This window comes from Sceloporus occidentalis, unplaced genomic scaffold (assembly GCF_023333645.1).
Source record: "Sceloporus occidentalis isolate IW3139 unplaced genomic scaffold, rSceOcc1.0.p SCAF_221, whole genome shotgun sequence".
NCBI classification, from domain to species: Eukaryota; Metazoa; Chordata; class Lepidosauria; order Squamata; family Phrynosomatidae; genus Sceloporus; species Sceloporus occidentalis.
The window spans coordinates 1,115,221-1,187,309 of NW_028317201.1; the positions used below are offsets into that span (position 1 = coordinate 1,115,221).

Below are 72,089 nucleotides of genomic sequence, written 5' to 3' on the forward strand. Positions count from 1 at the left end.
TCTTAAGTGATTCCATTCCTCTAAACTTTTTGACCAATTTGTTGTGCTAGATATATGTTATTTGTACACATAAGCTGGTTATATCAGGGCTGGATTTATACTGCAGGTTCCTCTAGGCACAAAAGCCAAAGCTGTTTAAGGTACTTTGTCTATAGAACAAAGAATCTAGCCCTGTATCTCTCTGACTTTTCGGGTGCGGAACTTTATATGGTGGAGGTAGAGTTGTGTTCCAGTAAAAGAGTGGAGCAGATATCGTAATTACAGACTCCGACATTCTAGGGGTAATCGGCAAATTACACTCAATCCAGGATAGGCTAACGATATCATTCATACTTCTGTCTCAATGGCTGGATAATCGCTTTTGAATGGACAAGCAGAACTCCCTTCCTTATATGCCTTGCAATCTTTAACATATACCTAATTTTATTTTCTGTTACTGACACTTTTTTGTCTTTTCAACATCATTTGAACGACCATCAGCACAGATTCCCTTTTGCTGTGCTGTGATGCAAGTCTTCACCTTCACAGTATTGTGTGTGCAAACCCACGATTCAATATGTGTGAGCTGCCAGTCTTGACGGCAGAGATCATCCTAAGCCTCATAGGATCTGCGGTTCAACAGGTAACAGTCCAAGCTTGGTATGCTGTCTGGTGGCTTTTCAGCAATTCCCACTAATTTTAGGGATAACGGGAAGAAACTCTTATGTGCGGAGGATGGAGGTGCTGACACTATTCACATAGACGTTATCTTGAAGTTAGTCCTCACTGATTTAATTGGGGGAAGAACTATAAATCATGAGTATCTTAAATGTAGTTGCTACACAGTCCCCACGTGTTAAGCAAATCATTGAAATGCAACATTTCGATAAGCTGGAGAAAAAAATGTGAGGACAAAATGTCAGAGGCTTGGATGTAATGCAATTAAGTTTTACTTCACTGAGAGAGTGATGGATAAACGGAACAGCCTCCCAGCAAATGTGGTAGAGGGTAACACAGTAAAATATTTTTAACATGCATGAGATAGGCATATGGCTATCCTGATTCTAAGACCAAGGGCTGAAGGATTAAAGTCCTTACAGCAGGAAAAAAACTGGCAGACTAGATGGGCCAAATGGGTCTGATCTATTGGCAAATTCTATGTCAATGATTTTCAAAGAGGCTTACCAAAGTGTGGGTTAGCAATGGACCCCAGCATCTTAGTGAACTACCCAAGAATTTTTTTTTCTCCAGGACAATACAGGCTTTAGTGAATATAAACCTATGTCTGGTATACGATTCCACATTGTATCCCAAAATTCCAGAATTTGTATTTTTTTTTCCTTTTAGGAAGCAAGTAACGAGCAGCAGCCAAAATCTGAGCTTCAAGAAATACAAAACGTTTTCAGAGAGACTGTACGGTTAACTATAAACTGGTTACAAGAAAAGTACTCATTTAACTCATATTTAAAGCTAGATTCTACAGAGTTAAAGGTAAATGATATTTTTTGTTGTCACAATCATTTGCTGATATTAGACCTGATGTTGTACTTAGTAGCTTCTCTCTAATATTGTTTTTTTTTATTATTAGAGAGACACTCCATCTATCATATGCACTTTAATGCATATGATAGCTGAGTAATTGTCTCTCCAGCAACATGACACTCAATGTCCGGCGTGTAGAGGCCATTATTTGTTGTTTTTTATAGCACCATCATATCCTACAGCGCCGCACAATGGGTAACCTTGAACCATCTCAATTTCTCCTAATTACTCCCAATCTGTCTCTGCTTTGTACTTCTATGTAATCTTACTTAAGAGTTATGTGAGAACTAATAGAGATGGTAGCTTTAGGGGGTTCTAAGCATAGTTACGACCATTAGAGCTTAACATGCATGTGTGAATATGTTGCTTCCGTGATGGGGATGGTTGCTCAATGCATTAGCATTACAGTAGCAATCTGTATATTTAAATATATGTTACAGGCATCTTTTATACATATACTATGTTGTAGACTATGTACCATGGTGACATACCTATGAATTTGTTGTTTTATTTCTAGTCCTGGAATTGTTTTCTGTGTGCTGGTGAAAACGCTGGAGAAGATATCAATGCAAAATGGAAAGAACATCTTCTCTCCGAGTTGCGAATGAAAATTAAACAGGTAACTCCTTAATAAAGTCTAAACATATATTTTATTTGGCTGAGCTAGCCAAGAAGCTGGGAGCAAGGAAAGAGGGCCCTGGTTTTGCAAGCTTACGACCTATTAGCTGGTTGGGGTGGGGGATGAGACAGAAGGTAAAGGATCCCTAGGGTTAGGATGATTTGGTTTTAGCGAAGGTCACAAGGTGAAGTCCGCGACCTGGTGATCTTGAAGGTTGGGGGAACAGATGGTTCTCCAAAATGCAGGTTGTGTGTTAAGATAGATTGTAAGCTTTTCTGAACAGGTAGGTTTTAGTCAGCGAGAGAGAGGTAGAGAATTCTGGGGGGGAAAGAAGCAACACGGATGAGGAGAGAAGCAAGTCATGGACAGAGCAAAGAGGGAGGATGTGGAGACGACAGCAGATATATACGCGGTGTAGTGCTGTTAAGAGGTTTTCTTTGCTATGTCATAAGTTAATACAGTAATGGTATCTTGTGTTTTACAGGCAGAGGCAATTGATCAGATTAAGATGTACTGCGACAAGAAAACAATTTTTGAAAAATACCATGTGTCTATAGGCAAATGTATTGAGAATTGTGCCATTGAAGCTGTGCACGACGCATGCCAGGTAAACACCTCCAAGGGGGCAACATTATGCTTCCCGTTATGTATTTTTATAAAGAATATTAGATTTTAACATATGTGCTGCCAGTCCAACTGAGGGATTGAAGCTGATTTGTGTATAATGTGGTAGAACAGGTTGGGTGGCTGGTATCATTCTGCCATTTTTTTTCCTCTTTCAACCTTATATTAGAAATGTTTTGTTTGTATTTTTAGACCCAAAGAAATATCTTGAGCCAACTGAAAATTGGCAATTTAAGAAACTCTGGCCATTTGGTCTCTGCTATTATTAAAACTTCTTGGCCGAAGCGTGACGATGGAAATCCAATTAGAGACTATGAGGTTCTGCAGCACTTAATGCAATGGACTGATGCAGAATTTATATTCAAACTGTATGGTAAGGTTTGCCCACACTTTGTTTACCAGAATTATTTGAAAAGAAATAAAGATACTATTTAGATTAATTCTAATTCCCTGCATGAAGGATTCCGAATAAGATATAGTTAAACATATTGGTGGGGCTGACAAGGCTAGCTGAGCATAGGTGCGGGGCTAGCCACAAACAGTCTTAAGTAGTTGGGAGTTGTAGAAGAGGTTGGTGGGTCCTGGCAAAACACTGCCCCTTTGGGGGATCAGGGCTTTACCTGGAGACTGTGGGTCAAACCTGGAGAGTTCCCAGGTATGCAAATAACTTCCCAAAATACCCACAATAACATTAGAAAATGTGGAAGCAGATAAATGAAACATCCTTTTATATTACTGTACAGCTTTACTCTATGGCTAACATATAATTTATTGTGTGCAGTATTACTTGTCTATATTATCTTCTGCTTCAGAGTTTATAATCTAGTAATAATTATTTCTCTTACAGAGACTAACCCTAACAGTGAAATGCCTGAAGACATTAAAGAACTGGTAATGCGATCAAATGCAGTCATTCTAGATGCTACACATGGAGTAATGAATGGAAGTATACAGCTGGAACGTCTGGAATGCATCTTGGAGAACAAGAAGCAGTTCTCAAACATATGTAGATTAGGTAAATCATTGAAATTTAAACGTGACAGCTTACTTGGTCCTTGGCCCCGTCTTATATTCAGGATAGTATTATCGGTTAACCATTACAACAGTTACAGATAAGAACCATTGGGCCAATCTAGTCTGATTCCCACAAAATACTATAGGATGCCAACGTATCTTTGCATCAATTAAATATATCATCGATACTTCATGTTCCTTAATCCCTACTAAATTCTTAAGGTGATTTTTTTTTTTTCTGAATACAATGTAACATGGGTGTTCGAGAACTCAAAGGATGATTCTTTAGGTGCAACAGTTGAGAAACGGTTCATGCTTCATAACAATATGTAGTCCACAGACTAAGAAGTGACCTCGAGATTCTTAAAGGTTTATGTGACTAAATCTTAACTCAATGAATACTAGACAACATAAAGATTTTTTTTTTTGGGATAAAATGCAACATTCATTTGTCTGTTAATCTGTAAACTATTTTATTTAGTAACTGAAGTAAAAGAAAAATTTCCAATATTCCTCTTGGAAAAAGTGTTACAATGGAGACAGCAGGAAATGCAGTCTTTGAAAGAAGAACATGATTGTGTGGACAGTTTGCTGAAGATGTGCCAGACCATCCGAGAGTCCATAAATGGTATGGAAATCCATATATCTATAGAATTACACGTTTAAAGGGTTTTCAAGCAGTTTCTGTAAAAGTTAAATGCAACGTGTTTTTATTTCTGCTCCACTTAGGAGGCTAACCGTTTCATGATTATCTATCATGTTAAGCAAATAGATATTTAATTTTATTATTTTCTTTGAAGGTTTAATCATATTAACCACCACAGAGACAATGAAGATGATTTTACAGTTGCTATTGTGTTCCAAACACTCAGCCATTAACCAAAGTATTAAACATGAGACAACATTTTACATGAGTAAAGAAAAAGGGTTCAAGCTTTCAAAAATATGACAAATCACGTTTCCAATGTGACTAGTTTATCAGAATAGGTATTATTATTATCTTTTATTTATATAGTGCCAACAATTTACGCAGCGCTTAATACAATACATATATTCAAGGGGTATGACAAGACGAGAATTGAGAGAGTAAGACAAACCGATACATTATGTGGAGAGGCCCAGCTTGCAAGTTTACAATCTTGAGGGAATGGGGTGACAAACATAAGGCCCAGAGAAAGGTTGAGAGGTAGTGTGGTGGTTGTATCAATGACAAGGAAGTTCTAGCAGCTAAGGTGTAATGCTTCTCTGAAGAAGTGGGTTTTGAGATGTTTGTTGAATGATGGGAGGGAGGGTGAATGCTGAAGGTTCAGGAGAAGTAGATTCCAGAGATATGGGGCAGGTAGAACATCTTAACACATATTACCTAAATGGCTGATTGTTCCTCATGAATTGCAAGCTAAAACAGGATTTAAACATTTTGTATTGCATATGGTTCTACATGATGTCATCAGTGACAGTCCCGTCAGTTTAAATAAGCTCTTGAGCCAGTATTGTTACCAGTTTGTTTGCTTTTTGTATTAGACAAGTGAAGAATACGAGCTCTTCAGTTTAGAAAAATATTTTTATAGCTTGTTATTTTTATTATTATTAAATATGTCTATTTAGTACTGTGAGACCACCAGAACATATTAAATCCTAAACTACTGCAGAGATGTGTCATCTGCATATAGCAGTAATACAAAGTCACGGCTATGATTTGTAAGATACATTACTTTAGTGAATAAAAAGAAATTCTGACATGCGATGTTCCTTTTCTTTGTAGTTGATCTTTCAGAGATTGAGGAAAGGCACTCAGAAAATTTGCTACCGCAAAAACTGAATGAATTGGTGTCTGTAAAGACTTATGACCCTGAAGCCCATCCAAGCAATGCTGTTTCATATTATAATCTCAGTGAAAACGTGATGACTATGGCTCAAAAACTTCACACTCTAAGAAAAAGTTGTATTTTCGCTACATGTTGGGAAAGTGAAGCTTGTTGTGTTGAAGATTCAGATGACTTTGAATGGGCCATTGATGATTTAGTGACCACATTGTTCACTCCCTGTTTTGACCTATATAAACAGATTTATGAAGACCTCAAATCCGGCCTGGTGACATTTGATGTTGTGGACACTTTTTTGAAGGATTTTAAGAACAATGACAGTGAATTGCGTGCTGAATTCCGCATCATGCAACGTTTACGCACAGAGGATAATGGTCAATGGATTGATGAGCGCCTAACTCAAATACAACAGTACCATCAACTTCATGTTGGCTTTGATTCAGCCAAGATTGTAACTGACCTGAAAAATTGCTTACACCTTTCTGGAGATTTCAGTACCCTGGACACATTGCTGCACTTTGTAAGTAAATATTGTTATATAAGTCAGTTGTTGTTCAGGTTGAAGCTGATGTTCAGACTAACATGTTCACTTGGTACGATGAGGAGTATTAGAAACATTGCTTACCATGATATCTACGCTGCAGGCTGATGACTTTGAGAACTACAAGCAGAAACCTTTGTCTTGTATCAATGATGAAATCATGAAGACAAAAAAACTTCTGTCGGAGATAACAGAGCAACGAGCCAGATGTCTTAAAGAAGTGATACTGAGAAAAGACTTTTTCTTTTGGGTGAAAGAAGGATTGGAAGGTGAATTAATGCTATGTCTCTTTCTGCCAAACATTCCATCTCTTTGTTTCCTCACTTGTCTTTTATACCAACGTCTTATTTTCCTTATAGTCGTGTCTTATTTTTACTAGATGTTGTCCCTTTTCATATTTATTAATGTCTTTCTTCATAGTTACCTCATTCATTCCCTCTTTATACCCTTCATAACAACATTTGTTTTCTCAAATTACTTTGTATTTTCTTCTTTTACTTTCCTCTTTCTATGCATCATGTAGAACAGGGCTTGACAAATTTGTTGTGAATCTAGGCGCCAACTAAAAAAGTTAGGAGCCAGGATTTTTTTTTAAACTAACAGTTGGTTAGGAGTGATCTGATCATCATCAGCCCACTTACTAAACTCACAGCATTTGACCTGGAAGCACCCTGGACTTTCAGGTCAGTGCTGTTTTTTTTTTTTTTTGTTTGTTTTTTTGTTTTTTTTTTTTTGTAAAAAAAAATTTATATATATATTTTTTTTTTACGCTTTCAATGCTGATGTTCCATTGGAGCACAGCATTGACTGATATTTAGTCCCCACAAGCTTGTGGGGACAAATGTTAACCCCTGCAATGCCACGAATGTGTTATACACAATTGTGGAATTGAAGGGGTTAACACTGCCCTGTCGCTCTCATGGAGCGATCAGGCAGCAGGGGGATGTTGTGTCAGGTCCCCACACTTGTGTGGGGACCCAATCAACACTGAACCCCCTTTCCTGAAGCTGCCTGTGGCAGCTGAAAACGCTATTGCAGGTTTTCCTGCAATCGCGGTTTCAGCCTACAGGATCACTCCATGGGAGTGATCTCGGGGGCGGGCTCTGAGTGGCTGTGCTGTCTGCCCAGACTCCTGGGCAGACAGCAGCAGCAGCGCCCCCGCGTGGTGACGCGGGGGCATTTTTTTTGTGAATGTAAGAGGCTGACAAACTCCTAGGCGCCAGGACAAAATTCTGAGTTGGCATAGCGACCTGGCGCCTGGGATTTGTCCAGCCCTTATGTAGAATGATCCACCTCCACATCACTAGATGATTTAGTGTATTTGTATGGCAACGTGCTGTTTATCTGCAGCTATTTGGCTGCTGTAAGATGCTTGGAAGTATACAGAAAATCAGTTTTTATATATATAAAAAAATGAGCCGTCTTCGTGAACTTGAAGTGATTTTGCACTTTTACTGTTTAGATATCAATGAACTGAAGGTGTTTGTTGACTTGGCCTCCATTTCTGCTGGTGAGAATGACATGGATGTAGACCGCGTGGCCTGTTTCCATGACACGGTTCTGGGGTATTCTTCACTACTCTTCGAGCTGAAAACAGACTTTGGATTTGATAAATTAATGGGATGCTTTAATAAACTCTGGAATGCATTAGAAAATGACAAAAATCTTCCAAATAAATTGGTAAGTCTAGGGGAAAAATGCTCTCAATATATTTAATCAAATGAGAACAAAGGGAAATGGCAATTAGAATAAAGTGATCAACTGCACAGACGTCTAGACACATTTGAATAATAGATCTGTCGCTGTTATAATATATGGTTGTTGATTTCTTTATTAGAGGGATTCTGCTCGTCATATAGAGTGGCTTAAAACTGTCAAAGAGAGTCATGGGTCTGTGGAATTGTCATCTTTGTCCTTGGCAACAACAATTAACAAAAAAGGCATCTACATCATTCAAGCACCCAAAGGAAACAGAAAGGTGATTTGTGTGATTTCTGTACATCTGTAGAAGTTTATAATGTTTATTTTAGATATGTATAAAGCAACCTATCATTAAACTATTCAAGCCCAATCTAGATTTCCCATATCAGAACTGCAGCAGGTCCTGTTTAAGTAAATCCTTCTATAAAATAAGACATTTTATAACTGTTACTATCAATAAATCACATATTGGTCAATGCATAAAGAAAAACAGTTGTTTTTTATTCATTTTTGATGTCTCTGGCAGATTACTGCAGACAGTGTCCTTAGTTTGACACTTCCAGACGGTAATGAAGATGGTGAGGAAGTGCGGACCTATAATCTAGAAGAGCTCAAGGAGCTTCTGAACAAACTCATGCTTATGTCTGGGAAGGGGGAGCAGGGCAATGTTGAAGTTGAAAAGTTTTCAGAGGTAACAAATGTCATGTTAATATAAGTAATTGTAACTTGGAAATTAATATATGTCTAGATATAGTATACCATAATATTACAAAAGCAGTATTTGAAAGGGGTGATGAGGGGGTCACTGTATTCTTCTAATATACACAGATGGGCAAGCTTTACTCTGATCTCTGACAGCTGGGGAAGGTCTGCGCGATGGACGCAGACAACCCCCGCTGCTAACCGCACCTCCTCCCGGCTGCAGCGGAAGTTGTCTACGCGAATCGGGTAGAGCTCTACACGCTGCCTGGACTAAGCACCGGGGACTCAGAAGTACCGGCAAGTTGGGGGGGGGACAGGAGGATCCTGGGTCTTAGTCTCATAGTCAGACCTAGTTGAGGTCTGATTATAAGACGACCCCGATTATAAGACAAGGGGTATTTTTCAGAGCATTTGCTGTGTATATATGTGTGTATGTGTGTGTATATATATATATATATATATATATATATATATATATGTGTGTGTGTGTGTTATTTATCTGTATCCCTATTATATCGTATATGTGGATGTGAAATCAAGTTGGAAAAGATCTCTCCAGAGGGGTGTCCCAGGAAAATCTTCAGGCAGTTTTGAAACACAGCATTCCACAAAAGTTTAGGAATTAATAGGTTCTTCTGTACAATACAATGAACATTGTTTGCATGTTTTGGGTTTTGATTCTTTCTTCTGTTGCACAGATTTTTTCCAATGTACAAAGGCTTGCCAGTTCGTTCATTGATCTTTACCTGGCTGGAAATATGTTGTTCAGGACTTGGGAAGCATCAATCTACTGCTCTGATGACATGAAAGATGGAATTAGAATGAAGTTCAATGTCGGTGATATTGGTGAACTGGAAGCTCTGGGATCACTTACTGAACTGCTTCCAAGTGTGTGCAAAACTATTGAAAACTTCTTGGAAGAGTGGATAGCATTTATGAACAAAGAGCGATCCCAGCTTTACTACTTAAACTATTACACCGCAGAGCAACTGGTTTACCTGTGCCAACAGTTTCAGAGGAGAGATATACAGGAAGAGGCTCTTGTAATGTTATCCTTTATCAAGCATGAGTGCACAAAAGTAAACATTGTTAAAGCCTTATATTACCCAAAGACCAGTTCTTCAGACCCCTCGGTTGGTTTTGGCTCTCCAGATAAGATGGGATTTATGTCAAAATTAAAGAAATGTACAAATGTGATGGAGAAGCTGGGGGCTGTCTGGGAGTTTTCCATGAATTATATGAGCTCTTTATTCCCTGAATGTCTTGATATTGACAGACTTGGCTGCTGCTTGGCAGCTTTGGCAGATGCTGAGGAGACACCAGTGATGCGTGATCTTCATCCCAGTCTGCAGCAAGGTTGTCCTAATTTGGTCCTTTGTCACAGATCAGAAATTTTGTCTACCACTATTGCCACATACATGCATAGTTCAACACAACCACTGCCATCATACGATGAAGTTCTCCTCTGCACACCACAGACTACATTTGAAGAAGTGGCTTTATTTTTGAGGAGATGTCTCACCCCTGGCTGTAAGGGTAGAAAAATCTATAGCTTGCTGTTTGCAGATGAACTCAGCTATGAAACCGCATACAAGTCGGAACAGCTGTTTCAACAGTTACAATCACAAGGAATGGAAAAGTATAACCTTGTGATTCTGTGCAACAGTGACAAGGAGCACTGCTACATCCCTTCTGTCTTCAGCAAATACAAAGTACACCTGATTCCTCAGAGACCCCTATCTGAAATACAGGGTTATTTAGCAAACCACTTTGCAGTCGGTAAAGATATCATCTCAGCAGCTTCCTGTTTTAAGAATGGGATGAGTGTTGGTATAGTGGCATCCGAACGAGCAGGAGTTGGTGAGTGCAAGTAGCACAGACCTAGTGTTTGCATAACATTGGACAGATTTGGATATTATATTTGACAAACACATGTTTTACCTGAAATAGCTATCCAACAAACATGACTTTATATAACATGATTCATGTCACACATGGTACTAATCATTATTGTTATTCAGACCTCTATGCATTTGGAAATTAGTACACAACATTAACCATGCCTGGGAAATCCTAGCTGATTGCCATGTCTGTGTCTCCCGGGTAGCCATTGATATGAAGGTGGGAGTGTTAGTGTTTGGTCCCTGTCCATTCTCCACTCGGTTTTCATTTGGGGCAAGCTAGTACCTTTTTATGAATAAATAATCTATAATTACAACTGGTACTTGCTGTTGAATCGTTTTTAATGACTGAATGTATTGAGAACAGAGTCTAACATGATTACCATAGGATAGACTTACTCTATTTCAGGTAAGTCTCTATACGTAAAGAGATTGCACAAAGCACTGGAGGACAAATTTCCAAGCAAGAAACCGATTCATAAAATTATTCGACTGATCAAGCCAAAGGTTGATGAAAACAAGGTGCTTCAAACACTTCTTCCTTTTCTAAGACGCGAGCACAAAGCCAGACCTATTATATTTCACATTGATATTACATCTTCCGTAAGTATATTTTTTAGTAGATTCGTTATTTTTTCTACTGTCATTTCTTCCACCCGCTCACTCTTTTCTTGTCTCCACTTTAATGTTCTATCTCTCGCTCTCCTTCCTCTCATTTTCTTCTCTTACCACATGCTAGAATATAACTTCATTGTCCACGTTTGCTTGTTTTCTTCTAAGGTGAATAGTGGAATTTCAGAATTTCTCTTCAAGCTTTTGGTTCTGCAGTACCTGATGGATTCGGAAGGACGAATATGGAAATGCCGTCCCTGCCAATTATACATCGTTGAGATCCTGGAATGCCCTGGTTCTTTGTATCAGAAGCAACCAGTATCTGTAAGTATTAATAATAAAAACAAATGCTGCTGAACTTATTTTGATGAAGGTAGAGCATTAATCTGACTGCACTTTTGTAAAGGTCCTCAGTGATGTTGTATATCTAAATGATCTCCTACTATTTGCATAAAAAGACGACTTTACTTTATCAAAGGAACTCTATAAAATATATTAATGTCTTTCAAATCGATCCCATTTTCGCTAACGTTACCTTGTGCCCTTGAAACGTTACGGTTAACAAGGATGGACCTGACTGCTACTTCCTCAATAGCTAATTACTTTGTTGATTAAATATTTCAACGTCATTTATAATTAAAACAGAAATTAGGAAGGCATGTTGTAAATCTTTTATGTACATATCTTTGCACGATCCACATAGTTAATCTATTATTAAAATCAAATCTTATACGTATCGTTTATACATATTGTATTATTTAAATGACAACAAGCATATACTTGTATTTGTTCTTTTGTTTATTAACTAAAGTTGTTTTTTTTTTTAAATATAGATTCATCATGCAAGGCAGAGTTCTTTTACTGATTTTTTCCCCAAGATATCATGTCGTTCCCCAAAAGAGGTACTGGCTAGAGTCACAGAGAATCACTCTAAAGACGCCGGGGACCCAGAAATGGACACTGAGGAATTTCGTAGCGAATGTTTTCAGAGACCATTCCAGTACTTGGTTCGTTTTCAGCAAAATCATAATTTAGATGCCTTTATATATAGAAAAGGCTCTGTGGAAGGAACTCCAGCAACATGTCTCCAGATGTTCTTACTGTACTGTGGAATGATTGATCCATCTTGGTCAGAACTAAGAAACTTTACGTGGTTTTTAAACCTTCAGCTGAAAGACTGTGAATCTTCAACATTCTGCAATCCTGAATTTGTTGGCGATACTCTGCAAGGGTTTAAAAGATTTGTAGTAAATTTTATGATACTTATGGCAAAGGACTTTGCAACACCTTCATTGCACATTGCAGATCAAAGTCCAGGAAGGCAAACGTTGGACCTAAATGATATCCGTGAAGAAGACCTAGCTCCTTTTTTGCTACGTAAAAAATGGGAATCTGAGCCACATCCCTACATTTTTTTCAACGAGGACCACGTGTCCATGACATTCATCGGTTTCCACCTGCATCTAAATAATGCAGGTGGAGTGGATGCAATTAATCCTAGAAATGGCAGTGTAATCCAGAACAATGTCATGACCCGACAACTCTATGAAGGGTTAATGCTTCAGAGAGTTCCTTTCAATGTTGACTTTGACAAGTTACCTAGAGATGAAAAAATAAGCAGACTATGCATGGTCTTGGGCATTCAGTGGCCCTTTGATCCTGATGACACATATGAGCTCACCATGGACAATATACTCAAGATTTTGGCCATTAAAATGAGGTTTCGATGTGGTATCCCTGTTGTAATCATGGGGGAAACCGGATGTGGAAAAACCAGACTAATAAAGTTTTTGTGTCATCTGTGCAAGGGATTTGCTGAAGCAGATAACATGAAGCTTGTAAAAGTCCATGGAGGTACCAGTGCTGACACAATCTACAAAAACATTTTGGAGGCGGAAGTTAGAGCTCTCAGAAATACAGAACAATTCCAATGCGATACTGTGTTGTTTTTTGATGAAGCTAATACAACAGACGCCATCAGCAGCATCAAGGAAGCCTTGTGTGACCATACTGTGGATGGGAAACCTTTAAGAGAAAACTCTGGACTGCAGATTATTGCTGCCTGCAACCCTTATCGGAAGCACACTGAAGAAATGATTGACAGATTAGAATCTGCTGGTTTAGGGTACAGAGTTAAAGCAGATGAGACCAAAGAAAGACTTGGTACCATTCCCTTAAGACAGCTTGTTTACCGTGTACATGCCTTGCCTCCCAGTGTAATGCCACTTGTGTGGGATTTTGGACAGTTGAACAATGAAACTGAAAAGAAGTACATCCAACAGATTGTACAACGGCTGGCAAAAGATTTGGGCGTTTCCACCGATGACATTCAATTATTAACTAATGTACTTTCCATTTCTCAGTCATACATGAGAAAAAGAAATGATGAATGCAGTTTTGTTAGCTTGAGAGATGTGGAGCGATGCATAGAGGTCTTCAAATGGTTTTATAACCATAGTGTTCAACTATTACAAAACCTGAAAATGATGGGCCATAAAATGCCAACTACAAAAAATGGATCAGTTTGGTGCTTGGTCCTTGCTGTTGGTGTATGCTACCATGCCTCTTTAGAGGCCAAAGAGTCCTACAGAAAAGCTATATGTAAAGCTTTTCCACGGCCCTACAATGATCCATCAGAGATACTGCAGGAAATCACAACTATGCAGGATCTTTTCTTATCTGGGGTACATTTAAGAGATACCATTGCCAAGAATCTTGCTTTGAAGGAAAATGTATTCATGATGGTTGTCTGCATTGAACTTAAGATCCCTTTATTTCTTGTTGGAAAACCTGGGAGCTCAAAATCTTTGGCAAAAACTATTGTAGCAGATGCCATGCAAGGCCAAGCTGCTCATACAGAGCTATACAAATCCCTTAAACAAATCCACCTGGTTTCCTTTCAATGCAGTCCTCACTCAACTCCTGAAGGCATCATAGGAACTTTTAAGCACTGTGCTCGCTTCCAAGAGAGCAAGAATTTGGATGAATATGTATCTGTGGTCGTCTTAGACGAGATCGGCCTCGCAGAAGACTCTCCAAAAATGCCCCTAAAGACTCTCCATCCTTTGCTAGAGGATGGATGCATTGAAGATGATCCCTCCCCTCACAAAAAGGTTGGCTTTATAGGAATCTCTAACTGGGCACTCGATCCAGCAAAAATGAACAGGGGAATTTTTGTATCTCGAGGAGATCCTAGTGAAAATGAACTTATTGAAAGTGCTAAGGGAATCTGCTCCTCTAAGAAACTAGCCTTCCTGAAGGTTAAGTCTTATTTCCAAGACTTTGCAAAGGCTTACCAAAAGGTTTGCGACACTCAGAAGGAACAAAATAAGGAATTCTTTGGATTGCGTGACTTTTACAGTCTGATCAAAATGGTGTTTGCATATACCAAGCATTCACAGGAGGAGCCGAGTTTGAATCAGATAGCTCGTGCTGTCTTACGGAATTTCAGCGGGAAAGATGAAATCAATGCCTTGGAAATTTTTATGCCTACAAAAGGAGAAACCCTTAGAGACAGTAATAAAACATTGGACTTGGTGATAGAGAACATTAAAAGTGATCCAGATGACAACGAATGTCGGTATTTGCTTATACTGACGAAAAACTATGCTGCGTTACAGATCCTCCAGCAAGCTTTACGTACAGAGGATCAACAACCTGAAATTATATTTGGTTCCAGCTTCCCGAAAGACCAAGAGTATACTCAGATCTGCAGAAACATCAACCGCATTAAGATCTGTATGGAAACCGGACAAATGGTCATACTTCTCAATCTTCAAAATCTGTATGAGAGTCTGTATGATGCACTGAACCAGTACTATGTCTACCTAGCTGGCCAAAAATATGTTGACTTGGGTCTTGGAACACATCGAGTGAAATGCAGAGTGCATCCAAAGTTCCGATTGATTGTCATAGAAGAAAAAGAAGTGGTATACAAAGATTTTCCAATACCTCTGATAAACAGACTTGAAAAGCATTACTTGGATATAAACACTGTTCTAAGTGATAAACAAAAAAGTGTTGTTGCGGACCTGAAGAACTGGATAGACTATTTCACTGCTGCTAAGACAGAACACCTTATGTTGGAAAAACGAGAATATAGCCCATCTGATGTATTTGTGGGATACCACTCAGACACCTGTGCTTCAGTTGTTTTGCAAATCACCAAAAACCATGCAGATGCAAGCCATGGAAATAAAAGAAAGGTGAAGGATGCAGCAAAACTGGTCTTGTTGAAGTGTGCGACACCTGACTCTGTCGTCCGTCTTGGTAACAAAGAATTAATTGATGAATATTTCAAGAGACAAAATCACGGTTCTCTTCTGGATTTTCTGCACAGCCACATTGGTTCAGAATCTGGCAATCAAGCATCATACACAGAGGTAACTACTTTGTCTAATCAAAAAAGCATTTCTGAACTTTTTAAAAATGTATTTTTCTACTGTATCTACATATTAAATTGATTTCCTCTCTTCGCTTTCAAGATAACAACGTTTTCTCGGCTCCTTACATCACCTGACAAGAATATCTTAGAAGTTGGGTTACAGAACCAGGTTAAAAATATTGAAATCTTGTCCCTTCAACAGTTTGACACAGAATATTCATTCTTGAAAAAAATAAGGTAAGCGTCTGGCTCTAGCTAGCTTTGCAACTAAAGAAAAGATTAATAATAATACTTTGATGAATTTTCACCTTTTATATCTCTCAATTTCATTTCAAATGTCCATAGGGACACTTTTGTCTTATTATTAAGTTAACTTATTACATTATTAGTTGCACTTTGCTAAATATATTTTCTCATGTATATCCTTATGAAGGGGATTCCTTGAACATGCACGTGGAATTCAAATTCTGATTATACAGACAGATTTTGAGGAAGGTTCTCAAGGAGCTCATCTTGTTGCATCAGCAAAGTAAGGAGCTTTGTGCCATATACTATAATATTAATTTGGGGTTGACAAAATAAAGGTGTTATTAAGTAGGTCATAAACAGTTATATGTATTGCTAGAAAAACAAAGGCAAGGCAGATAAACATTTTGGGCCAGTTATATAAACCTGAATAAAGATGTCTATTGGAATTATAATGGTGATCTGTTTAATTCACATTTATTTTGCCAGTAAGATGCCATTTTGACACTTTTTATGTGTTCCTTGCTGTTCCTGTTTCCAGTAAAGTTCTATATGTCCTTGACTGCTAGCTATACATGATTTCAAATATCGTTCTAGGTGCTTCTTGGGATGATACAATGAGTATATGGGTTTAATTGTGGGCAGTTTCTTAACCCTTTCCTGATCTTTACTGAATTTGAGTTTTGTATTAAAAAATTACCTAGAGCTTGAAGGAGATTGATAGAGGACAAAGATCCTTTCTTGTTTATATTGGGGACTGTCTGCTTGTCCAACTACTGTTACTACTGTTGGCATCTAGTTTATTCTGGTAAAACTCACTACTAATTGTTTACAGCTGCGATTTCTTTTTTATTTTTATTATTTTGTGACATTTTGTGTTTTCTTAGGTACTCCACAGTAAATGAAGTTAATAAAGTGAATATTGCGGATGTCTCGGTGTTTGTTTATTTCATAACCAAGCTTCCCAGAATGCACGGTGGGACATCGTACGTTGGCTTCCGTGGAGGTAGGACTTTTTTTTATTGAAACAATTTTTTCATATGTTTGCCTGTCAAAGAGGATACTACCTGGGAACTCTGAAAGTTTGACCCAGAGTCTCTAATTGAGGCACAGTTTGGCCACACCCATTCCCTGCCCACTTCTCCTCCTACCTAATGCTGTCTGAGGCTAGCCTCGCCCCATGTAATGCTAGCACCTCCCCCTAACAAAGCCATTCCTTCAGAAGAGTTCCAGGAAGTCTACCCTGGGAAGGTCGGCAGGTATGCCAATATTATTGGATGCAAGATACAAAATACAATATACACTGTTGTACAACTAACAGATAAAGCCCCCAGATAAAGCTGATTAGTTTAGACTTCTAGATAGGTTAGTCAATAAAACACAAGTTACTACTGCCTGGCTTTAATCCATTTGCTTGTTGCTTAATAAATTATGTGACATCTGTCATTATCAGGGCTGTGGCAGTCTATACATATAGATGATCTAAGGAAGTCAAAAGATATGGTGTCAGACATAACGGACTTACAACACTTCACCATAAGCCAACTGTTCCAAGACAACGGTAAGACATCACTGGCCTTTGATGTGAACTTAGTAATAAGTTACTTTAATTGTTATTTATTCTTTAAGAATACAATAGATTGTAAGCTTGCATGAGCAGGACCCTCTTCTCTTTCTGTACTTTTTTACATGTGTTAATGGTATTGTCATTTTAAATTCTCTTTGTTAAATATCTCCTGTTGTAACAGAGCTATGGAATATGGTGGTGCTATGTAAATAAATTCAGTATAAATATTAGTAATCATATAATTTGTTTACAACACAATATTTAAATGGGAATTATTTTTTATTGTTGTATTTTTTAACTGATAGAAACTAAGAGAATGCATGAGAATGGGAAAGCAGTTGAGAGTGAGTACAGAATACAAAATCCAGAGGCGGATGTTCAAATGGCTGATGAGCGGATGGACTGTGAGCCAACTCAAGAGCCAGAAATTGAAGATGAAGAAATGGATACAGATATCGCAAATGAGACTCACATTCCCAAAGTGACTCCTGGCTGGGAGACTGCACACAAACCTGAAGATGTAGGGGTTGCTTTTTGTTTTTATTTCAGTCGCATTGTAAAAGCAACCACATGCACTGTAAACATTAAATTCAAGGTTGCCTCTTTGATTTTCTTGCTCTCGTGTTTCATGTACCAAGTGGGAAGTTGTTGGTGTACCCCAATGCACAGGAGGCAGCCATGTCTTCAGTTGTGCAGCATACTTCACCTAGCTGGTGGCAGGGGAGAATCTGTGATCATTCGTTAAAGGCTGATTTTGTTTCTCTCTCCTCAAATTAGAGGACCACTTCAGCCATATATTGGCGAAATAAATGGATATTGGAGTCCACTAACTGGAAAATGACTCCGTCTAACTTAGGGGCCCCTTTGTAGTGAACAGAACCTTATAATAGAAATATCAAGAAAATTGTCAAGACTTCATAGAAGAAATTGTGTGGGATAAAAATGGATTACATCTTTTCCTTTTGCAGTTAATAGACACTACCATTCTCATCCGGAGTTGTGTACAAAATGCTATAGGAATGCTGAGGGATGAGGAGAGAATTTCAAGTCGCAACACTAGGAGGGTGGACATACTGATAAACCTCCTGAGTTCAGAGGACCAGATAAAAGGTATGACACATATTATTTACATTACGCGGCATTCATAAAGTGGGTTTTCAGGGATGAGCAGCCACGCACGCAAGTATAGGATCACCATTTGTAATGGCAACCCTCGACTTACTGTAGCTCTGTATAGCGTGCTAGGATTGAACCCTGTAGCACTAGGAAAGCATGATAAATCATGCTTTACTGCCTGACAGTCCAACAGCGGACTCTTGAAGGCAGAAGTCTGGGAATGCACTTTCCTGTTTCAGCATGGCATTGTACCTTTCCACAAATGGGGGTCTTATATAAAAATACTTTGTTAGTCAAGCCTAATTATCAAGCACTAGTGCCTAACCTCAATAGCACTTTTGTGCCTGAATGAGAGGTAATCCTTCTAAGTTCTGTTGCTACCACATGTATATATACTTGAAATGTATATATGATAACTATTCTCTGATTCTTTTGGCTCCACAGCCTCCTTCCTAAAAATGCTAAAACGTCGCCTTCACCTTATACTTAAAGACCAGGAAGAAAATGCTTATTCGGCAAAAGAGTGGGTCATACGAGAGGCCGCTAATCCTAAAGCTTTACAGGAAGCTGGTACTTTCAGGTAAAGCATGTGTGCAAAATCAGGTTAGAATATATACCCCTAGGTTGGATTTTCATAAGGTCAACAATGCATAAGAAAGGTCAAATACGGTACTTGTTAATTCTAAATTCCCATGCATGTCTCTAAATTCTCATCAACTCTCCTTTTTGCTTTGTAGTTTGGTATAAATAATGTTGCCCAGGAATATATATTTCATATTGGCTGACTACAGAATAATTACTTTTAGATGATTTTTGTAGTACCTTGTTAGATTACTTAAGAAAATCCTTTTTTTTTTTCTATATATGCAGGCAAACCTTGTGGAAACGTATTCAGACGTCTGTAACTCCCATCTTGGCACACCTTCTGTCCATACTGGACTCTGATGCCAACCTGGATATTTTGGTGAACCCCGATGTGCCCGACTTCCTGAAAGTTCTGTGGATGTTTATTTTCAGTAATGAACATTTTCTAAATATTTCCTATTATAGAAGTGAACAAAGGTACATGTAATTCCTTTACTATTACAACATTCTGCATATGCAGGGTTTAGGCCTCACTTATCCTTCTTCAATGTATATGATGATACAGTTCGTGGAAATTAGGAAAAGCAGTTTATCCCCAAGTCTGTTTTTTATTTCAGCTCTCAAGCCAACACAATAAGAGTGAAAAACAACATGAACCTCATGCGTTGGAAAACAAATTCCATACCCTTCAGCTGGAGGATAAAAGACTATTTGGAGGGAATATGGGCACACGCTCAGTACATTGAATCCTCCCAAAGTATGGGTCAGTGACAACTCTTGCATATTCTGAAGCAAAAGAAACAAAGGGCTGATTTTTTTTTCCTTTCTAATATTCCCATTCTTTCCTTAGGTTGTGTAGGGAAATTCTTACACATCTTCTCAATGGCACCACTGGGAAAGCACCTTTCCTTACTGAGCAAGGATCACCAAGACACGGTCTTCTTGTTCTATAAGAGAGACTTCATCATCCTTACCATGAATGTTTCATGTGATATAGAGTTAATGGTAAGATTCATTTAACAACGGTAGGCTTGATTCTCAGTTCTCAGTTTTAAAAATTACTTATTTTTCCATGGGACTTTTAGGTACAGTGCTTGTGATGTCCTCATGCATAATGTGTTTGGTTAAAAAATCCCAATATATATTTTTTTAACATTATCTTAATCTTACTCCCTTACATTGTGTTGCAGCTTATGGAACTTGCTTTTTCGATGTGTATCGAGGAGTTAACACAATCAACAAAAGATACTGAGTTGACTCTTCCGTGGGTGCATCTGGCCTATCATACATTCAAGCACAGGCTGCAAACTCTATCTAGGATTACTGCCCTAATGCCATCAGTCCTAAAAGACCTTGAGCAAAAAGCAAAAGGGATGAGCAATGAACAGATGGTAAGACTCTACTTAGGAAGTGGGGTACAGATGATATTAAAGGAAACCTTTTACTATTATGTGACAGAGTGATCTTTTGGTGTATTATATGTATGAATCAATAGATTAGTCCTTCAGTGCCACTGACCTGGTCTTTAAAGTTACGAGTATATTGTAAATATAAATATCTTTATACTGTCGAATATCCTGGCTATACAACATCTGCATGTACAAGTGCTAAATCCTGTATCATGTGCCCCGTTAGCAGGTTAAGAAGGCAGAACAGACAGTGTTAACAGGATCTAATAATTTACATCAGATATTAAGATTAGTCAGATGATATATTTTGGTCTTGGTAAACAATTAAAATACTGGAATAAAGAATGATGTCTGCAATTTGCTGAATAAAAGGATTTTAGTTTTTGTAAAATGCCTATCGTTCACAATTGTATTAAAGAACACTGGGAAATGTTCATTAGACAATTGGATACATGAATTTTATGATTTATCCCCCAGGTTATTGATATTTATGCTGCCATCGCTTGCTTAGAAAGGTTGAAAGAGTCTTTACTGACAACGGACCCAAATACTTGTCTTCGTCAAGTAAAAAATATACAAATGACCATGGAACTTATCTGTTCAGAAAACTACTTGCAGGACCAGAGTCCTGTGTGCATACCAGGGATCCACCACATCAGGTGCATATGTAGGCTGGTTTTGACATGTTCTGTACATTAATCTTTTGGGTACCAGAAGGGTGAATGAATAGATGCTCTCTAATCCTAAAATATTTGCCTATAGGTTTTATTCCTCCCTTAACAGAAAGCAGGACATTCCTTTGTAAATTCTATTTCCCACCCCTGATCAGAATAATCAATTATTATATATATATATATATATATATATATTTATATTTCTACTAGATGGGACAATTACGGGATGGCAATATGTTTGGGGCAGCTCCTGTCAGACCATTCCTAGGCTTGAACCTGATATGGTTAGTGATTAATAAATAGTGCTACCATAAGGAATCTTTATTCATTGTATTTGTTTTTCACTGCTTTGTTGTTTACATTCAGTAGTCTCACTGTAGCTTTCATTTTTATAGGTGCATGTGGAACAGCCTGTATTCCATGGCTTTATTTGTAGAACATGTACTATTACAAAGCAATGAACTGACTTTGGAGGTAGAAGAACTGTTACAGACAAGAACAATTCAGCTTGGCGCGGTAAAAAAACCCAAAAAACATTAATATGTAATCAGGATATGAAGGGGAAAGAGAAGGCAACCGCTTGGAGTTTGCCCAAAAGAGCAATGTTGCTGAAGGGGCATTTCAGGTGGTAGGAAAGCAAATAGCTGCGATAGTGAAATTTATGAATCCCAAAGGGAGAAGTGTTTGTTAATGTGCGTGTGTATGTGTACATGTGTATGTTTATATACACACACACACTTACTGGCCACTTTATTAGGTGCATCTGTTCAATTGCTTGTCAACACAAATAGCTAATCAGCCAGTCACATGGCAGCAACTCAATGCATTTAGGCATGTAGACGTGGTCAACACAACTTGCTGAAGCTTAAACCAAGCATCAGAATAGGGAAGAAAGGGCATTTAAGTGACTTTGAACGTAGCATGGAACGTTGCACAAGCATCTCTATGGTTTACAGAGAATGGTCCAAAAAAGAGAAGATATCCAGTAAGCGGCAGTAAAAATGTCTTTTTGATGTCAGAGGAGAATGGGCAGACTGCTTCGAGATGACAGAGAAGCAACAGTAACTCAAAGAACCACTCGTTACAACCAAGGTATGCAGAATACCATCTCTGAACGCACAACACATCGAACCTTGAAGCAGATGGGCTACAGTAGCAGAAGACCTCACCGGGTGCCACTCTTGGACAATGGAAGAGTGGAAGAACATTGCCGGGTCTGATGAGTCTCGATTCCAGCTGTGACATTCAGATGGCGTGGTCAGACTTTGGCGTAAACATGAAAGCATGGATCCATTCAGGCTGGTGGTGGTGTAATGGTGTGGGGGGGCATTTCCTTGGTACACTTTGAGCCTTAGTACCAATTAAGCATCGCTTAAACATGACAGCCTACCTGAGTATTGTTGCTCACCATGTCCATCCCTTTATTACCACAGTGTACTCATCTTCTGATGGCTACTTCCAGCAGTATAATGCACCATGTCACAAAGTTCACATCATCTCAAACTAGTTTCTCGAACGTGACAATGAGTTCACTGAACTCCAATGGCCTCCACCGTCACCAGATCTCAATCCAATAGCGCACCTTTGGGATTTGTTGGTACAGCAGATTTGCATCATGGATGTGCAGCCGACAAACCTGCAACAACTGCATGATGCCATCATGTCCAAATGGACCAAAATCTCTGAGCAATGTTTCCACCACCTTATAGAAAGTATGTCACAAAGAATGAAGGCAGTTCTGAAGGCAAAGAAGGAACCAATCCGGTACAGCAAGGTGTAACTAATAAAGTGGCCAGTCAGTGAAAATCATAAGAACTTTACATGCCCCCTCAAACTTACTTACTTAGAGCCTATTAGATTAGACTTTTGCTTGATGCTTCTAATCTTCTATGCTATTTTTCTAGATTTGATCAATGATTTAGTTTGGATTTTTAATCTATTATTGTTGCTGTAACTGATTTATTTCTTCAATAGATCTTAGAGAATTGTATCGATATAAAATCTCAAAAACCCTTCCTGGATGTTGTTGGTTTTCTTCATGACTGCAGAGAGGAAGTCGGTAAATCTACATCAAGGTAAAACAATAGATTGTTAAATGATGGAAGAACTTTATATCGAGGCAACTGATTCACAGGAATGCAGATGCAGGAAGACTTAAAATCTGATTTAGTTCTCCACATAGCTTCTGATGTTAATTGTTTCGGTCTTACGAAAGCTTAGAGAACAGCCATCCTTCTCATTCAACATTCCATCGATGGTGACTGTTTTTATTATCTTACCTGCAAAATGATCAAATATAAACTAGGACATGGTCCTAGCATTAAGCAACATTGGTTTAGAACCTGATCAAATATAATCTAATATCTTAGATCAATTATATTGTTATGTGTATAAACAGGTGATCTCCAGTTTTAAACCTTGTAATATTGTAAACCTTGTCATATTTCTCCCTTAAGGTTTGGCATGCCAGTGTGTTCAGTCTGCCAAGAAGACCCCAAGGAGCCAGTCTGCCTGACTTGTGATCATATATTCTGTCAATGTTGTATAACACGTTGGTTGGAGTCTGGAAGAAACAGCTGCCCTCTATGTAAAGCCATATTACCCGAGGATGTACCCATTGTTGTGTCAGAGAACGTCAGGTACTTTTTTACCATGCAAATTAGGAAGGCACACATCACAATTCCATGGGAGGCCTGGCGTCGTTCAATTTGGGGCAAATTCAGCTTTGTAAAAGTGCACAGAAAAACTAATTTGGCAGACAGCAGTCTTTGTGGCATGTTACCCAGTCCCTGGGTCTGGGGTGTCAATGATTACTTAAGCCAGGCTCAAACAGTGCCGGACTCTGCCCTGGGTAGTGAATATAGAAGGAATACAAGCCAGACCTGAGCTGGCTACATTCCCTCCTCTCAGTGAGGAATATGATTCTTGCAAGTGTCTGCAGTGATCTTTTCCTCCCGGTGCACAACCTTAAAAAGTTTTGAACTAAACCTGAATTTAACCACCTCATCCAGAGTCTATAAAACAATGTGTAAGCTGTCATCTTCTCTTCACAAAATATCGTTCTAATGTCTCTTTGACAGGGAAGCCATCCAGAGAAGTGTTCAGTTCAGACAACGGTGCAATGGATTCTTCATTGACATTGTATGCACCATGTGCTTTAAAGATAACACGCCTCCCGACACCGAAGTGATACATCATCTTCTTGACTTGCTTTTCACCACCAAAGATGACCAAAATGGTAAGTGTTTCTTTTCTTTTTTTTTTCCAGGTGGATGTTGCTCTTTGGTAAATGGGCTGACATTTTTTCCTTTTGCTTTAAAGGTTCAAGGAATTATACAAAGGCTCTTTCCCCATTTGATGACGCTGTTGACAAAACTCCAGTGATCCGCTCTGTAATATTGAAGTTGCTTCTTAAGTACAGGTAAATTAAAGCAAATAGAACTCTGTGATATATGTTATGCACAGATAAAATACATTATAATAGGTTTAAATGGGAAGTCCTATCTAATAATAACTCAGTTTCAGGGAGAAATTGGTCTGTAATAGGAAAATCCCTTTGGGCTAAAATTGCAAACTTTCTTCGCCTTGAGCTATCGCTGTGAGACGTTTACTGTGTATTTTATGTGTGTCTCTCTCAACTGTTCAACGGAGATAAGAGAGAGATAGATCAGTATGCTTACAGTCAGCAGCCACCCTTTAATGAAAATATTCCAAATGGTGGTTTTAAGTTGCCACTTTAAAGTCATCATAATCCACTATAACCAGTAAAAGTTTGCATTGCCTGGGTTCCACCTGCTTTACAAAGGACCCTTTGATATTTAAGCACATCATAGAGGTACCAGAGTTAAGGAAATCAATATTGCCTTACTCCACAAACTGCTTGCAGGCTCTCATGTTTTGGGCAACAAAAACAGAGCTTCTTCAATATCTTGTATGTTTTAATATGTAGCAAGGAGATTGCAGTCTTAATTTTTTTCATACATGAAGTATACATTTTACTGATATATAGTTTTTGGACAAAAGTGTATTATTTTTTCCTGTGTTCATTTTTTCCCTAGCTTTAATGAAATAATAAGTTATGCCGAAGAGTACTTAAAAAGAGTACAAAGTAATCATATTCTTACTAAAGAGGATACCACGGAAGTATATATGCTGTTTCTTAACTGCCTGGAGGTAAGAACTATTGTTCAGGGATGTTCAAATCCAGTTGAATATTTTTTATGTATGTTTACATAAAGTATAAAATTTATTTTATATATGCTGTAGGAAGCTGATCATTGGACAAAAATAAGTGCAGTTTTCTAATATCAATGATTCTTATTCCACACCAACAGTTGCCTTTGTAAGCCTCCAATATAGCCATCCAGAAAAAGTCAGTGGAGAAGAATTCTGCTGTTTCTTGTTTAATTCTGTATATAAACCAAAATATGTGATTTGGTCTTACAGGGGCTGATCTCAAGAATGAGATTATTGCTAAAGTATATATAAAATATTGTTCTGTTTTATTTCCTTACTAATAGGATGCTCTGTATGAAAGGAGACAAGGTATCAACAAAGATGTGCATCTTAAAGAGGATGGGGAGTTCCTGCAGCATTACCTACAAAACAGTCAACGCAGACAAAAAGAGTCAGTACTATGGAAACTTCAGGACATTGCCAGGATAAGGTTGGCGCTGGACCTGGCAGCTGAAGTGCTCTGTGAAGAAACTGTCCGTAAGTATAAGACTGTTGGAGACACGGACAAGCCTCGTTGCAGATACAGAGGTTCAGTTGTTCATTTTCTGTTGAACATTTCTTATAACCTTGAAACACAGACACTGACCTTTGTATATTTAGAGCAATGGTTTACTATTCTATTGAGCCTCACCAATGAAGAATGCATATTAAATTACTGTGTACATAGTTGTACATAATATGCATTATTCATCCGTAAGTCGAAAATAAGTAAAAGTCATTTACTTTGAGAGAAGAACAAAAGGAGCGGTACCTCCTTCTTGTTTGATGTTCACACCACTTTTGGATACTTATAGCACTAGTAGGAAAACCCTCCTACTGAAATCAAGAGGAGCACGTTCTTTACGTGCCAGTGGTGGTCCTGGCCGGTGGAGACTATAGCATGTTTTTGCAATGTCAAACAGAAGGGCACATCAACAGCAAGCTGAGGGAACTGGGAAAAAGTGGGGGGTGCATATGGGTCTGCTAAATAGCTCTATGCAAGGGGACAAAATAATAAGATTAAAAAAAGGGGACACTCAGCCATCAAATGAATTAAAATGCATATGCTGGCTAGTGTCCCTTTGGGTTTGAAATATGTGTTAGCTGTCTGTACTATCTTACTACAATAGGAAATCCTGTACTTTTGTATTGTCTCCTTAAGAAAAAATCTTAAAATGTATTTTAGGAGGAAGCGATACGTTTTTGCAGAATGTGGTTCGGTTTTGCACACATTCTGGCAACGACTGGCACAGGGTTTATTTAATCCGTAAATTGGCAAACCTACATGGAATTGATGCAGTCCAAAGACATTTCAAGGACCACAAAACCCGATGGATGTTTCCTCCACAAATATTTCAAACACAGGTACAAGGATTTCCCTTTTCTCATTTTCATCAATTAATTCAGATTTAATTGTGACATACAGACTGGCTAAATAGCAGGTTACTTTACTCGTTTTGTTGTATTTGACACAGGGATAAAATGCTTTACTATGTACGGTTAATAATGAAGTGTATGTTATTTCAGGAGCAAACCAACCAAATTGACCTATTCTTGGTGCATGGTGAACCCTACAGATATTTGAGAAATGGTCTTGGAAAAGCATTGCTTGAATGTAAAGGAGAAAGCATAAAAAAAGCAGTAGAGGTACAGTCTCTGGTGTTGTATGAATGAATTGTGCAGATAAATAAAATTATTTAATCAAAATGATTTTAACAGTGCACAGTAGAGCTGTTTACCAAAGGATGTGCATTCTGTTTCAATTCATCTTGCAAGGGCAGGGACCTTTCCAACTCTTGTACCAGTGTGCCTTATATTTGAGCAATTTATAGTTTTGTATATTGTTAATCTAAATATTAAATAAAATTGTAATTTTATTGCAGAATACTGCTGATATTGTTTAAATAAAATAACGATATAAATAACTAATATATAATGAAGTCACAAAAGTAGCATTATGTTATGTAATATTCTTTTCTACATTTTATTTGCATGAGGGGAGTAATCATCCAAATCCGGTGAGCAGGAAGATGATATATTCTGTTTGCAGACACTCATAGCAATGCAGAGAACAGCGTCACTTGCACTAAGCATACTCAAAAGTGATGAAATTTGGCCGTTCATTTTTAATTCCAAACCATTTTCTTCCTTCATTCCTTTCTAAAATCCAGATATTTATCATTTATGCCACCTCCTTAAACAGAATTAGACTCCCACTTATTCCCTCACTGACATATAAACACAAGACTTGTCCCAATCTGTGCAGTCCGGTTGAAGACAATGTCATTAGCCACAATGAATTTAATCTGTATATACTTGTAGTGGCTTATACTAATCATAGTTGTGGCACAGTTGTAGCTCCCATCAGTATGCTGTCTCCTCATTTATTCAAGATGTATTGCACACATATATACTGAAACTGCTAAATTAAACAGTGCAAAGTCCTTGACTTAAGAGGTAGTTGATCATGTATCCTAGTATTGTAAAGCCCCTGGCTATCATACTGGTTTCTTGCCACTTCATTTGAAGCCATGTTGGCTGCAAAACTCTGTAGAGATAGTAATAATCTTTTGTATGTTTGTTTTTGGTCCAAGGAATCTAAAGGTCCAGATTGTGAGCTGTCTGTTCATATGCTCCTTGCGATCTTCAGAGAAATAACCATGCAGCATGGATCTCAAAAACGCACAAACCAAGACGCTGCGGCAGTAAGTGTTCATCTTAAGGAATCCTGCGGTTCTGTAGTTTTTCTTGATTACTTGTGCTGACTGGAGTAATACGAATTGCAGAGGACCAAAACAGAATAATCAGCGTCCTCTAGGAAACAGGTCACTTTAAAGATGACATATTTAGGCACAGAAAACCTGTAAATATGTTATAAGTTACGTTTTTAAAATATGGTATATTGTTACATTAGTATCGAGATTAAACCGTCTATTAAATAATCCATTTCCCCTCTCATGGCAGAGACTTCTCAAGGCCCTGCTAATAGATAAGTAAACTCAACAGTTCATCTACTAAAAAAGTTATAACAAGAAGATAACAAAAAAATCCATTTTGAGATCCCTCATTTTTGTGCCCCCAACAGGCACCAGATTCTGTGATAACCTACGTCCAGAAAGCCAGATGTCTCCAGGACAGAGAAGTTCCGCAATTTTTACAGTCACTGCTCAATAACAGCCGGCCAATCCTGAGAGTTTTTCCACAGATGTCCGGTGTGCAAAGTGCTGTTACCGGAATGATCGTACACTTTGCCGCTATTCTCCTGAAAGTGAAAAATAATCTTCTTGCCCCACTTTTTAATTTGGCTTTTGCCCCAAACCGAATGCAGGTAAAATGGATAGTCGTTTTATGAACTTTCAGATATTTCAAATTCTAAATTCAAAACCTAAGTAACCCCGATCTCTAATATTTTTATTAGAATTCCTTCCTACCCACAATGCCAGAGGACATGTTTAGTAAGGCTAAAGGTGTCTTACCGAATGTGCAATGGTACCGTAAGTATAATCTGTGTTAATAAAATTCACAGTAGTCGGGGGCATCACACAGAAAAGTGTAAAAGGGTAATGTATCGCACACAAAAAATGAATGCAATCATTAATCACTAGTGTTAACTATGGTGGGTGAAGTACTGGACACAAATACACGTCTTCATAGGATAAATGAAGTAGGTAGGACAGGAAATGTACCTAAAATATTATGCATGACTGTAAAAACAATCACCAAATATTTTTTTTTATTTAAATCTGCATCAGAACAGAAGATTTGGCCCATTCCTCTTAGAACTCATTTCAATTTGAATCCCTTCTATGTATCATATATAGTTCTAAATTTGAATCACGATCACTTTTGGCCTTTTTATGAAGAAGTATTGTCTTTAATTATTTACATTTCTCCTTTCTAGTTTGCCCAAAAGGTCACTATTGCGCAATTGGGGAGGTAAGTTCACTCATTTTGTTTCTATAAATGCATTTTATTTTCATGATATGAAGTTCTTAAATTGAGCCTGACCTCTGACAAATTTTGAAAATGAAACTGAAAACATATTTACTGCTATCAAGACACGATAAGTGAATGGGATACTCAGTAGCTCTTAATTAGTGAGTCTGGACGGTATACAACCGATCAATTACAGAAATCTTAATAACTTCCTTTGAAGAAGCTAAATGTATTATTTTCAGTAGCACTTAGAATTTTGAGAAAATTGTTTGTTTTACTTATTCGCTGCTCTGAAAGCTAGTTATTTTGAAAGACTTCTGATACTTTCAGCGGTGAAACCTATATAATTCATGGTTGGAACACTGTTGTTCTGGGATAGATATTCAGTGACTTGAAATGACCTTCTTGACTCTTCATCCATTTATGTTTAAAGTTTAGTATTTATATTTTTATATATTTTATATATTTATAGTGTGGTCGACCAATGCAAATCAGCACCTGCGTGGACTGTGGGGCAAACATTGGAGGACTTAACCATGCACCGCAACCAGGATTTCAGATGATGCAGTAGGTTTTCACACCAATCGTGGCTTATAAATTGTCACACAGTAAATATAATTATATATATAAATATGTATATGTTGATCTTGATAAAAGTACTTATTTAGTAATAAATATCCTATTGCTTTTTGTCCCGGAAACTCAGCATATTTCATAATGATTGAGATACATCTGTTAATGATTTTTGTGATAGTTCTGTTTCAAGTTAAAGCCCAGCAAAGACTCAATGCAATTTGAGCTTTCATTTGTTTTTCTTGCTACCTGGCCGATAGCTTCGTGATTTATTTAATTCATAATATCTGAGTAACTGGGCCAAACAAGGGTTACCATGGCGAATATTCTTCTGAAAGGTCTCTTTTTTTATTTAAATAGACATGAGATTGACCAAACGAAGCATGGTCACGTTCTGGGGGATCCAAAACGATTGGAGGATGCTGTGGCTCCAGACAGAGAAATACCTGCTCCTGCCTTTATTGTCTTGAGGCTTCTGACACACCTGGCAATGCTCCTCGGAGCAGAAGAAGACACACAGGTATTTAGGTTACCATTGTCACACTTCAAAAGCTTAGAGAGTAATTAAGTCATTGAGAATCTGCTTCTTCTTTAGAAAATCCTTATGGCAAATAAGATAAATTGTGATTATTGGTTGGTGAAATTGTTCCCTCCTAGATTACCATCTTCTCTTTTGCAGAGCATGCAGTTTATTGTGAAACCACCTGTGCCAAACGTTGGAACCTTCCTTTATAACCATATTGAAAAATGCCTCGAGCAGCTTAGGAATTCCCTTGGAAAAAGTGCTGATGAGACCACCACAATCATGCACCTTGTTTTCTGTCACATGCTCAAGAATCCGCACCAGCGTCCTGGGCATTGTACGTACTACTACTAATAATAATAATAATGACAAAGAGTGGCAGGAACATCCACCATTCTAAGACATAGATCTCCAGAGATTGGCCTGGTGAGAACTTTGAAACAAAGTGTATCCCTCTTCACACAATCGCTTAATTAAATGTAGAAGCTCTGTGATATCAAAATGCCATCTCTGGGGTACCAGCTAGATCCAGAAGAGATATCTGTGTCTACAGATCTTAACGAAAAAGTAAAAAAAAGTGCAAATAGATGACTATATTTTTATGCTTTGTACTTGTAAAATGCAGTCTTCATTGGTAAAGCAGCATTGGGCCCTTAAAGGGAAAGAAGCCTTGATCCTAATGGGTTACACATGTCAGGTGCTTTTGTTATAATGGAATTTTCTGTACCACGTGAAAAAAAACTATATTAATGCAACGTGTCTTAATTATCAGGGCCTGTTCAATTTGATGAAACCTGGTCAACTAAAGAAGGACGAAACAACTGGGAGAAACATATGAATACAATTGTTGTTGACCCTGTGCTCAAGGTAAGATAACTATGCATCTCTAGAGGTCAGTGTTGTTGCAATGAAACAAAGTGTCAGAAAGTGACAGAAGGGCGCTGGGTTGTACGGCTACAGGTTTTAGTAGTACAACGAGGGAGGTGGTTCTGTCACTTTAAGGCAATATTAAGGAAAATATTGTTTAACTTCCTGAAAAGACTACGTCTCTTAAGAGCTCTTTATCTTTATCCAGACACTGAATGCAGATCTTCAGAAAGTAAAGAAAATGATATGCAATGATGAAAGAATAAGTTCCAATCCAATTGTTAAAATTGTGTATGGTGATCCCCTTGTTAATGGGGGCCGCTTGGTGTTACCAAAAGACTCCAGTGTGCACTGTTCAAAGGTCTGGAACTGCAGAGAAAGGCTCTCTATTGAATATTTACGTCATGTGGTCCAGCAGAAGAACGGGAAAGAAGAAGTGCCAATATTGTGGAAATTCTTGGAAAAAGTAAGTCTAACAAGCCACACATTCTGGAACAGTTGTTTAGGGGCACCTGTATCCTGATACTATCTGGATACTAACGCAGCTTGTAGCTCATTTTTCTGTAGTCTATGTAGATTACAGTGCATGTAGTAACCTGAGGCTCATCATTATAGTTATGCCAGACTGCAGAGTATATGTATGTAGGAAAGCACTAACATATAAATACACACTCCCTACAAAACCCTCATTCATAACTTCCAGTTTAAAGTATTCTGGTACAGGAACCCTGGGTCCACTATCAGTTTATAGATCTTTCAGCTAATTAATTCCCTTTTAAAAATAAAGTAAAGCCAGTTAGGACTGCAGTGATCCCTTTCTTTTGTTTGAATGTTCTTATTAATTCACATAGTCTGTGACCATAATCCAGGTACATATTACAGTAGAAATACCAAGATATCCTCTGGTGGTTGTTAGACTACAAACCAGAAATGTACTAAGACTAACATCCCACTCAGACCTACTTGTATTTCTTTGGAAGGAAAATGAACTGAGGATGGTAAAGTTCCTACCAGAAATCCTGAATCTCCAAAAAGAACTAGTGAAAACGTTCCACAATAGCAGGGACACAAGTCTACAAACAATAGAAACATTCTTAACCACTATAGGATCAGGTAAGTGACGCAAACTATAAATGTTGATTTCAAAAGGCACCATCGTGGCAACAATTGAAAGGTGAGGTCAAAGAGCTTTACAATATTACAATATAAAAATGTTATGATTAGGATAGCAGGCACCCTTAAGCACAAAAAAACACGAGTAACTGGGGCTAGGGCAGGATTAGCATTTAGCAAAACCAACACGCTTCCATAGAACACATAAAACATAATACTTTAAGCAGAAATATAATCTTACTTATTACCGTATTTGCTCGATTATAAGACGACCCTAATTATAAGAAGACCCCCCAAAATGTGAATATTAATTTAGGAAAAAAGAAACGTTTACTATAAGACTACCCTATAGGAAAAAAGTTTTACTAGTAAATATTTATTCCCATGTAAGCTATTTTTTCATATTTATCAAAAACTATGATAAGGAAAAAGGCATTTCTTGTTTTTATTTCATTTTATTTGGCAACCTGACCCCCAGATATGCCTTATACCTCTATATGCCACTCTGCCCCCCTCCAGACTTACCAATGCATTCCCAGACTTGCCCCCCCCCCGTGTCTAGTGGGGGCAGCCAGCGGACATCTGTGCGATGCACGTTGACAACCTCTGCGGCTGCCCGGCACTTCCGCCAGGGCTTCTTTGACGGAGAGCCCTCATAGAAGCCCCAGCAGAAGTGCTGGGCAACAGCGGAGGTTGTCTGCGCGCATCGTGCAGAAGTCCACCGGGTGCCAGAGAGGATGATCCAGATAACTGTCCTATAAAGTGCATAACTCTAGAACGTATTTATTTTTCATAGAAGGGGCACGATTTATCCTTAAGGAGCATATTGAAAACTATATATGCACATGGAATCGACTCAAGCAATCGCTATATACAAATGGTAAGAATACAGATGTACAGACTCTACTTTGCGCTGTGGCAAGGAATTAAGTTTTAGACGGTATATTTAAAAAAAAAAAAGGATTTGATTCTAAATGTGTAGAACTATCAGAAACACCATGATGTATTGTAGCTTCAACGTAGAGAGTAATGCTGTAAATCACTGTGAAAGTTAAGATTAGCCTATAATTCCAACAAGTGACAGGCTTTAATATTGAGATTTAAATAATTATTTTAACTATTTATTTTGTAAGGTTTTTATTTATGAAGAGAAAATGGCTCTTCTATCTGTTTTCTGCCAATTTAAACAATCCTTTTATGTAATGTATTAATGAGACCCCGTTTCTTTGAATGTTTTAGGTGAGATAAAGCTTCCAGATGATATGTGTCAAGATATTAGCCTGCAGAGTGAAATTTCCTTTCTCCTTCCTCGTCGGCAAGGAAAAGGTCTTTGCGCAACAGCGCTGATCAGTTATCTTATTACCCTGCACAATGGTTTTGTACGTGCCATGGAAAATTACACCAAAGAGGAGCAGAAGTAAGTTGAATGAAGTCATTTACCTGATTTGTCACATAGGCTTTCTGTTTTTCCGGCAATAAACATTTTTACCACTAGATCGCATTACTTTGTTCTTCCCTGTCTTTTATCTCCAGGTATTCCATTAGCGCTTCGGAAGTGATGGATGTACATGTCATAAGCTATGAGGTGGAAAAGGATCTGGTTCCTATAATTCTGTCCAACTGTCAGTACAGTGTGCAGAGCGGGCAAGAAACCCTGCAAGAGTTTGACCTTCACAAGATCCAGCGCCAAATCATTAGCCGCTTTTTGCAAGGCAAACCTTTAATAACTTTGGATGTAAGTAACAGATTCTTAGAGCACCAGCGAGTCTTGCCGCTTAAAGCAGCCAATCAGCGGCAGGAACGCTCTCCCAATGAAATTAATAGGAGAGCTTTCTGGGCATACGCATTGGGGTCGTGACCTCTGTTACCGATTCATCAGTAGCCCCCATGCAACAGAGACAAAATATAACAATAGACAAGGAACACATAAGAACTTTGTCAAGAGGTTTTGCTGTGTTCCTTGCCATGTTGTTACTTATTTAATGTTAAATGTTATGTTAATCTACCAGTGCACCTGTTTTATCAAGTACTTCCCATCTCATCACAGGGATTGCCATCCTTCATTCTTGTCCAAGATCGGAACTATGAGAACATATTCATGGAGGTGAAGAAAAGGCTGCCCCAGGTAACTCATGCTGCAGACTATAGCAATTTGCTGGCATGTTGCAGTCTTCCACAATGAAAATTGAGCTGAATGGCTTTCTTTCTCAATGGTATCTTAACATATTGTAGCTTTAAAGCAGGAACAAATGTTATCTGAATGAAAGATCTTTTCTCTATAAGTAAACCATAAGCCATGAGAAAGGGCAGAACCGATTTACAGCGTGTGCCACACCGTCACTAGCACAAGTGGCATCAAAAGTTGAAAAATGGTTTTTAATTAGTAACGCAAACATTCCCTGTCTTCATAATTACTAGAAATGTATTATGTTTTTTATTGCTTGGCATTTCAGTATAACCAATCCCTTTTGTCCTGCTCACAGAGAATCATGAACACTTGCTTATTCTTCTTTATGGTTTTCCTTAGGAGACTCTTCCAAATTCAACCATAAATATTATAAGCAAAGATCTGAATGCATACAGCGATGTCTGTGAAGCCCTGCACATTGTTGATGTCACCCTGGGATTTCTTCCAACATCAACTAAAGATCCAGAAAATGTGTTCACTAAATACATAGAGGAAGATCTACATATGGTAGAGGAGACCAATGTCCACATCCTTGAGGTGAGTAATCTCTCAACAAGTATTACAGTGTATATTATGGCATTCATGGAAAAAAACAATGCCGTGCCTCAACGAAGGTAGTACTGTTATGTTTGTATGCTTTAGGTGCATACATTGCTGATACTTTGTTCCTTCCACCTAAACTAAGACACAACTGAACCTTCCATTTCCCTTTATCAGAATATCAATGTGATGGTTCCATGTGTCAACGTATTACAGACTGGGATGTTATTTCAAGCACATGATAATTGAAGAACTTAGATGTTTTAATATTTCTTCATGACCAGCAGAATGGTTAGGTGTCTCATTGCATCGTCCGTCTTATTTACCATGCTTCTTCTCGTAAAGCAATGGTCCTCAAAGCAGAGGGATTACTAAAAAGTATTCCAATAGAGCGGTACCTAAACCCAAACTGTTGGAGGTTACGTTTTCTTGCGAATTACTCTTTTTAATTCCTATAGCGTCAATTTCCCATTATCATCATCTCGTCTTGTTTCTCTACCGCTTTGAGTTGCTGTATATAATTAGTCGACACAAGACGGTCAACTGAGCCTGGCTTATACGTATACCGCCATACTACATGTATAGAATTTACATGTATTGAAAATATGAAATCACAAAGTAATTACTTATTTTGTTTATTTGTAGGCCTTGGAACGCTGTCGCTTGAAACATGTCATAGCTCTCTGGCAGCTGCTTACAGCCCTAAAGTCTGAGCATCTCCTGAGACTTAAAATGGTAAGGCCTAGGAAAATTCTAAAATAACCCATAAATCTGTATCAAATAAAAACATTGGTATAAACTGTACTTAAACCGTGCCACTAGCAACGCAAGGTGTCAGTGACCACCACACATCTAAGGAAAGCTGGGCCCACCTACTGGCTCAGTGTGGTTCATCACAAGTAGAGAATGATCGGCGGTAAACTGAAATTAGAGGTTGTAAACCTCAAGCAGCAGATATCATAAAGTAGTAATAGCATTGGACGGTTACCAGAAGCAAGATACAGAGTAAGAGTCATCAACGTCATACTTAAAAGTTTGTTTCCAAAGTGGAACGCATGATATACAATAAGACAGGCAACTCTAGAAACCATAAGATGAAATACGAGGTTAGGGAATCACAAACCCATGGAGCAGTTACAGGATTTCTTAGTACAGGTTTAAATAGCCAGCCCATAAGGGGGGACATAGTCTGCAATTAAGTGCAGAATATGTGCTCCACAACAAGGTAATAACAGCCTGCAAAAAGGCTATGTGCCTGTACTGACACAAAAATCCCTTATTTCTGAAATGTCAACACAAGCTGGAAGAAACTGGATATGTACTAATTATGGATCAACAGTAGCTAAAATAATCTCTCCAACATAAACTGGTATTGTCAAAGGTGCCTGATGACGCAGTAAAGTTAAAACGTTATCTCTGATTGCTGTTCCTTGGTGACCTTTTGAAAATTTTCAGGACCCATTTGCTGACGTGGACAAAGCGTATAAGCAGCCGCTGAACCAAGATAGTCAGCAAAAACTGAACATGTTCTTAGAACAACATGGACCGAACCTCCTCCTCCTTGAGCTCCACGAGATGATTCTCCTGAAACTGAAAAAGCCACGGAGTCCTGACGAATTTAAACCTGCGTGGACGTAAGTTGGAAAAACACGCACAACCTTTTAGGTCTTGGGTATTTTTTTTTGAAAGATAGGCAAATTTCAGCGTTCAAAACTGACTCATATTTAAAGCAAAAAGATTCCAGAGAAGTGCTTTAATTTAAATATTTGATTTTTGTATCATTGCACTGTGTGTTCATTTAACTAATGAGATCTTTTGCCAAGTTCAGTAGTATTTACTTACCTCATTCTTGGACAACCAACATTAGAATGTAGCTGCCTCCGTAGTCATTACACCTGATAAATGTAAAAAATGTTTACCTTTGCATTCCAAATTCTATCCTTTTTAACTATTACGTTTGTTTATATATTATTTTGCCAGATTAAGGGAGACGCTGGGGCCGTTACTTGATGAAAAGGATGTATCTTTTCCTGAATTAGAAGATTATTTCCCTGAGCAGATTGCTTTAGCTCATTGTATAGAGGCGTGGAAGATCACAGCTGCCAAGAAATGGAAGCGTCTTCAAAAATAAAGAATAAGAAAACCTCCAAAATGTCCCCATACTCCATCGATCATGTTGGTTTCCAACATCCGACACATTTACTAATGCTGCTAACAAGTGCTGCCTTTAAGTATCATTAACGGCTTTATGGCCTCACTGATTCAGAATTGATCAGAATGACTTGCATTTCAATGTAATTATTTTAGGAGACATATTTGAACTTCACATAAGCAATATTTGTAGTTCTAGTACACATTTATGCATTACTAGTACATAGTGGGTTGTCAATTTCCTTAGCAATTTTTTTTTTGAAAAATAGTTGTCCTAAAATATATATTCTAGGTTATTCCAGCCTGATTTAGAAATGAAGATTATTCTTTTTTTTTTTTTTTTGCTACGTGCTATAATGAAGTCAAGGTTTACATATAACATTTATATCATATATCATATATCACTGTCTCCAGTCAAAACCCAGGTTACAGCCGATATGTTCATATCCTAGTAACCACTAAGTAATACAGCTCTTGTTAAAATATATAAGATATTGTGTTACATTTCCTGTACAGTTAGGGAATAATTTCCTTGTATTATGTTTTTTGGACCAAAGAATATGTGCTTACCAGTTCTAGTTTTAATTCAAGCACACACATTGTTTTGTTTACAATAACCAAGAAGTGAACTGTTTCGTGAAGCCATAGTAGAAAATATATTGAAGTATCTAAAATCCTATCAAATAACTTTGATATTTCCAGCATGAGGGGGATACAGGTTGTACGTATATATATATAGAGTATTTTTGAAAGAAAGACTTATAAGGGAAAGCCAAGTTTTGTTACGGCTACTGGGGACATTTTTCTAAATATTAGACAAATACTAGAAAGGTCGTGGAGCTTGGACTACAAATGATAGGATCACCAGAACATAAAAAATAGCTTGACAATCATCAACCCATTACAATAGATGTAATCTATATATATGGGGACAAGGCTGCTACCACTGATTTTAGATCAGTCATCACCTGGCATTTGACTAAATGTGGCCAAAACCACACACTTTTTTGGATGACTTTTAACTCAGATCATCCATACACAAGCACTGTATGAAAATATAATATCATACAAGGTGTGTTAAAGGAACAGTTTACTTTTCCATGCATCCCATCCGACCAGTATCCCTTAAAATAAACATATATTGAAAGCACAGTGAGTTTATTCTGCCTTAATCTTGCAAGAATAATAGTTAGAGTTTAGTTTTATCGAGAAAAAAGTATATCGAGGGATTTGCACTATACTGTATTTTTGGTGCTTTCAACTGTTTACCTTGTGTAATTCTGGTCCTTATGGTGTTTTCACTATGAGTCTGATTTACAGGAACCTAATAACATTCCGAGGCAAAGCAGGGATGATTCCTACAATTTACTGTTGCTATTTCTAACATTAACTGTAATATCAATACCCTACTTTAATTAAAGAAATGTTCAATAAATTGTCTGTGTATTTTTATTTTACTCTAATTCATAAGGTTAATGCTAGTGCCACTGATTTTACATCAGACATCACATGGCATTTGGCTGGTGTAGAATACTCCTAGTGCAAATTACCCTAAAAGTCTTTTGCATTCATGTGAAAAAGTTGCACTCCTTTCTTTACTCACTATAATCGATTTCTGACGCTTCCCTGGAACAGCAAAAACTAGAATCAACTGCCGATGACTCTTATATGGAATACAGATCCTCAGGTGTAAAGTATGTTTTTTAACAATAACTCTGTTGGATGTTTTTATAACAGATTATTCACGTACAAGCAGTATAATATCATACAAAGTGTAATAAAGGGGCAGTATAATATACAAAGTGTGTTAAAGGGGCCGTCTAACCAACCAGCATTGTTTATCTGTAGGAGATGAATTAAAATCCACTTACCTTTAGAGAAACTGCAGCTCCACAGCTGCAACACGTCATCCCTTGAAGCAGCCAGTCAGAAATCAACAGAAGCCGTTTCTGGATATAAGTGCAGGGGTCCCATTAGACCCTCTGGAACTATTGTGAGAACCGGCACTGAAGCTGGCTGGTGTGAGGATGCCACAATAATTTAAAGGGGTTACTCCGCTATCATATACATTACAGTGTATATGATGACTGCAGTGTCATTGATGATTACAGTAAATCTGTACTTTCTTATAGAAAGATTGACGTTTAGAATTTTTTTACTAGAATAGAACTGTTAACTGTAATATCAAAATTGAAAAAAACCTACTTTAATATACTAATTGCTTTATGCATTGCTGTTGCTTTTTAATTGTGCCTTCATTAACTGAATGGTAGTCTTTTTTTCCATAAATATATATATACATGTATACAGCAATATAGATGGTACTTTTTTTTTTAGGTCTGTTATCTCCCCACCAGTCTTTCTGTGTTCTATTTTCTTCTATTATTCACCAATACATGTGCCCAATATCCTCTTAATTTGCTTGGTATTCCATATGCTTGAAGGATCTACAAAATTATAATTGTGATTTACCATTTCATCCATAAAAACCAGGTTTACCAACAGGGCTTCCTACAAAAGCACAAAATAATAAATACAAATATTTTTGATATTAACGTTTTGCTGATTGTAAAGTAAAACAATCTCATGTTTTTCTACACAATTCGACGAGTACCCATTGTTGAGGTGATATACATATCAAGTCAATTTTCAGTTCTTACAATCTTGTCTTGCTGGCAAGTCCTTATCCAACAATGTTATTTGATTTTGTCATTAATGTTTGAAAATTCACTGTGAATGCTCTACATCATCTTGTGATCGGTTAACACCTTTCGTTCCATGTAATGTCATCAGAAGAGGTTATTCTCCACTCTAAGTGATAAGTTACCAAATATCAATTTTATACATGTGGATAGGTCTCGCATTCAATACATGAAGTCGTGAGAACAATTATAAGAAAGGACTGAGAATTCAATTATAGTTATTTATAAAGATCACAAAAATCACATAAATCCAATGTGGAGTGTGATATAGAATGTCTAATAAAGCTTATATGCATACATAACAGTCAATCTCGATATGAAGTCTAGCTTCAGTCTCTCGGTCTGCCCCAACATTGTAAAAATGATCACCAAGACCAGGTTGCTGAATTGTTTTCGGAGAACCAAAACATTCTAATCTTATGCCGCAATAAAAAAAAAAATCTTATGTAAAGGAAAAGCACTTATTTTGCATAGTTGAATCCTTGACCATATTTTTACTGAAGCCTGTAACAATCTCACTTGGATAATTGCTGTTTTTTTCACTTGTTCCTTTGAACAGCATTCAGTAACCGCTTTAATAGAACCATCAAGCCTAGCAGAGAGATCACTGGTGGTGAAATAACAGACAAGCACCCATGTTGTTTTTAAATACGTATATGTCAAGGTAGGCAAACAAACTAACATTTTAATAAAGTACATACTTGGTTCTACTTGTTGTCCTCACAAGGGAAAGTTCTGGAAAATTCGCAGGGGATCCAATTTTCTCTTATCTTAAGCATCTTGGGGAAACATTGAAGACAAATTTCCCAAGCGCCAAGCTTGCATGGCACTTACACGGTTTTCTTGCTTGAGCCTAAAGAGTAAAGAGAATCCCCTGAATTAATATTTAGGTAATTATCAATCTCTTACCAACTAAGCCCCTGGTGAATAGATTCCTAGATCGGTCCTAAGTTCACAAACGTAATTACAGTGGTCTCAGGGGTCGCGATTGCTGAGATCATGCATCCTGTCATCATCAAAAATGCATGTTGGCGAGCATGACAAGAGGCTGGGAGACTTGTTCTTACATGACCATGGAAGCCGTATTTGTCTAGGTACGCAGTGAGAGAGACCAAGAGAGAGAGAGAGAGAGACGGCGCTCATCACCATAGCTTATCTGTGCAGCCCATCACCACCTCTGGGTGGATTTGCATGGTGTCTGGGGGGCCCAGGACAATTTTTACAGTGGTTTCTAGTCACGGCTAAGTTGATTAAATGGCACCTACAACAGGTGCTTTACTGGAATATCAAGTATCGAAATCTCTGCTGATCCATACAAAAAAAGTTCAACTCGCGTCAATATACGTAACAAATCCATAATAATTAAACTTTTACAATTCCTTGCCATAAAAAAATGATAAATGCCATAAAATAATGCTCTTGCAGATCTTAGCAGTGTTCAAACACCCCGTTGAAAAGCCTTCCAAGACTAGTTGAGAAGACAACTTGGAATGTTGGAATGAGGTGTCCATCAGAAGATGACCACATGCTTTTGGCCATATAGGATATTTTTATCGGCATGATTAATGCTTGTGTCAAATAGTTTTGGTGTAAAACGGTCTCCTTCGGCCTTTTGCGTATTATTCGGCTTTTCGCGTAAATTATTTTACCTCATGGAATATTAGATCGGAGAGAGAACAGGTGCAATTTTTTTTGTCATCTCGCCTTCTCCTTCCAACCCTTAAGAAGGCAGCCGCCAAAGGGGGACATTAATTAACAGGAATAACCTAATTTAGAAGAACAATCATCCAAACGCACGGACAAGTAAAGTCGGCTGCTCCCACGATATACAAATGATTTTAAACAGCATTATGTATGTTCATTTAGTCCTCTAAACTGTGAAGTGTAATAAAGGGTCGTCCTCAAAATAAATGTAATATTTCCAAATTGGCCAATTATATTATATAAATTATATAAAGCAAGTTTATGGCACCCGCTTAATTTTATATCTACAGAAATAAGCCTTGGTTTATTGGTGCCATATATATATATATCTATCTATATCAAATATAAATTACACCTGCCTATACATATATATATATATATGAATTAAGTATAGGCAGGTGCAATTTATATTTGATATAGATATATAAATTTCTGATATAGATAGATATATATGATATATATAGAGAGTTATAACTGATATATAAATATATATAAATATATATGACTCCTACCAATATGTATTTTTGATATATCATATAATATTCTGTGTGGGGAATGTAATAATATACCGGTATATGTGATAGTGTATATTCACTTCCTGTGATAAGTATGATGGTAACATGACTACGCCCCAGCTTGCTCAACACAACTGACTGGGACGGGCGACTGTTTAGCTATGACGTCGCTAAATGGAAAGCGGAAGAAGGGCCAGTCTTGCGCCTCACCATGGATCCTACTGGGGGGCCCGAAGTCCTCTCTAAACAAGAGCATGAACCCAGCGACGATATGGCGGATACGTACAGTAAATGGGAGAGGTAAGTGCGCGCCTCAAGAAAAACGCGCGAAAGAAGAGGTACACAGCAGCCCACGGAAACGCTTCCTGAATGGACGTTCCATTGCGTTTACGTCACTACCTGAGGGATGACGGGAGTTGTAGTTGCTATGAGGACGTCCCCACTCATCCTTTCATAAAATATTTTGCTTTTGAAGCCGATGTATTTCCCTTAGCCAGACCCTATATTTTTATGTTTCTGTGGTTTTGTAAATAGTTCGAAAGGGGAACTATTATATCCCAAGTTGTCTAGTTACAATAAAAATTAGAAAATGTATAGTATTTTTGGTCAAGACCACTGATTTAAGAGAATAAAACCAAGTGTTTTATTTATTTATTAAAATCAAAGCGAATGTATCTAATTGATTTCCATACATTGGGTTTTTTTATCTCAACTTATTAACTATATAATAGACTATGATAAAATCTGTAATGATGTTTAGCTAATGGTAGCAACCAAATGGGTATAATGAAGTAAAATATTCTGAATTTCCATCTGTATTGAAATATATTAGCCGTGATACAACAGCAAGAAAGGCACCAGTTGTGATGTCCAGATAGAATTAAAGCTCAATATGAAGTTCCAGCCCGTTTACCTGGGATCCCCGATTTGGTGTAACATACTGCCATCTTGGTTGGGGCGCCACCGTTATTATGAGGGCTGTCTCTAATGTCACTTCACTCTTTGCCCATGTTGTACCTCAGTCCTACAGCTATCACGCCAAAACAGTTTTGCGTTCCCATGCGTTGTATATTGTGGGAAGCCAACACTCGAGAAAGATCAGGAATGTCCTGATCAGATCATCTTGACTCTGGACCAAGCACTAAGAGCCATTCCGTATATGTATTTCCTCTTTAAATTTGTTTCTGTAACTCGAATTTGTAGAACTTTTTCATGAGAAAACTATTTTATGTAATTTAACATCTTCCCCATGTAATAAAGTTGATCGGCCAACCAAGAAGACTTGTCCATCATTGCATCACACTTTGTTGTTGAATATTTGGTAGGCTATAGCTCCAGATATGCTATCTACTGAAGTAATATTTCTGCATTCGTTGAGTATACTGTGGGGTATGAGATAAATTATTGACAGAGAAAGAAAGCCCAATATTTGTCTGATACGGTTCCCCGTTTTGTTCAGGGAGCAGGCCCTGCTGAAAGAAGACCTTTTAAGTTACAACACCGAAGCATGGCAGGATCATCCTGAATTTTCGGGACTGGAAAGAGTTGGAGGCGTAGACCTTTCCTATTGTAAAGAAGATGATAAAGTTGCTTGTGCTTCGCTCGTAGTCCTGAGCTATCCAGATCTGAAGGTAATGTTTCCAGCGCCATCTCGACAAAGGTGGAAGGCGACTTGAAGCCCTTGAGCTGATGCTGTGCTCCTGCACATGTTCTCTATAGCTAAGGTTGGCACAAAGGTGGTGTTTTAAGGGTTTTTGAAATGCAAAGACGATGTGCAGCATCTGAAAGACCCTCAGATTTCTTATGCCCAGTAGCAAGGACACCGGTGTCCGTGGCAAGGTTTGTGAAGGTCCATAGAACATCATTAAATTATCCACCAGAGACCCCAGTAAATGTCCACAATAAGCAATGTTGGTGCCTACCAGTGCTATGCCAACATTTCCCCCAAAACTGTGTCAACCTTCTCTGTTACCAGTGGTGGAAACAATTGCCTATATAGGACAGACTGTCCTGAGCATTCTTGCCATCACATGATTGGATTCATATAGGTGACATACTTCAGGGTCCATACCAGACCACCAGGATTTTGTCTTAGATTCCCTATGCTCATTCTAAACCCATTGCCTGCTTATGATCTATAGGCAATATTTACCTTTTTTTAAACTATACTAATGTATCATCTGGCATTTGTTACCAATAACTGCTTGGCTGCAAAATATTTATTGTTTAACCCAAGGCATTGTTTTGATCTCAGGATACCACAATCGCACACAAGGTCACCCTTAATAAGAACTATCTCTAAATGATAAACATGTTCTAGTAGTAATGCATTTCATGCACTTTATCAAACAACCCAAACTCTTGCAATTTACCAGTTGAATGGTAACAAAGCACCATTGGAAGTCTAGGGGGTGTCATTAATGATGCTCTTTATTCCTGATTAGGTGATCTATGAAGACTGCCATATGGTGGCCCTCAGCGCTCCCTATGTAGCGGGATTCCTGGCCTTCCGAGAGGTGCCATCCTTGGCTGATGCAATTCACAGGCTACAGGAAAAGGATCCAAATTTGATGCCCCAGGTACACCAAACCCTAAACTCACTGCGTGGTACTTAATCACCATATGTTAGCTTAATCCCCATTACTTTACTATTTTATGGGACGCTATTATTTTAAATGCATTTCGACGTCTCTTAGTGTCTAAGAAAATTATTTCAATGTAGCGTTGAATACATTTTAGTAATACCCAACTTTTCATCTAGGCTAAGCAATGGAACAGTTTCTTGTTTTTTTCAAAATATATTAATTTTTACTATGAAACAGAAATTATCTGTGCTGTGTTTTCATGTCATTCTATCAAACAACATACTTCAATTACATAGTAGAGAACTTAATGTTTTAAGTGGAATGACACCCTTAATTTGGGAAGCAGTCCTTATGAAGGTGCTGACACCTTGTGGTGAAAACCAGTTATTACACCTCATCTTGTTAAACATAGGTATTATGGCATAGGGGTTATTTTATGTAGATACATTGACCTTGTACACTTATACAAATCATTCACATAGTCATCAGAATATTATGTCTGTTAATGTGTATGTCTTTTGCAGGTGCTCCTTGTAGATGGCAATGGAATCCTGCATCACAGAGGTGACTCCTCAATTTCATTCATTTATATCAGTCTTTTGTCACCTGTTTTATCCGTGGGACATTGTGATGAGCTCACCCCTTAGACAGTCCGTATCAATAATACAATATTTATTCTATTAAATTGTTACAAAACCTCTGCTTTTTTGTTTTTATTTGAACAATTATATAAACAGTGAAGATATTGCATATTTGATATACTAAAATGTTATACAAATTGTGTCCTTGATATGTAAATAGCTTCCATCTCTTCACTTCACAAAAACATAATATTCAGGGATATAATCTTTAAATTATGGGGAAACAGCTTCTTGATCCAAGGAGAGATCTGTCTGCCATTCTGGGGTCAAGAAGGAATTTTGTTTGCCTTCTTTTGGATCAACAGCAAGAAATAAAGAGATATGGGAAAGGCTGAACTTGGTGGATGCATGTCTTAAGCTAACCTTTTGTTTGTAGTCAGCTCTAGTTTTATCTTAATTTTCCATGGAGCTGGTACATTATTTTAACTGGCACATAACCTCTGTGTTTCTTCTTTTATTTAATTTAACTCTCATTGATAGTAACTAAGTAACTGATTGACTGTATGAAAGAATTCACAATGTAATGCTGCATTCAGATCTTATCTCCCATATGCCATTAAAAAAACATAATAAATACATTGCTGACGGGGTATAATAATTAGGTTTGGAAGTAATTAGAAATGTGACATTTGTTCCTTAATTTGTCTTGAACTTCTGCAGGATTTGGGGTGGCGTGCCACCTCGGGGTCCTCACGGGGCTACCTTGCATTGGGGTTGCCAAGAACCTACTACAAGTGGATGGTCTGGAGAATAATGAAGAACACAAAGAACAGGTAAATCAGTGACATAACTTTTCTTTTGCTCAGTAGAACACTCAGGACTGTTACTTTTAATGTTAGAGGGAACTATCACCCATACAGCCTTGAGCTATGAGTTGAAGATATTGTAATTATAAAGGCTACCCGAACCAAATGAAGCAAAAGGGGAGGCATATCATAACAGCAAAGAACATTTGTACAAATACTGAGAACGGGACGTTCACTTATACACAAAAGATGTGTTTCTAACTTAATACTGTAAGGACCAAGCATGCTAAGAGTTCCAACCTCTTATCGTTTATAGTCTTTTGGCTGTTGGTAGCTCTTTTTTGGTATGGACAGTACGTAGAATCTGAAATCCCTTATTTTGTAATAGGATTGAACAGGCATCATCTGTACCTGGAGAGACCTATAAAAATATATTCCTCTAAGTCTTGTTTAAAATGAGTTTTTCTTTAAAAAAAAAAGTTTTATTTCCATCGACATGCAACCTATCCAACGTATAATTGGTCAAAGCCACTTCTTTGAGCTTGGTTGAGTATACCCTTCTTTTGGGTTCGTAAAGGCAAATACGCTACAGGGTGATAGACTAGGATGAAGGCCTGGAACGTCTACACAAAGGATTACGGGCAAAAGCTGTAAATACGGTCAGTCCCATCTTATTAGGACACTAATTACTGACAAAGTACAGCACGTTTCCTTTTCTTTCCCATAAGGAGATGAGTTGCACGGTGTAATTTATCCATTCATTTGAAGTGTCTCCTACCATATTGATTCCTATCCCACAGCCAGAACAGATTGATTGGAAGGGAACATCTCACTCAGTTGTTTTCTTATTCTGATTTTTTTTTTCCGTTCTCCCTCTACAATCGCTCTCATCCATTTACAAAGAGTGTATATTTGACAGTAACACTTATTAGCATATTACTGGCAATGGTATATTTTGTTACGCGTCCAAATAACTTCAGCCCTATTAAAAGAACAGTAAAAGCTATAGGCAGACTAAGCCTTTGAAACATTTTTTGTCTTACTTCTGTGTTATTATATATATATATATATATATATAATTTTGTGCATATTCACCATGGTGTACTGTGGGACGTATGCAGAGATATCTGTATGTAACTCTCACAGCCATCCCAATTTCAATACGTTCTTAATAAGCCTCAAGATTGAAGCTTATGAGCCAGGCTCCCTCCACTAAATGTGTCGTTTTGTCTTACTCTGTCAATTCTAGTCTTGTCATACCCCTTGAATATGTGTATTGTATTAAGTGCTGCATAGATTGTTGAGGCTATATAAATAAAAGATAATATTTAAAATAATAATAGTAAGCATCGATGGCGCTATATAAAACAATAAATAATAATAATAAGCATCCTGATTCTTTACCTCAATGATTATTTGCCTGGTGAGCTTCAATATTTTCGTTCATTTTTAAAGAGATGAGTCAAATTGAGCTAAAATGAACCCAAAAATATAATAACAGGGGAAAAAAAGTCCTCACCTTATGGCAACAACATTAATATCCACCAGGCACCATTGGACTGATGAGTTGGAGAAATGGCCATTGCATACCGGGAAAGAACTCTTTTTATTTTGTCTTTTCTTCCAGATACGGCAGCTAAACAGCGGAGGAGATTTTTTCAACCTGACAGGCAGCTCTGGCATTGTCCTGGGTACTGTAAGTAAACGCTGCGCAGACTTTTCACTCTATAATATATAAATGAACTTTTCGATACTTAGGTACTACTATAGCTAGGGAGCTCAGATCCAAATCATGGTCTGGGTAACGGAAACTACAAAGGTCCAATGTGTAAATCTACAAACATTTCTACAACCACTGTGTCAAATAAAAAATATTTGCATTATCAATTAAATTTAAAGCACCATTGAACCACCAACCAAATAGTGGTATTTACCAACCCGTATATAGAGCTAAATAAATAAATTGGACAGCTCTTCATTTTGAATAAAATAACAAAAAAACTTACAAAAAACAAATATATATAAATAAAATGACACGATATACCGTATGTTCAAAAGAAAACTCAGCAATGAGGGCTATAAAATCTATATGTAGAAATCTAAATAGAGAGTACTCACAGAGAGTTTTTTTTTCCTGGCCAGGCCAACATCACAGGACACCTAAGGTGTTTTTTTCTATATATGTGTTGATCTCTTTATACATATTTTTTTCTTTATTATTTTTATATCCCCCATTGCAGAATTTTTGTGTATTTTTATTTGTATATGTTATTTTTAATTTTAAATATTACATTTTTTTATATTTTTTCAAAATTAAACGCTGTCCAGTGAGTTACTTATAGTTCCAATGTGTGTTGGAGGAGTTTGATGCTTGTTTAGTGAGGGCTTAAGACAAAGACCAAATATCCATATCTCATGTGATCCATCAGTTTTTTATTTCTTCCCCACTACAGGCTTTGAAAAGTTCCAACAAGAGCTCCAAGCCCATCTATGTCTCAGTTGGCCACAAGATAAGCCTCGGGTCTGCGGTAAAGCTGGTCCACTCCTGCTGCAAGTACAGGGTTCCCGAGCCAATAAGACAGGTGGGTTATCAAACTGCACTCTTTTAATCTTGACTGTGACAGGCCATCAATGCAATTATGACGCTCAAGAGGTAAGTGGTGTGGTCTCTTAGAAGACAAGGAGGAGAGACCTACGCAAACATGACATCTACATGTACTGTTAGACAGTCAACCAGCTGAACATATTGTATGTATTAGTCTGTATACTTGGGACAAGTTCAAAAGTTCTATGGCGTACGGATGGCACTAAAACATGAACAATATGCCTTGAGGTCCTTATATATGTATATATTTAAGCCTAAAGTTTATGTTAGAAACAGAGCCCCTTAAACCAGTAGCCACCCCGGTACTTCATAAGAAACGTTTGTCTTGGGGTGTAAATTTGAGTTTTAAATCCAATTTGCCTTGAAGACCCTCAAAAGGCGAAATGTTGGGAAGGAAGGCATTTCTGTAACTACTTACAAACATAATTACATGTGCAAGGCTGGGGGGGCATGTCTAATTGCCTAAAAAGATATGATTGTTTGCCGATGCAAAGTGTTTGCATTCTCTTCCTCAACTCCCCAGAGTAGGCTTTGAGATGGTGCCTGCATCGATTACATGCGTGTGAGCTGCATACGTCTGGGTTTTGGCCAATGCAAAGGCACAGGACATGGGGCTCATGCATCTTCGCTTACCGCAGTGCTTGCGTTATTCATTATGTTGCTTACGTTCCGACACGTTATGCAACAGAGAAATCTTGTTTGCCGTAAGCTACTTACTCCATGACTTACGGCTGCTTTCCATCATACGTCCAGCTGAGTTGGGCTTAACCCTTTCTGGGTTTTTAGCGCACCCTCTCCACAACTCCAAAAAAAGGCTAGGTCACAGCAGAAGTATTGTAAGGCTGTGTTATATATCAGAACCAATAAAGCCCAATGGCCTTCTTTAACTCATTGACTATACTGTGCTTTCATTCTGCCAGTCCGCACTCATAATGCCTATAATATTACAATTACTATCTCAATGAAATCGATATAAGGCTGATTTGTAAAAAAAACCAAGGTAGCCTTCAGGAGCAGAAACAAGGAATGTCCACCAGGGGGCAGAGTAAGACAAACATCGTCTTACTGCCTTTCACAATAACCCAGACTGCAGGAGCATTAAGGCCATGTCTGTTAAGGGGGTCCGGATGCCTCTCATAATAATGAAATCAATCTGAAATTGAAATGTTGGGCTTCAGTATAAATGACATATTATGTCACCGAACATTCACAACTGACTAATTTTGCCTGCAGACATAATAATAGTGGCTGATTATGCCTAGGGGCTACTTGGGATCTTTATTGTATGATGCATGGAACTGCTGTTGGTCCTTGTATACTAAAGAAACTTCTTGTACTTGTTAAATTAAGAATGTGGGCTTTATTGGTCGGGGTATTTGGAAACCGACCATTCTACAAAAGAAGGCACATTTAATCCCTTGCTGGATCGCTTCTTTGATTCTTCTGTGCAGTCTTTCAGTGGCACGTTTTTTTTGGAGATGATTAAGAAGTGGTTATTGAACCAAAGGGTCCCTTTGAAGTCACCAATGGCACATGGGGATATGCAATTGTCAATTGCAAGTTCAAAATAGAAGCAATCCTGCTGGGATTACGGGAGATTAATTCTTCACTTTGATGCCTAAAATCCTTATATATAATAAGATGTGTGTAATCTGCCTAAGGGGTGCACATCCGGACTATTCTGTCAAAAAGAACGAGAAAGGAACTGACCGTGATAAACGTTACTTCACTCTCTCTGGTGTAGGCTGGTTGAGGGAGAAAGAAGGGCAGAGGCAAGGGGTAGGGTGGATGAGGTAGAGAGAAGAAATCGAGTATAGCATGGGTGAGGGAAGGAGGACACGTACTGTAGTGTGGATGAAGAACAGAGAAAGGCAGAGAGGAGATGGACGAGGGAGAGAAGAGGGCAACAAGCAGGTATATAATGGGTCTGGGGGACAGATGGGTATTGAGGAAGGGCAGGAGGCATATGAAAATACACAGTCAGTGCAAGATGAATGCAGTGTTCAGGGGCGAGCTGGAAGAGGGAATAGAACAGGACACCGAAAGAGTGCAGGATGGATAGGAGAAGGGCAGAGAAGAGTGCAATGTATAAAGTATTCATGCATTTAGAGAGCCGAGCTTCCGCTCACATTAGCAAGCTCTGCCGGAGTTAAGTCGGCTCGTGATTTCTCGATAAAATAAAAACAAATCAGATTTGATTATATCTTCTATTAGCAAATATTTGAAAATACTTCAAACCAGAGTACCCTTTTATGGGCAAGACGGCGCTATCTATCTGATTATGAGATTATGTCATCTCTAAACCTCCCTTTCCTTGTCTGTTTGGAAGCACCTCATCGTTGGACTCGGCCGTCGCATTACTCATGGTGCCAGTTTCACACGACAGCTCTGAATTAAACCCTCAGCGTGGTCCACGCCAAATGAAATGGAAATAATAGGTTGAGATCACTGTCCATTTGCAACCCCACAAGGATGGAATCGCTTCCAAAACATCCCGGGAAGTCAGTGAGATCATAGAAGTGTGCAGGGCACTCGCAGCAACACCAAGCACCTGCCAGTAGAGGGCACTCTCGCACAAAGCGTCTGCAGAGGAACTAAAGAATTGAGGGGTTTTTTTTTGTCATGTTAACCTAATAAATGGAGTTTTCAGTCCTCCCCCGCACCACATCACTGTCTATCACAGAGGGTAAAATGAAAGATGGATAAGGGTCTCTGGATTTTCAGCTGAGTGATTTTATTGTGGGTTATTATTGTACACAGGGTAATCGCTCACAAAACTAACCCACCGCACTTTATTTATTTATTTATTTTACCAATTATTCTTAAAGTAAACATTTGGTCGTTGAAGGATATTTTATTAATGTATAATCATTGTTTATTTTACGGTGCCAGCGGAAGCGAAGTGTACCAAGTAGATGGTTTAAAGAGCCTTGCTCGATGGAGCTTTCAGTCTAGGACAAGAGCTGTACTGCATTTTGCTAAAGAACTCTTTGGGGCGTATTGTCGCAGGTGCCGAAATAATTCTAAGCTTTATATGCCTTAATACCAGGTTCCTGGAAATCGCCACAAAGCGTCGTGCCTGTTCTAAGTGCCTGCCACCTGGCTGATATCTCACGAATCTGGGTGTAGATATAGCTGTCAGTGATACTGCCGGGTTCATTAAAGGGTTATTGCCAGTGCGTCAGGAATGGTGTTATCCGGCACTGCGGTGTTGCTCTCCCCTCGCCCCAGCTGAGTCTCTGTAGGTGAACGATGTGTCACCTGGCAGACAGAGCCCTCGAACGAGGGTGCGGAAATAAAATCCCCTGGTCCCACCGCCTGCTGCCACTATCCCGGTGGAACGTGACACGGCTCCTTGGGGAGGCAATTAAAATATCGTAGTGCGTATTGTGTGGAAATGCCCATCACATGGAGCTGCAGCCAGCCTGAACCTGCAGCAGCGTAAGAAGAGAGGATTTGAGGAGGGAGGGCAGCACCGCAGCTCGCTCGGCTCCTACATTATCCGCTTTCTACATCATGTTCTGCGCTTGGGTTACACGGGGCACCGAGCCGGGCACTGGGCGACTGGAGGGAGACGAACATTTTCAGTATGACAGGCCAGCTTGGCCATCCTTCTGCCATCATAAACCTGCCCCAAATGCTGGTGCCCCATACAAGAACAGTATAGAGAGCCCATATTCCTGCGTTCACTATGTATGGACACATTGTAGTAGTTTGCCCCATACACGTTTATGTATGTGTGCAGGAGCCAAATAACTGTGACCAGGGGCACGTTGACAATGGGCAAAATGGACATTTGACTGGTGGCAAGGGGCCCCCATTCACTACATATTGTCATTTATATGTTGTCTGCACTGTATAGCAGGAACGCAGTGCTTATTGAGCTGGGCAGTATAGGGCCCACCTGGTCCATGGGGTTCCTCTACATCAAGAGGCATTCTTACTTGGAGGACCATCCATTCCATAGGTGTCTGTACAGGTGACACCACCAATGTATCTAGATAAAAGTGGGACATCTTGGTTTCCCTCTTGACCAAGCAAGCTGTACAATGATTGTTGCTATTCTATTCTGTACCTAGCTGTCTTTTTTTGGTCTTTTTATCTCAGTTCCCTCCTTTACATTTCTTCCTGGCCCCATTCCAATCTTTGTCCCTTGTATAGACTAAATTAAGATGCACATCTTGTGATGCTAAAGCAGTGTGATGTGGACTGACTTAATACTTAATGAACAGCGACAGGCGGCCTGCTTCAAAGTATAAGCAGCTGTACTGATGCAAAGTCCTTTATCTCGGGGGTTCTGACTCTAGAAGCTTCAGAGGAAAGACTTTGATATCTTGTGGACTTTGTCATACACCATCAATGCCCATAAGGTAATGGAGTTCTTGCCTGTGAAATCCTTCAGTTCAACGCAGCTCTTGTGGGTTGCAGCCTCATAAATTCTGCTGTTACCGCAGCACAATGACATTTTAAAGATGTTCCTTGTCTTCCAGTTTCTTTAAGAAACTCTACCATCTGAAAAGTGTTTACAGGATGGCAGTAGAACATAAATATTCTCTATATTGCTTTGGCAAAAATGAAAACAAATACATAAATAAAGTGATAGTTTGTTCAATATCCTCTCGGACATCAGCATGTGTCGCCATATGCAAATGAACTACTGCAGTGTAGCTTGAATTAGCATATTTGTTCGATAGCAGAAAAAAGGAGGAGGTAACTATTCATTTTTCTCTTGTTCTATACATTTGCTTGGAATTGGGCTTGCGCTGTGTATAGGTAAAGACCAAGAGGGCTGTCAGTGGTAACAGAGTCCATTTAACTGACGATTGTCAGTTAACAAAATTGTAATCTGTTGTAACCCATCAATTAGTGAAAAATCAATAAATCAGAATGCTTTACTGTCTGTAAAAGAATCAATCATGACCCTACAGGATAAGTGCTGCTGTAGCCATAATGGGTAAACATTCAGTAGTAGGCACAGCTTACCCTACAGAACAAATCCTAGCCATCAGCTACCATATTTGGGGACAAAAATGGTAACTTCTAACCCGTGGATTATCAGTTATCCTAAGTGAACTGTGGTTTTGGTTGCCCCTCTCAAACTTCCTACGGTAAACTCACTAGTATTTGGCAGGGCCAAGCAAACTCCTGTAGGCAACCCAAATCTTTTTGTGGAATTGTCAGGCTGACCATAGGGTCAAAGTACATGGACTTCCAAAATGAGGAACACATCAGACACCTTTGTGTTATCTGGTGGTTTACTTTAGGTCTTCAGTAAATACCCATCAGTTAAACCGCACTGTACTACATCAATGCTTCATCAGTTCACAAGTTTTAGATGATTAATGTACCAATCGTCACCATTGGAGATTTTTGGGCTCATCCCATCACAGTCCATTATGGTGCCCTCCATGTTCAAAAGGTCTACTCACTCTTCACAGGGGGGCTCTCCACTCCGCAGTCCAAAGTCCTGAGGAACATGGATAGAGTACATATATGGGGGGCTGTAGTGGCTCAGGGCTCCTCCAGAGAAGACATTATGCATAAAATCTTTGTTAATCCAATGACAGACGCTAACTCGTTAGTCAGTACATTTTTCTTAGTCCAATGTAGAAAAGATGTCACTTACGTATACACATTCCTAATTCCAAGGTACACACATATATGGTTCCCTGTCTTTTATTTTAATCTTCAATATGCGTGTCATGCCCTTTATATATTTCACAGTTGACAGTCATGACACTAGGTTTTATACTTTGTAACCATGTCTCTGTACCGTTTCTTTAGACTGCTGTATTGTAATGAATTAATGTTTTGTTTCTTTCCCATTACACTATTACAGGCAGACATCCGATCCAGGGAGTTTCTGTGCCAAATCGCAGCTGCATCTGAAACAGCATAGAGCTCATCTAGCCTGGTTCCTAAAGATCCCCCAGGACCGCGTGCCCTGTAAATCTGGCTCAATATGACGCACAAGTGGACACTTAGACTGCGATCTCAAGAGGTTCACGGGAACTGGAACATTACACAAAGAGCTTTTACGCCTGCCACCCTCACATCTGTGGGAGGCTGTTTATAGAGGTACAAAGTCATTGACAGGTGATTCCATGACACTATTTAATGACTTTGTGGGCTGCTTCAACAGTTTAGGTTTTATATATCATGTTTGCATAACAGACTGGATCTAAAATCTCCAGAATGAGACTTTTACACCACCGTAGGTTTTATAACATTTTATCATTTAACAGATCTTGCAAAATAACTATTACGTATACAGTATTAACCACACTGCCAAAAACTGTGCCATTTAAAGATATTCCATATTTTTTCCTGAAATTTTACCTATATTATCACTAAGTGGGAATGGTATTTGAAACTTAAGCCCAGCTGATAATTATTTGACTTTAGCTGAATAAGATCAAGTTGCATATAAGCGACCGAACCACTCTAAGAATAAAATGTATTGTAGAGAATATATGACCCGTGTTTTCCCGGAACTGTTAATCTTGGTGACATTTAACTTAAATAAAATATTTAACCTCATAAACGGCTGCAGCTTGTGGCAGGACCAGCACTAATAAATCAATCTCTTGTCCTGGAGTTCTTTCCTTTCCCCTAATCCCACTTTTACAAAGTCTGCCTGAAACAAAATGGGATGGATGGGGATGGATGGGGGAATAATCCTGCAGACCGAGAACAGATGGGTGCTGCCATTATATAAATATACCCAAAAGTTTAGGGTCACTTAGAAATGTCCTTGTTTTTGAAAGAAAGGCACATTTTGTCCATTAAAATAACATGAAGTGGATCAGAAACCTAGCACAAACGGAGTTAATGTTGTAGCTGGAAAAGGCTGATTTTTAATGGAATATCTTCATAGGCGTACAGAGGCCCTTTATCACTCCCATCACTCCCATCTCTCCTTTATCACTCCCATCACTCCTGTGTTCCAATGGCACGTTGTGTTCGCTGATCCAAGTTTAAGTTTAAAAGGCTAATTGATGGTTAGAAAACCTTTTTGCAATTATGTTACAGCCAGAAATGTCCTTGTTTTCCATGAAAACAGCTCAGTGACCCCAAACCTTCGAGCTTTCGTGTATGTAATATATTATCAAAATGTAGGCAGCATTACATGTGTTTATTTAACGTATAGAATTCTGAAATGTATGATTTGGTTCGATTTAACCGATCAGCTTTAAGAAGCATCCTCCTGGCTTTTTTTCTTTTGCTATCCTTCCCTTTAGTTGCGCAATCATTATATCTATATGTCTTCTACTAGTCAAGCCAAGTGTAAATGGGAAAAAAAGCAGATTCTTGACAGGTCTCTTAACTACAAGCTCCCCACTGGCTCCCGATTGTTCCAGGGTTTTCATCCTAAAGATGAGATCATACATTACATAAGATGAAAAGCTAGACGTTCAACATCCGGGGACCTTAGTGTTTGGACAGGGAGCTCTCCAGGTAGGAAATAATCCCAAGTCTCGGTTATACAATCGATTTATGTAACATATTATAAGAAAGTTATTAGCACGGCCTTGGAAAGACAGAAGTGGCATCAGCATATCATGCACAAAGGAGATATGTTTTTCTTCACGCCAACACAAGACTTATTAGAGTTTTAACCACTTCTGTCTCGGAATGTGTCTCAATAATATCCATTTATTGGATAGAAGATAGAGTGTCAGATAAAAGGATTTGACAAAGAGACCTCCAAGGTCTATAACTGTCTCTGTTGGCTTGATAAAGGGTATCAACGTCGACTAAGGACTCAATTTAAATCTAACAAACAATATGCATCTATATGAGTTAAAATGCTTTTCTGCATATACCTCTAAAAACATAATGAACAGCTTTCTCAATATGAAAACGCATATTGTGCAGTTATATGGAAATTTATTCGCCCCCATGGGCTTTTCACACTTATTTTGGTCAGATCAGATCCAGGGGTTTGCTCATCTCGATGTCTATGACTCCGCTATCGGTATACCTGGAAACTCATCGGATTTGGCGCTGCTTTCCCAGGTTTTAGGATCAGTTTCTTCCTTCTCCGAGCAGAGGAGCGACACATGACCATGCCCTCTCCCTGCCTATGTTCTGCCCTCTCCGTACCTATGCTATGCTCTCTGCCTACCTATATTCTGCCCTCTCTCTGTCTGTCTTCTGCCCTCTCTCTCTACCTATCTTCTTCCCTCTCTCTACCTATCTTCTGCCCTCTCTCTGCCTACCTTCTTCCCTCTCTCTGCCTACCTTCTACCCTCTCCCTGCCCATCTTCTGCCCTCTCACTGCCCATCTTCTGCCCTCTCTCTGCCCATCTTCTGCCCTCTCTCTGCCCATCTTCTGCCCTCTCTCTGCCTATCTTCTGCTTTCTCCCTGCCTATGTTCTGCCCTCTTTCTCTGTATCTTCCACCCTCCCTGTCCACATTCTCTCTCTCAAAAGAAACCCCCATGCATAGTTACTTAGGCAGAAGAGCGAGAGCTCCATATAGCCTGCCATAGGAACTTCCCCGGTACACAGACACGCTCTCAAACACACACAACTCGACAGCGGATTGGCTAATCAATACACATTTATTAAGTATTTCACAACTTAACTGCCCTTACTGTGAGAAATTTAAACATTCTTGCATATCTTGGTTGTACATCTGATTGGAGTAAATTAAAACCGGATTAGATGCAGATTCTTTTTTCTTAGTTAGCCCCCCAAAAATGGCACCTTCTGGGCGCCCAGCATCTAATCTGGAAAAATATCTGATGTCTCATATGTGCTTTTCTTTCCAGCTACCCTTCAATACCTTTCTTCACGAAGATGCAAAAGTTTATACTAAATAAGAAAGAGAGGCTCTCCAGTGATATGAATAAATTACCCAGGTATTTTCTTTTAAACAGATTGCTTTTGTAATGCACAACAAAATTATTCTTTTATCCTGTTTTAATGCAAATTAACTTTCCAAACCCATCGTTAATAAAACATGCGGTGTCTGGGTATTAGCTCTTCTCCGCAGAGCTCTTCTGCAGAGAACATGGAGAACATGAAGGGATTCCATGCTCATTGGCATTCCCACTCCGTCTCCACTCAACTCCATGCTTCAACAGTGTTTCCCCAGCCATCAAAGTCCATTACCTGAGAGGAAACCTCAGTGTTCCGGATGCTTTGGTGTCAGGCTTGCATTGCCAGAAAGCATGGGAAATAGGCTGCAGTGAATCCACCGGAGACGTCTGGAATTAGAAACTGAGCGCTGAGCAAACAGATGTAATCTCACAACCAACATGTCTATCTCTCCCTTTGTTTGAGGAAAGAAGAGAGTTCAATTTAGAATGTGTTGGTGATAATCCATCCAATTTTCTTGTGGCAGCTTAAAACCAGCACTGCTTATGACAAAAGTAGCAGTAGATCCAAGTTAGTACTCCATAAGGCGATCCCCAAATTAAAGACATTTTAGCCAGTCCAGCCCATATCTCCATTGCACCTTCTAGGTAGTTCAATACCTCCAATGATCCCTGGGCCTCAATTACAATCCCTGTTTGGGGCAGTAGCCCAAATTGCTTGGGGGGGGGGTAAGCAATATATGGCCATATCGTTTGACGGAACCCCCAATATTTATGCCTTAGATGGGTGTTTTTTGGTATCTGCTGGGTATGTACTAAATTCTTGCCTTAAAGTTAATCCCCTTAGATTTCACTGATCCAAGAGGACATTTCATGGGTATACCATTTTGCATCAGAATTGCTATTTATATGGGACCCTCATTGCATTATTATTATTATATATTATGAAAAAAAAAAGTTATAAAACCTTCACAAGTGATTCGTATTATTTTGTATGCATTAACATATATATTGGAGCCCTGTAGTTTGCTTCGGGATCAGATTATAGGTAAATGGACCAATCAGAATGAAAGGGCTTATCATGGAATGAAAACTGGTTTCTCGTTTTAATCGTACCTTGGCCTTCAGTTTGGCACTTAAAGTATAATAGCCTGTTAATAAAGTGATGATCGCTTTGAGCATTTTTATCATCAAATTATTTATGCCAACGAGCCTTAGAAAACTTTGTAATACCAGCTAATACTCCAGGGAGAGTGAGATCTCTGAAAAATGTGCTCAACTGTCCCTTTAAATGCCAACGTGACCCAAATGTTAATGTTTTTATATAAATTACATCAGTCTAGGCTATGAACAAACAACAATGTATCACTAGTGCTCTTCTTTCCGTCATGCACAGCACCATTCCATGTTTCGCACATACGTACTTAAAGATTCTGCTGGTCCAATGTAAATAGGTGACCTAGACAGCTGCTTTAAGTGCTTAACGGGTAGAAGGTTCCCTCTTATATTTTTAGGAGTGTGCATGCAGGTGAAGTTGCTGGAGAGGTCTCCATTGAACCATAAGGATGACCATTCTCAGAGATATGAGGCCCAGAGAACATAGAAGCGTAGAATGTGATGGTCCGTCTAGTCTGTCCATTTTTCCTGCTGTAAAGACTCAAACCTTAATCAGTCGTTGGTCTCATCTTAGATTCAGGAGCCGTATGCCTATCCCATACATGTTTACATCCTCTCCTTGTATTAGCTTCTACAACTTCTGATGATAGGCTGCTCCATTTATCTACCACCCTCTCGATATACCTGGGTATGCCATAATCTTACTGCACCACTAAGATTGAACTGCCTGCTTCTGCCAGTTGCTCTACCCAACAATGCAAGGCTGGTTAAATACGATGTCATGTAATGAACAGTCGCATGAACACCAGAGGTTGCCCATCCCAGAAGATACATAGAAATGAGGTCCATATTTCATTCCCATCGCTCCTTCTGCTGAACTGCAGCTCCCCGACTGAGGCTTAAGCAGCTGGAATGATTAAATAAACTCCTTAGCCACGTATACCCTGTGACCGTGTCAATGTAGGTATCTTAGAAATTTGCATGCTAATAACATCCATTAATCAGACGCTCTGCCACCATCGTAACCACTATAGACAGGCGAAAGGAATCATCTTCGTCTGTCAATCCACTGGGGTCCAAGGGCAAGATTACCTAAAAATCTAAGATTAAAAAGTTAATTAAACTGGCGTTAATATCTTTTAGGTCTAAGAACACTAACTTTATTGTGTTCTGATCAAAGATGAATCCAGGAATTACTTATCCACTACTGTAAATCTAATTCTAAGATCAGTATGTAGAATAAAAAAAAAGGATACAATTTATCATTCCGTTCCCGCTGCAAACCAATGCAAATTTCGCCAAGCATTGCATCCGCTCTCGTCTTGATAATTAGTTCCATTGTTCGTATCGTTTATAACCGAGCCGCCGTTCCACGTACTTACCTTGCTATATGCCAGTAGTTAGTAGCCGTGTTTTTGTCTTGCTTATACATCATTATTTTATTTTTCCATGTAGTACAAATATTGTGATTAATAGCGACTAGTGTTTAGTAAATGAAAATGGAAGTCATTTGGTATTTTCAAGATAAATAGCCCATTACGTCTCTGGGTTGCTACACATCAAGTGGATATTAAAGCGTCTGAAGAAGAAAACCTCAGATTATGCGTTCATGTTTAGGACTTGAAAAATCTGCAGAGTTTTAGAGACCTAATATTATGCTTTTGGGTTGTTTTTTTTTAGTTTTTTGCCATTTAGGTAAATGTCTGCCTTGCCTAATTATAACTGCCCTGGGCTTGTCCGGATAATCCTCGTGATGAAAGGTCAGGAAGATGTTGCGTAATGGCGAGAATGAGACGTCTAGGAACCACTGGTTGGATGTCAGTTTTGGGTCAGCAACCGTTGGAAGGAGAAAGAGGATCTGATGGAATTTTCTTTGGGTAGGAGATTATGCAGATTAGTCAATTTCTGTCAGATCTTCGAAGACTACGTAAATCCGCAGTTAATTCGGCAGCAGCTTGTGTTGATGTAGTTGCAGGGAATGGAAATCGACTTGTTTCTGAACACTAAACAGAACATTTATCATCGTGAAGGACTTGGCTACATAATAGGGAATATTCTCCGTATTAAACCATATTAAAGAACTCTACAGAAGGTACTCGCAGGTCAGAACTGGGGTCAATGGTGTAGATAATGGGAAGAAGGGAAAGGGCACTGGGGTCTAGGTTTGCCCTTTCCGGGAGTGTGTATAACATAATGCACTTTGAGGGTATGCACTAGACTCATACCTGCCCTGTAGGGGGCATTCTATTTGTTCACAGGGGTATCTGGTTAAGTTACTCCAGGGGGCTACTATTGGCTGCATATTGTGTAAAGTCCCACTTTGACCACATATTATAAACCTCCGTACCAGCCAATGATTGACATTGACTGCATCCATCCCTTATAGAGTTAAAGATTTTTCACGTTCTCCCTAATGTGTAAAAATAAATAGTCCCATGTGTTCCTGAGTCACTCTGTCAGAGTCCTGACATCCCAATTAATGAAGTTATTTCTTATTAATGTGATTGTCGCGCAGATCCTCGGTTCAAACATCATTCATTCAGCCTCGTCCAACGCAAGCTGGCTTAACCGCATCAGCGCTGGAATTGAAAAGGTCTGCAAATCCCAGACCCATTCATACGCCGACTCTGGATAACTCCCATCATCCTCTGCCAGACTAGAGGGATTTAAGCTTCTCATCTGGTTGGCTTATGACCGGTAATACATGGTCTCCGTTACTCTAGGTGCTGGATCGCAAATGTGATTGCGTTAAGACACCCATTCTATAACAGTTAAAAACATGGAGCAGTCACCATGGAAACCAAAGGTGGATTGCTCCACATGTAGGTATATGGCACAGGACATGCTATGTTATATTTTCTACTAAAGGATATGACCTGATACAACATAACGACAAGTTCACCCAGACATTAAGGACACAAATCTTGAGAGATCTTCCTTTCCTCCTGAAAACTCTTTTCTCTTTGTCTCCTCTCCCTCCTCTTTTTTTCTCCATCGTATTTCGAGTAAAGCGAAGCTTCTGACTTTTAATGAGGGCTGCTCTCCGGTGTGTTCCTCTCGCCGGGGAAGCGGTAAGAGTTTAGGCAGGAGAGCTCTAAGGCAAATAAAACACTCCTGCAAGAAGAAGGCGGTTTGAAGGTTGTCGTTCTTTGGAAAGATTCCGAGGTGATGAGATCTCAAGTGGCCGGGAAAGAAAAACCCTTCAGTGCTGGGACTCTCATAAAGAGACACTCGCTACTTGGGTTGTTATAACATCAATGGCATGGAGTTCGAAGAACGGGGTTACTCACCAGATCAGATACTTCACATTCATATAATACAGGTAGCTCTTTCTACTCATACTCAAGTTATTCAGCAGACGAACACCTCTAAATCAAATCACTGGGTTTGAAGAGGAGACCTGGTCTAGATTGTCCATTGTGACGCACCGTGGAGAGACGTCGTGGCCGAGTTCTATAGAGATTCCTATAGCTTTTCATATAAGGTGTGTGGCTAGACCCAAGCACATTGAAGCGACTGAGAATCACAACAAGGCTGTTGTATATTTATACTGAAGGTTTCATTTTGACTCAAAAGATGGTTAGTAAGAATAATGTCTAAATGAGTATTTTTACCAACTGTGCAGCTGCTTTCACCTTTCCAACGCTTATAACTCCTGCCCCAGCGGGTTGTCTGAGCTCTGGGTCATACCGTTTCTTCTATCTCCGTATGTGGGTCACCTTTCTACTAACTTGGGAAGCAGTTGTAGTTTCTGCCCTGATTTCCCAGCCTACGTTGAATATTTATGAACTGCGGAGTCTCTCCCTGAACGCAGACACAGGTAGAAAATCTTTCGGTCAAATCGAGAAAACAAGCTCTGGGAGAGCCCATTTCATCTCACAAAAGCCGCTTTATCAATTATAAATAGCGGGGTTATTATTTCCAAGCATTACCGAGTCACAAGGCAATTGATACATCCACCTTCGACCTGAATTGACGCATAATTTCACCTGATTATTCAAATGTGTTCAAGCACTTTCTTTAGGCTACGGTGGGAAAAAAGAAGACATTACAGATGTTCTTTCAGCTCTGAGGACTTTCTTTTGATTTTTATGACTGTATTTAATGCTGAAGACAGTAACGGAGAAGGCGGAATGTCGGAGTAGGTTAGGTCTCCCTGCTGGTTAAACATTCATGTAACATCTTCAGGTCTAGTCTCTCATCTCCAGGCTTGAGTTTTGGGAACTGTGGTGTCTTACGTCATTCCACGTTCTTCTTCTTCTTGCTTCTCACGATAAATATATTCAAAAGACCACGGCAGTGACCATACCTGAGATCAGATACCTGCGTCACTCCTGGTTGGGGTTCTGCCCAGACCCAAACTCCCTCTCTTTCCAACTCTCTTATTTGTTTCTGGGCTTTGAGGTCTCGGAGGACAAATCTCTGTAACGAGCACTAAGTGTTGAAAGCAGAAACCAATTATCTTGTGGGTTTAGATCAATTACTCAATGATCTGTCTCATCAGGGTTTGGAGGTCTCCATGGATCTATGATGTGGAGAAACCCACCAAGTTAACCTAGAATATTTTGGGGGGTTTCAGAAGGTTCTTTTCAGTAAAATTTTCACCATATTGTTCCACTCCTGCTCTCCACAGATTGATCGATCGACACTTTGATTGATAGGAATCCTGGCCTTCTATGCTAAAAAAAACCATCTATGTTAGAGAAGAATTGATATTTGATGGGTGCTATGACGAGAAAGGGGTCCGGAAATCAAACCTATTGCGCACGGGGAATCCTGACTTTTTTTTTTTTAGGCACACTGTGGATTTTAGGTTTACTCGGTCAGCTCAGGAGTCACTCAGCCACTTTAAAATAGAACATCCGACTGGCCCCTTTGCCGCCGATGACCCAGTTTCTCCGGCAGGGAGGAGGAGGCCGTAATGGCTCCTGGCAGCCTTAGTGCAGATGGTAAAAAAAAAAGCCAGAGAGAGGGGACTGCGTGTGTATGTGAGCCAGGGACAGCAGAAGACCTGTCTTAGGGGTGATCGTTAGCCTATAAAAGCATGAGGTAATGCACGGGATGGGTGCCAGACACGAGAAATCTGCAAGGAGGGGATCCTTCCTAAATGTGAGACAGAAATAGAAATTATGATGCAAAGAACAAACAGAAAACGCAGCTTGTAGCCATGATCACATAGGATATTCCATGACCCGGAGTAATTTAAAGCAATCTACTGGACAGACGCTTCCTTTTTTAAGTGCTGTTTGCGTCGGAATCAGTCCAGAACTGAAAGTGTTAATTCTTGTAATTTTTTTTTAAAGAAAAATGTTTCTATATGCAATGGTGCAAATAAAATGCATTAACCCTCTAAATGCCCTGCTTCGATACATCAATTGGGAACAGAGGTATTTAAAAGGTCCTGGTAAGGATTGCAAGTTTTGATGGCGCTTAGAATATCAGAAATATGGCTTGCAGTGGAAAGGGTTAAAGATTAAATCTCATTGCCGGCCTATCACATAAAGTTAATTACCCAATTATTTTATCACGGATTATCAGCGTGAGAAAGAATAAAATTAAGCAGAGAACTGCTCACTCATCGCACAGAATAATTATCTTCCAATTGAGTCCATTATTTCTCAACGTCCTTCGCCTCTGAACTTGACTTTGTCGGCAGTTCCGTCGGATGTTCCGTCTCACCCGCAGTGTGATGGGCAATTTGTGGACTAATAGCTGGTGCAGAGGCTAGCGGAGCCGGGTCAACGGATGCCACAAAACCTGCAGTTGGTTTATGATTCATAAACATAGCTGGCTGAGGGTAATTAGATTTGGAGCCCAGCAATATCTGGAAGGCTGAGAGTGATGGAATGCGTCGTACACAAACTTTAACCATTCCTTATCTGCTAGTCTGTCCCCGTAATGTATAATATAATATAATATGAGTCCCATTCTGATTGCCCAGGATGGAGGCACATGTGTGGTGGGCAGTAGATGGCACTAAATGCCACTTTTGCTCCAGACAGAGGACAAGTGACTCCGCTGTGATTTATGGGGCAAAAGCAGACAGTTAAGGCAATCCTTAATCCCCCCGTAGCTATTTTATCCAACAGAAGGCATTACGCAAATCTATAATATCACTTTATGGTCTTTCGTGCTAGGGATTGGCCCATCTCATCAGGAAATATGCTGTTTAGGAATCTGCGGCACAAAAGATGCGTTTTCTACTAAAATGTGGTGGCCAGAACCTAGTGATCATAAGAAAATATCCCTTTTGGCTATAGGGTCACCACCAATGGGCTCCATAACCTTTTGGTACAAATAACCTCCGTTTACGGCTTTGTCCTTACATGCCACCCCGTATTTGTAGCCTCCTTTCCACCCACCTTATTGGTTATTTTTTAATAGCACTCACTCGACATATAAAGTCGGTTGACAAATTCCTTAATTAACACATTTATTCTTTTTATATTTTGTTGGCAGTGAAGCAAAATAAAAATGAAAGTCGTAAGAATCAGCTCTGACATTTATTATTTTTGCTTTGTTAGAAATGGCCAAAATCTCTGAACTTTCCAGCGGCAAAATTACTGATAATTATGTTTTTTAATAAGGCTTTTTTTTTTTTACTTTTGGGTTCCTTATGCTGTAATGGTTTGTGTGAAGACTTTCAATAGATCGTATTGAAAAGCATCACTGATAAAAATGAGTCATTATTAACATTCTTTGTAAGCATCATTGTCTTAAATATTAACCCAATTTATATTTTGTTGAGGTGGACTTGTGAATATGTTAAAGAAAACTGAGTTAAGGTACTATAAAGTTGAACTTCTTTGGCAGGTTGTTTGAGCTTTTATATTGTATCGACTCAGCATAATGAATAGTTATATCGGTACATGACTTTTAAGGGATTAACCCCATTTTAATATTTGCATTATGGCCACCTCTTCTTTGACCTTCTAGGTCCTTCATAAGGCATAAAGGTCAAATGCTGTTCAACTGATGTGGAAACTCCCATGTTCGTGAACACTCATCTTTAGGGGCTTACTTCTATAGAAGATGCACATGGCACAAACCAAGCACATATGAGGTTCTAGAAGGGTGTTCACTAATCTTTATTACACTATGAAAGAAGACAATTGTAGGGCTTCCTCAAGAAAGGTCGGAAACCTTGGCTGTTTTGTTTTTGGAATAAAAGTAATTGAGTATGACTACAGTTGCAAGTATGTTGGGTTTCCAAAGGGTTATCAGAAAAGCCCATGGTCTAGGCCAACTAGGGTCCAGTGGACAGTAGTCCCTCTTCAGCTATTGGATCATGTGCCCCAGTGCACTGCTGCCCAATGGGCCAGTTTCAATAACGCCTATATAGCTTGCCGTACCCTAGGAGGTGGGTGCTGGAGTGTGACATATGATGGCGGCCATGATCAGGGCACCCTATGTCAAGCTTAGGGAAGCAACCAACATAAACATGTTTCTGGGTATCAGTAGGACCCTTAACTTGTGTCACCAGCAACTGCACCTTCTATGTGAGAATAAGCATTTGTTGTCACTATTTCTTCACGAAAAGTTAAAAAAACTGTGAGGTGTTGAATGATAAGCCTAGACTGGCCATTATAGCACCTGCCACCTACCTTTTGCCAGCATGCAGCCATCTGCCAGACACATGCAGCCATGTCATATAACAGTATAGCATAGAACCGCATGTATCCAGCTGGTAGCCCCATATCTGTGATTTATCAGCTGATGGCCTTAAAGTGCCACGTCCAACCCTCAACCCCAGGTAGGTCCTGATGAATGGCCTTAGTTGTATTTCATGAATTCAAAGGAAAATAGTGTCTTGTTCCCTGGACATAGCAAACAAAACATCCACGTTCCCTAATCTGTTCTCAAACCCAATGCCTGCATGCTCTGGTTCTCTCCTGCTCCGCAAACTGTCTGTACCACAGGGTATACTTTCAGATCTATGCCCCCCAGACTTGGGTATATTCTAATAAATACTCCGCTCTGTCAGATTTTAATTAAAATCCAGATACCAGGTTATTAAAAGACGCCTTAAATATTGATTAATTTTGCTATAAATCCTTTACATCCAAGAGGGGATATGTCTTCATTTCCCTTTTTTTCTCAGTCTCCCTCTATCTCTGTCTTTTCTTTAATGACGTTCTTCTTCTTTATTCCAGTTTCATTGTTTAATTCTCTCTCCACATCCTCCTCCTGTCCCCTAATTTGTTTTATTCCCACATACACTATCTCTCTCTAGTTAATTATCTTTTTTTTATCTCCTTTTATAATTCTCCTTCTAATATCACAGCTTCTCGTTCTTTTTATTTACCGTTTCTCACTTCTCTTGTTGCTGTCTCTTCTTTAAAATGACCCACATTCTGTGGTTGTCTTTCTTCTATTGCCCCTACACTAATGATCATTCTTTCTATACCTCCTTTCTCCAATCCACCCACTTTCTAATTCTTGTTTCATAGCCCATTCATTCTGATCCTAGTGCTCTCTTTCCTCCCATACATCTTTTTTTCTCTCTTTCTTCATCCCCTCTTTCTGATTCCCTTTCTTAACACCTGACCCTTATTTTCCCATCTCCATTCTCTTTAATTCTCTTTCAATTCTCCTACCATCCCTCTAATCTCATCTTTTTCCCTTACACCCTAACGCAATCTTTCGACTTCTCCCTAATTCATTTCATTCTATTTTATTTGATAGTTCTGTTTATTTTCCAGACCACCTATTTCTCCACCGGCTCTCCCCCTTCCTCTACCCTTATATATATCCAGTGGCATCATCACACACTAAATCAATACTTCTTATTTATGTATGGTTATACCTTCTCATGGAACCTATTCTTTATTTTATCCATGAATAAAGGAACATTGGGAATGGGATTCCCGATCCCTTACACATTTCAGTGGTTTTTAGTGGAGCCACGCTGTATCTTCTGCCCCAATCTGCTCATGTGTCTCCCCACCTCACCAGACTGTGCCCGTCACACATTACATAGCACAATCAGTCAAGCACCAGAGGTGTCAGCATCTCGCAGACTGTGTCACCTTCCCCAAAACACGCGTCACCCAGTCTCTTTTCCCTCCAACCTTCAAAGCAGCTCCTCTTGCAATTAGCTCCAGCATCAGGTCGGAGGCTGGGTACCAGGAAGATGCTGTAACGTCAGAGATGTCACCGACAATGAGTCCCAGCGAGTCTCTCTGACATTCCCTACACAGTCTCGTCTTGTTCCCAGTAGCTCATTAGTACACTGAGAGCTATCTGGATAGAGCTTTCTCCTTAACATGTATAAGGGTATCCCGCACCTCCTCAGGGGTTACTTTTATTTCCTTTAATTGTGCTCTATCTGTCTGTATAAGATGGGGGGTTCCATATGGCTTTTGAATTCTTTCCACTCTCTATGTACAGTCTTATATAATGCCAACAGCTGTACATCAAAGATTAAAAGGTTTACCATTCGGCCAAGTCCAGCCAAGTGGCCCAGTAGCAAAACTTTCTAAAATCCTTATGCCGGTCAACACCACCAAGTCTTGTCTAAAGCAAATTGGCAAAAAGGGAATAGATAAAGTACCCCGAAAATATCTGCTCAAATTGCTTGTTACTCTAGGTATGCCATATTGCTTAGTGGCCATATTGGGAATTGCAAGTACAAAACACAAACCTTTGATAGTGAACTACAATCTTCAAAGTATAGCAAGCCAAAGGCAATTGCCCCTTTGCCCCTCTTTGGTTGGTTAAAATCGCGGTTTGGGTGCTAATTAGGAGACTTTCCATGGTGGGACCATCACCGCTGTGCGGTGCATCTCCATAAACACCTCCATAAATAATACAAAAACCTGTTACACTGGTATTCCCGTGGGCTGGGGCAGATTATTACATCGGGTGACCTAAATACGTGCCTCTTAGTGTCTTTAACCCACCCCAGGGGGCTTCACGTGGCAGTTAATTTCAGTAATTGTTTTTTTTTTACGTCTCACTGCTGCGTATGCCTGGAAGGTTTTATTTTAATTTTCTTCCACCCTGCGTCAGCTGTATGGGATTTATAAAGATATTATGGACTACTGTGTGGGAGTTGTTGGTCACAAAGGATTTATTTAATTTGCGTGTTATATACAATGTGTAGTCTCTGTTGCTCTGAAAAATTTCACAATCATTTCAAAGAAAAAAGAATTTATTGCAATGGAGAGACCTCCGTCTCAGTGGATTATTGTTAATATTACTATTAGTTTGGTGTATATTCGTTAAGGCAACACATGGTTTCATTACAGAGCCAAACTTTGAAGCTGGGTCTTTGTTCTTTGCTCTGCCGTCTCTTTTGATGCCCAGAATGGGCCGGTAGAGGCCACTGCTGACAGAATATTCGCTATTGTAGTGAGGCTTTAAAACATTGCTAATGCCGGCATTTGTCCCGTGGGGTTTTACACAAGGTCAAGGGGTAAAGTTCTTAAAATAATTAAAGCAGAATGTTGTGTCTTTCAGCGGAGGCCAAAACATTTTAGATATCTCGTGGCCACAAGGGGCGAGAGAGACATGTCAAACGACCGGGTGTACGGAAAGGCTTTAAATAATAACGTATGAGAAATGTGCATATTCACATATTTTCTCTGTTACTATTTATTGCCATCATATTCCGTAGCGCTGCACAATGGGTAAACAGAACACAGCAAAGTATATAACATATAATAAAGTAAATCTTGCAAGCGCACATGGGGCTAGAAACCGGAGTAGAGGACAGACGGAGATCAGATGAGCGGAGAGACCGGGTGGGAGTGTATTGGGAGAAGAGTGACGAGATGTGAGAAGGTAAAGTAGACTTCCCTTATCTGCAGAGGAGGATCTGTGTATCCTTGGGGGAAGTCTTTTTATATCTAGAAAGTGGGAGTGGCTTCCAGCTCCACCCCCAAGCTTCTTCTTACTCCCTGTTCCTTCCTTAACCCCACCCCCTAGTGCTGATGCCTTCTTCTCTCTCTAGCCCCAGCTCTGCTTCCACACCAAGTGGCAGGAGAAGATCTCCTGGGAACGTTTTCTTGGAAGATCCCAAATAAAATCTTCAAGTTTTCAGCGTTCTTTCTCATGGCTCTAGTTATCATCACCTGCCAAAGAACATTTTGTGTTCTGTGTATGTATGTGTCCTGCTTGTGGATCGGCAGCTGTCATGAAGCGGGACTTCACTCACACTGAGCATCATGGGAATTGTAGTCCATAACACATGGAGGACAAAAAATGTTCTCTGTTCCTGATCATACATCCATAAGACCTATAACAGTACTAACAACCCAGGCTGTGTTTTTAATGTTCCTGAGCGAATGAAACATTAATCCACATAATCACGGTCCGGCTTAATAAATCACCCTGGATACCCTCAATATTACCCAGAATCTGCTCCATCAACATACATTGCAAATATGTTCAAAGGAGATAAAACACACCGGCTTGCTCGTTCTCTTTTTTTATTGTGTAAAAATAAAGTCAACAATTAATTTCAGCAGTAAAACCAACAAAGAAAGCACGAATAACAATGTGAAACAAGAAAAGACTAAATATAGGTTGTTAATCTGTGCTTTCTGACCCCTTGAGCACCTACTGGTGATTTATTGTAGGATACCATTGGCACACAAAGGGTTACCAGCATAAAATCCAGAGAGGGGGGGGGGAGCAAGGGCAGCAAGATGATAGGGGGGCATTTACAGCTTTGGTAAGCAAATGGTGGTGTTGTTGTTCTGCAGCTGATAGCAATATAAGTTCACCAGAGCAACATCCAATTGACCACTTGTTGGGTTGACGAACTGGAGCCATCAACCATGCTGTGCTTGGATATCCTTCAGGCTACCTGTCCTGTTTTTTTTTTGTTATAGGACAGTGATGGAACAGTACATTTAAATATTTAAATGCGAAAATAGCCTCGAAACAAGATCGAGATCATAGGTCTGTGGAATCGAAAGCCTACCGCATAGCCTCTGCTTGTGGTCAACTTCCGTCCTTTCAGCTCTCTGGATCTTCCAGGTCAAAAAATTCCCCCATTTCAAATGTTCACCAGGCCTTTGGTTGATCACTGCAGTCCATCTCATTAGAGACCAAATAAACCATATTTATACAAAAAAATATTTTTTTACAGTGAAAATAAGTGATTTTTTTCTATATTTCTTAATTTTTTCTATTAATGTATTTATTTTTTTTGCAATAATTTGAGGGAGGGTAGCCCGCTTTAAAATGTATATTTCTTAATTGTATTACAAAATAACATCATAGGTAATAAATTTCCTTCTACAATGCTGATACAGAACACTCAAGGTATCAAAAGGGTGGAAAAGGCTTTTGGGTTCTTAAAGCAACTGCTCACCAGAGGTAATGATTATGATGTCACCCCCTTCAGCGATGGCATTAAAACTTTAAATATGTCTGCTGGGGGCTTTACACAGTAGTTAGGCATAAATGTTACTTTTTTCTAATAACAGCATCCATCAGAAATGGCATTTACCTGAGAGAGGCGTATTTAATCCAGTGCAAGAGGGATAAGAAGAAGGAGAAATAGATTTTGACATCGTTTAAGGATTGTCCATGGCTACTTTGAACATAGAGTGTGGTGCTGAAGGGACAGCTCCCCGTCCGCTGCTAAGCTGCACCGTCCTATGGAACGTTAAAGGCTTACAAGTTAAGGGGGTTCGAATAAATTATGGTGGGTGCCAACAACCTAGCGCAACTATTGAATTTGTATAGGTTTTATAGAAACTATGGCAATAGTGCAAGTCGACTAATACAAAAACCTTAAAAAGATAATAGCCACCTTGTATTAGCTCGTAAAATGCAAAAAAGTTGCAATATTTTGTATTTGTGGTTTTTTTATATAAATAAGCATAAAATTGCATTTTGACAAACTAATATTCTTAATAACAATACTGGGCTGGGATATATATATATATATATATATATATATATAAAATCAATTAAATATATCATTTTGGACAGTATTATTTAAGTTAAATGCAAAGGGGACCATTATTTTATTTCTGAAAATGAATTATGATAAAAAGTATCAAGGCTTTTCTATCATGCAGATGTGGCAACATTTTCATAAGCTACAAAGAAATTATTTACACTAAAATAAATAAAATATATAGAATTAAAAAAACAAAACACCTAGAATCACAAAAATAATTGCTCTGTGTCCGAGTCCTCTGTCCTGAAGAAGGACACTGTGAATTGTCTGCCATGCTTGAAGCATCTGCTGGAGATATCTAAGAAACCTCACAAGACCCCAGAATCTGTGAGGCTCACACATAAAAAAGTTGTTCTTGATGACATCATTCACAGACAGCAGGAAGGAAAAATAAATAAACAGAGCTGGCAAAAAGGCAGAAAGTGCCTCTAACAAACAGCATAACAGATTTATTGTATGCGAGAAGATAAAGAGTCATCTAAAGGTATGCAAATGAAAACGAAATGTGCTCAGTATTTGCATCAGCTCAAGGCACTCAGGATTAACCCCATCCCTGCTGGAGGCACTTGTAATCCAGTGCTATTAAA

General features: G+C 38.9%; 2 protein-coding genes across 2 annotated transcripts; both read left to right on the top strand.

Moving 5' to 3' along the window:
* Positions 1 to 556: 556 nt before the first annotated feature.
* On the top strand, positions 557 to 37,125 carry LOC149277040 (E3 ubiquitin-protein ligase RNF213-like). Its single transcript, XM_089503163.1, has 49 exons — positions 557 to 622; positions 1,327 to 1,470; positions 2,039 to 2,140; positions 2,625 to 2,747; positions 2,957 to 3,137; positions 3,612 to 3,800; positions 4,269 to 4,406; positions 5,541 to 6,121; positions 6,246 to 6,411; positions 7,605 to 7,822; positions 7,980 to 8,120; positions 8,370 to 8,534; positions 9,244 to 10,405; positions 10,856 to 11,049; positions 11,227 to 11,382; positions 11,892 to 15,440; positions 15,543 to 15,679; positions 15,876 to 15,971; positions 16,576 to 16,694; positions 17,142 to 17,249; positions 17,561 to 17,775; positions 18,224 to 18,365; positions 18,816 to 18,951; positions 19,242 to 19,433; positions 19,574 to 19,713; positions 19,807 to 19,961; positions 20,147 to 20,347; positions 20,843 to 20,929; positions 23,014 to 23,114; positions 24,120 to 24,277; positions 24,361 to 24,460; positions 25,098 to 25,212; positions 25,560 to 25,808; positions 27,849 to 27,959; positions 28,340 to 28,582; positions 29,663 to 29,757; positions 30,124 to 30,283; positions 30,443 to 30,623; positions 31,059 to 31,153; positions 31,362 to 31,619; positions 32,134 to 32,266; positions 33,063 to 33,146; positions 33,506 to 33,683; positions 33,800 to 34,001; positions 34,314 to 34,391; positions 34,794 to 34,991; positions 35,640 to 35,729; positions 36,450 to 36,628; positions 36,975 to 37,125. Exons 1-49 carry the CDS (start codon positions 557 to 559, stop codon positions 37,123 to 37,125), a joined length of 12,162 nt encoding a protein of 4,053 aa, XP_089359289.1.
* Positions 37,126 to 42,277: 5,152 nt separating this feature from the next.
* On the top strand, positions 42,278 to 54,542 carry LOC149277041 (endonuclease V-like). Its single transcript, XM_089503164.1, has 8 exons — positions 42,278 to 42,366; positions 43,526 to 43,697; positions 44,511 to 44,645; positions 45,176 to 45,215; positions 45,953 to 46,065; positions 47,666 to 47,734; positions 48,492 to 48,620; positions 54,483 to 54,542. Exons 1-8 carry the CDS (start codon positions 42,278 to 42,280, stop codon positions 54,540 to 54,542), a joined length of 807 nt encoding a protein of 268 aa, XP_089359290.1.
* The last annotated feature ends 17,547 nt before the right edge of the window (positions 54,543 to 72,089 follow it).

Coding starts and splice junctions, on each gene's coding strand:
- LOC149277041 (XM_089503164.1), top strand. CDS start 42,278: ATGGATCCTACTGGGGGGCCCGAAGTCCTCTCTAAACAAGAGCATGAA. Junction 43,698..44,510: donor TGAGCTATCCAGATCTGAAG/GTAATGTTTCCA, acceptor ATTCCTGATTAG/GTGATCTATGAAGACTGCCA. Junction 47,735..48,491: donor CTGGCATTGTCCTGGGTACT/GTAAGTAAACGC, acceptor TCCCCACTACAG/GCTTTGAAAAGTTCCAACAA.
- LOC149277040 (XM_089503163.1), top strand. CDS start 557: ATGTGTGAGCTGCCAGTCTTGACGGCAGAGATCATCCTAAGCCTCATA. Junction 8,121..8,369: donor CACCCAAAGGAAACAGAAAG/GTGATTTGTGTG, acceptor TGTCTCTGGCAG/ATTACTGCAGACAGTGTCCT. Junction 15,680..15,875: donor TCATTCTTGAAAAAAATAAG/GTAAGCGTCTGG, acceptor ATCCTTATGAAG/GGGATTCCTTGAACATGCAC.